General features: G+C 35.2%; 5 protein-coding genes across 5 annotated transcripts; 2 read left to right on the plus strand and 3 right to left on the minus strand.

Moving 5' to 3' along the window:
• Positions 1–249: 249 nt before the first annotated feature.
• On the minus strand, positions 250–6137 carry LOC131598069 (endo-1,3;1,4-beta-D-glucanase-like). The gene is made up of 7 exons (XM_058870707.1): positions 6015–6137; positions 5809–5872; positions 5065–5180; positions 4833–4923; positions 4531–4623; positions 4352–4452; positions 250–4186 (listed from the first exon to the last, which is right to left on the minus strand). The coding sequence occupies exons 1-7, from the start codon at positions 6135–6137 to the stop codon at positions 4046–4048; spliced, it is 729 nt and encodes a 242-aa protein (XP_058726690.1). The 3' UTR covers positions 250–4045.
• A 16312-nt stretch (positions 6138–22449) lies between these two features.
• On the minus strand, positions 22450–24866 carry LOC131599930 (endo-1,3;1,4-beta-D-glucanase-like). Its single transcript, XM_058872168.1, has 7 exons — positions 24689–24866; positions 24530–24551; positions 24211–24337; positions 23981–24071; positions 23559–23651; positions 23378–23478; positions 22450–23213 (listed from the first exon to the last, which is right to left on the minus strand). Exons 1-7 carry the CDS (start codon positions 24837–24839, stop codon positions 23073–23075), a joined length of 726 nt encoding a protein of 241 aa, XP_058728151.1. The 5' UTR covers positions 24840–24866; the 3' UTR covers positions 22450–23072.
• A 30415-nt stretch (positions 24867–55281) lies between these two features.
• Positions 55282–56374, plus strand: LOC131595483 (guanylate kinase 3, chloroplastic). Its single transcript, XM_058867832.1, has one exon. It carries the CDS (start codon positions 55407–55409, stop codon positions 56253–56255), a length of 849 nt encoding a protein of 282 aa, XP_058723815.1. The 5' UTR covers positions 55282–55406; the 3' UTR covers positions 56256–56374.
• A 7564-nt stretch (positions 56375–63938) lies between these two features.
• On the plus strand, positions 63939–67028 carry LOC131595484 (uncharacterized). The gene is made up of 2 exons (XM_058867833.1): positions 63939–66290; positions 66441–67028. The coding sequence occupies exons 1-2, from the start codon at positions 64209–64211 to the stop codon at positions 66864–66866; spliced, it is 2508 nt and encodes an 835-aa protein (XP_058723816.1). The 5' UTR covers positions 63939–64208; the 3' UTR covers positions 66867–67028.
• A 75-nt stretch (positions 67029–67103) lies between these two features.
• On the minus strand, positions 67104–69886 carry LOC131595486 (elongation factor Tu, mitochondrial). Its single transcript, XM_058867837.1, has 12 exons — positions 69730–69886; positions 69417–69492; positions 69249–69341; positions 69039–69113; positions 68769–68873; positions 68591–68681; positions 68289–68494; positions 68093–68176; positions 67948–68013; positions 67792–67854; positions 67476–67716; positions 67104–67326 (listed from the first exon to the last, which is right to left on the minus strand). Exons 1-12 carry the CDS (start codon positions 69843–69845, stop codon positions 67256–67258), a joined length of 1287 nt encoding a protein of 428 aa, XP_058723820.1. The 5' UTR covers positions 69846–69886; the 3' UTR covers positions 67104–67255.
• Between the last annotated feature and the right edge of the window lie 2203 nt (positions 69887–72089).

Here is a 72089-nt window from a genome sequence, read left to right on the forward strand (position 1 = left end):
TGATTACTCTTATCGATATTGATATTTTGAGAGATTGAATCTCATAACGGTGAAAGATTATCTAACTTGATCATTAGACATGAGCTCAAGTTTGAAGATAAGTGAAGATAAATGATGGTTCACATATGATTTAATTAATAAATTGCATAGGAATCGGTTGTTGAACCCTAAAGCTCAACACATCTCTTTCATTCTTAACCAATTTTCAGCATTCTAGTTTTAATAATTGTTTAGGTTTAAAAGCAACTTTAGAATAATACAACAAAAATAACTATTTTTACTCACTCAAAATAACCTGACTATAGAACGACAGTGATATTAAACCAATCCCTGTGGATACAATATATAAAAAATATTTACCCAAAAATACTTTCAACAGAAACCCTAGCTACTTAAAACTGGGCCTCCTTGTGATAATATTAAATGAGGAGGGCAAATTAATGAATAGATACCTTATCTTGACCTATTTGGCATTTTCTTATGCCCCCAAAGGCGACCTTCAATATTATGTAACCCTTAACTTCTACTACTTTGCTGAAAAAACAACAGTGACCCCTGGTAGGATTTGAGGTCATCTAACTCCAAGAGAAGCCTCTTAAATGCATCCAGTAAAGGATGTTTGCATACCTCCCTTGACCAATCAAGACTTTTTTCATTTCTCAATTGTCACATCGATGGTGATAGCCATGGGGTCATCATTGTATGACTGAATTTCAGTTGCATCCTTCTTGGAAAAGGTCATGTTGGCCTTTAGAGCTTCTGATCCGCCTTCCCTGGAGTCGGGAAAACCATAAATGACTAGAATTTGGTTGGCATATCTCTTTTGGGCAAAACTAGTCTCTCTGCCTCTAGCAAATCCCTCTACGATTATGTTCAGGGTATGGTGAATCCATTTGTATCTGCCTGCTTTGTTTGGCTCCTTCCCGTTCTTGGATCCTAGACTATTTGAATACTTTTTCCCCTAAGATTTGGACCCGCTTGGTCCCATAGTGGAGCTACCCTTTATGTATTTCTTTAGGTGCCTCTCTTGGATGAAGTGTTATATCTCTTTTGTGAGTTGGTAGTAGTCCTCCATTTGAAGTCCTATGATCTTATGGAACTAAAATCAACTATGGGGATCAGGACTCAAGACACTTGTCTTGGGAGATGGCGATTGGGGGATGTAATTCATATCTAAGGCCTCTCGTCATATTTGCTCCCGACGGGCATTCAGGGTAGTGAAGCTTTTGGTGGGTTCTCCACTTTGTTTAAACATTATTATGTCCCTCATGGGCGTTGTGTACTATTTCTTTAGTTAGCTGACAGTATTGGGAGTTCGTTGGATGCATTACCTTTTTTAGCCAAAGACACAGTTGGCTTTTGGGAGAGAGATCCATTGAAGAATTATACCCTGATCCTTATATGGAATGCTCCTATGAACATTTTATAATTTGGATGAATTAACTTGATTGTTGCTTTGTTGAAGAGGGTGAGGTACTCTCTCAGAGATTCTGAGGGACCTTGTGGAATGTTGAATAAATTGGTGGCGGTAAACTTCCTATGCTTTCTTATTGCGAATTGGTGGACTGACATCTTCACCATATCTTAGTAGCTTGTGGCAGAGAGCAGTGGAGGATCCATATACCACACAAGAGATGCATCTCTAAAAAATCTAGATAGGATCTTGCACCTTAAGGAGTCAGGTGCCCCAATAATATCCATCTGAGTGTTGACGGTGGCAACATGTTCACACAGGCCACTACGCCCGCCAAACTTAGCCAAGATTGTGGTTTAAAATTTTATAGGATAGGTGCCTACCATATCTCATTTGATAGCGGTTAGGGATCCAATACGTTTCATTCTTCCACCATGTGTGTCTCCTGGTAGCGCTGCTAGATTTGAAGGTCGTTATCCTCCAAGGTTTGGTTCTGGTGACGAAGGCCATCCATAGAAACAACCATCTCTTCTATGGCATTTTCCTCTTTGTCGAATTCCTTGCTAGTCGAAGTTGTTGTCTTTTTGTTTATTATGATGGACGGTGAAGATGAACGCGATAACAATAATCCGACTGAATATTGTAATAGTATCCTAGGATATTTTAACGGACCCTATGGTAGGCACCAATTGCACTTGCTAAAAGTAAAAATGCATGACAATCCCTAGTGATTAAGAGTTTTCAAAGACTTTAAGGATTATTGTGAGGTTGAGAGCTATCTCACGTGGGGTGAGAAGTTCTGTATGCATGTATTTATGTGTTAAAGTTAGGTTATCCTTCTCAATTGCGATGTTGAGGTATTTATATGCATATTGGGCTGGGATCAAATACTTCCTTGGAAATAGCAACCACTGAGGGAATGAACAGTTTATCTCCTGGTATTCACAAGAGTGTGACCCGAAGGAGAATTGTGATACAATGCACAGCGGAAAACAAAATTTTTCCTTTAGTGATCCTTACGAATGGGCATGATCAGTGATAAAAACGATTACCTCTTTTGGCGATTAAAACCTTTAATGCAGAATTGAAGGAGTGATCACGAGTGTTGATGAAGAACAACGCCTCTACTCTATCCACAAGAACATATGCCTTCAGTCACAGTGCTGGCTAATACGAATGAAGGCTTTGAATAAGAGAAAAGGAAAATACGGCTAGGGTTTCTCAGACCGCATTTTCATCAAGTGAGAATGCTTCTGCACGGGGGTTCTATTTATAGAACCACTTATGTGGGCTGCAAGCTAAAAGGCCCACTTAAGTGTACATGCACCATACCTTATGATGTACTGTATATCACTTAAGTGCATGATACCTTACCATATTTCGTTTTCTACTTAAGTGCACCATACCTTATAGTATTCTACAATTCATTTAAGTGCACTGTTCCTTACGATGATCCTTATTTGCTTTATCTGTCATCAATCTGTCCTTGAGTGTGACCCTGTAGGTTCTCGCAACATTGGCAATTATATTAAATCACACATTTAACATAATAAACAGTGAGTGGTATCTAGAAAAACATCACTGCTACCCAAGTCACAAAAATGTCATGTGATCTGACAAAACCTTTTTCGTGATAATACTTATGTGTATAATTACCCTTTTGCCCTGATGTCTATATTGAACACAAGGCATAGACCGTGTCACCCTTGTCCAGTTTAATATTGGGCCCTTAGACACTTATTCTGTTACGTAGGATGGGAAAATTCCATCTACATCACTCACGTCCCTCAACATGCTTTGTGGAGTACCTATCAACTATCTTTATGGTCATCCAATTACGAACAATGTTTGATCAACAATAAAGTACTCGACTCTACATCTAGGGTTCATAGTTATTTCAAGTCGAAGGGTGGTATACACCATTTATCACCATGAAAATAACTTATGATTCTATGTAGTATTCTCATAGCGGGTCAATCCAATATAAATATTACTCCTAATATTCATACCTATGTCAAAACTTGATAACTCCTTATCCATGATCCATGAGATGTAATCATCAACCTATTTTCACAATAGTCTAAATGCTTTATTGTTATCCCACTTTGCAATAAAGCTCGACTACAAATAATTTAAGAATAGTGTCCTTATGTTTAATGAGGTATCGTGATTAAGCCACACTTAACATTTCATTAAATGGACTAGCTATTCTAGGGACTTTATTATTTTGGAAAATTAAACATAATAAAGAAATGCTTTTAATTATTAATAAATTATTCGATACAAGTACCAAAAGTATTGGCCTCTAGGACTTACACCAACATGACCCACTTTTCCCACGACTTCTTCCATGCCATTATAGGTCAAGGACACGTCACTCCCCAATTCTCACGTCGAAGACTTATTCTCGAGGAAGGCGAAATATCCAATAGAAGGGTGAGACATCTAATAAATAAACGATCGATCCGAGAAAGGGGTAACTGAGAACCCTCATGCCGCCTCCTACGGCTTTCACGTAAATATACCAATACAAAATCCATCTCATATTGTATTTATTAAATTAAGAAAATACATTTATTATTTGTGTGCATTTCTTTTTATGTATACATCATTATTATATTCAATTGACACTCAATTAACATACTTGATAAACCAATTCAACACGTCCTCATGAGCTTCTTCGGCATTCTTAACTGCAACTTCATCTTCAACATTGTACTTTGTTGACCAACCATGAGTAGTGCCGGGGTACAACTTCACAAGGCTTTCTATCTAACATAGCATAAATATTATGAAGTCAATTTTTGTGAACCATATTTTGACTATGACTATTATAGAAATGAAAATGTAAATCTTAGCAACTCATAATTAAATTTAGCTACTTAACCAAAAAGTTGATAGTTTTGTTTATTAAGAGAATCAACAAAAGTTTTTCACCTCTGCTTTTGCAGACAATAATTCTTCAACTTGCTTCAACTTTTCTTTTGGAAAAATTTCATCAATTTCTGCTCCCAAAAAAGCAATAGGAACCCTAATATCTGAAAGAAAAAAGTTAAGGTTGTGTGATAACTGTTATAATAATTTTTTTAATAGACAATTAAACATCATAAGTTTACCATTAAATTCTTTATCTGTGATTGGACCAGGATGTAAAATAACTGCAGCCTGAATAAAGTCATTGGAGACTCCTAATTTTGTAACCACAACACCTATAATAAACCTTATAAGTTAAATTGGTTTTGTATGAGTGAGTTAGACCTAATATAAAAAAAAATGAAATTGCGAATTATACGATATGGTATGTTATCACCCTAAAAACCGATTTTATAAGAATTGAGTTAACTAAATTCTAATGATGGATTTGTTTTTCTTTTGTATGGTTTGTTATGAAGGAGTATATGGAACAACAGAAAATCACCTCCCCAACAGAAACCTGCAGCCCCTATGGATGTAACACCTTTACTCTTTAGAGCAGCTATTAAGGGTTTGGTATCTTCACTTCCTTTATCCTTTAAAGAAAAAAAATATATAGCAGACTATCATATACGTATACTATAATAAAAACCTTATTATAAAGAAAAACAAATGATCATCAAAATGAATGTTATGATAAGAATTGTGCAAATGCATTTTTTGAGAAAGAAACTGACCGTTCCATGAACATTTATCCATGCAGCTCGATCGAATTGCGGATTATCAATATCAAAGTAGTCACCATATAGAAGATCAGGAACAACAACCAAGAATCCAGATGTTGATAATTTGTCTGCAAGTTTCCTTTATAGTGAAAGATAGTCAGTTCTATTTGCAAGTAATTTCAATGGCTTTGAATTTTGTTATAGTGCTTCTTCGGAAGCTTGTTACATACATCTTGAATCTTGATAATTCTTTAACATACAAATCTTTATCACCTATAAAGACTAAGGTTATTTATGGTAGAATTTAGTAAGAAAGCTAAACTGAACCGAATTAAATTATAGTAGAAATTCATTTAAACTGAATCGAACATTTCAATTTACTCATAATTGAATCAGACCAAAATTTTTTGTTTTGTATCCTGTCTTGAAATTCTAAACTATATCGAGCCGATAGAAGTTATTTTTTTTAAACTCGAACAATTTATTAAAGAACCGACCGCTAAACTATTTTTTATTTTATTTTTTAAAAAAATTTAAAACTTGATTATAGTATTTTTATTTTTGGTTCAGTTTAGTTTCAATGTCAATTTAGTTTAATTTCAGGTCGGTTTTAGAATTATTTTATTTGTGTAATATAATTTGATTCACTATTAAAACATAACAATTTAGTTATTTTAACTTCAGTTTGACACATTTCAATTTAATTCATAATTTTTTTAACAGCCTTCAAAAGACTGAGAGTGAAAGGAGTCATACCGGTGAAAGTTTTATTTTCCTTAGATTTGGTGCTTCGTACCCTGAAATGAGATAAAAACAACGTCTAATCAAATTTATATTAATGATACCTTCAAAATATAATGGTGTTATTTAAAAAGCTTCATTTTCCTTGATAGAAGTAGAAAATAATAAATTGAAGAAAAATGTTGAATTTTACCAAAGACATCAGAAATTAGGATGAGTGCCAATTTGGAATGAGGGGGACCAGTGACATAGGATTTTAGTCCTCCAAGTTTAAGGACAGTCCCAACTCCATTGAAACCTGAGTTCATGTTGGGTGGATTCTTAACACAATGAGAACTTGACATGTCTGCTAGAAGAATTGGTAGAGAGGGTTAATGGAAATGGAAATGTTAATATCACCAGGTATATAATCTTATATATATATAAAAGTTTCTTGCATAAAAACAAAACTTTTTATTGAAAAATCAAAAAGCATTTTAGGCATAAAAAACGTCATTGAATACGTAACAACTAACAACATTTCTATTACTTTAGATAATAAATACACTATGTGGTCAAAAATGAGTAAGGGTTGATTCTTATCTTGACACTTTTAAATCTTGGGTAATAAGTTGTCAAACATAAACATGAATGTGTTAATTATGTCATTAATATTATTAGATAGAGATAATACTTTTAGTTAATTGTAGATTTTACCTCAAAGTATTAATTATAGTTTTCATTTTTAATTCAAATTTGTTCACCAACAAATTTATAATTTAATCATATTAAACTAACTCAATTAATAGCATTCATATTTTTTTTTGGGTAATATATAGCATTCATATTTAATTATAGAGTGAAGACCCATTTTGGTCCCTCACAAATATTACACGAGTCAAATTAGTCCCTCACAAAAAAATTGACTCAACTTAATCCCTTACAAAATTTAACCGGGTCATATTAGTCCTTCTGCTAATATTTTTCTCAAATTGGTTTTTTCTACTTCTAAACCGGTTTTTATCATACTTCTAAACCTTGACTGGACTGACACGTTAGATTTTTTTTTTAAATACTAAATTAATGTTTATTTTTAATTTCATTTTTAAACAGTTATCAATGAATAATATCAAAAAAGTCAAAATTATTTCTTATAAAGTAATTTTTAAACAAGTAATTTCCATGATTTCTACTAATATTAACAAATTCTATACATAAATTTTTACCTATGAGGTCTCAAATCCAAGTCCCATTCAAGTTAAATAATCTTCACTTTACAACTAGACAAATCAATTTCTATCGTTAATAAAGTGACTATCATTTACAACTAGAAAAATCAAGGCAAAATACCCTTTTTCGTCCTTTAACTTTGACTCGGGGTCCATTTTAGTCTTTAAACTTTTAAAAAGACCAATTTGATCCTTTATCTTTTCGAACTGGGTCACGTTTGTCCTTTCCGTTAGTTCTGTTAGTCAAAGTCAAATAAAATAGCCACTTTGAATACACATGACTCTTACGTGGATATTATGTGGCTGATGTGGAGACTTATTTAAGAAAAAAATATATATTTTAATTTTCTGGGTTTTATTTTTATGGATATTATGTGAAGAATGAGAGATGACCCATGGATTCATCTTCACCGCCACCAACTTCATCGCCTCCAATCATCTCTGATAAACCAAAAAATCCTCTTCTTCTTACCACCAATCAATCACAGTCGCCACCACCATCGGATTTATTCTTTTCCTTACCTATTGTTCCTTTTCTTACTAAATCTTATCTCACCTCAGATTTGTTCCTAACCTGAAATCTGGGTTGCTTCATCTACTCAAGAACCGAACATGGCCGCGTAGGAACGATGAAGTCGAAAACCCTTTTGGAGAGTGTATATACGGTACAAATCAGATCTTACCTTACTTGAAGCAACGAGTAGCAACGACGAAGTGGGAAACCCTTTTGGGGATTTATTGAAAGAGGAAACAAATGCACTGATAAATCGTATGCCCAGATCGAATGGAAATTACTTTTCTGTGATGTTTGATGGTATTTTATAGAATGAAAATTAGTAATGAGTTTTTATGAATTAATGAGTTTTACAACTGATTTTTATTCTTCTGCTAGAAATTGATCATGAAGGTTTCAATCTTATGCTTCTGGAAAAAACTAAGTTTTACAACAAAATTGCTAATCAATTTTATCATTTATTTTTCTTCTTTAGGAAATGTAATAATAGATACAATAATGGTATGTATGATGGTTCATGTATTGTTTGTTAAATCGTCTGAAGCTTTCAAAAAATATTGGAGACATGATTTTTATTAAATAAAATTCTAACTAGTATATTATAATTATTGTTGCTTTACACTTTAATTTTTTTACAGTCATAATATGTAATATAAAGATTTAAATTAAAAATGGTTGAAGAAAAACAATTGCTTTCTATATTTTGTATTTTAATTTATGTTCACATATTTTAATTTAGGGAAGAACAAATTTTGTATTTTCTGGGTTTAAGGAAGAACATGGAGCAATGAAGAAGATGATGATGAAGAAGAAATGCCACATCAGATGCCACAGGGGCAATATTTGACACCGTTACTGAAAAATTGACGGAAAGGACTAAAGTGACGTTGTTTGAATATATAAGGGATCAAAATGGTCTTTTTAAAAGTTTCAGGACTAAAATGGACCCTGAATCAAAGTTAAAGGACGAAAAAGAGTATTTTGCCAAAAATCAATTTCTATTGTTAGTAAAGCAACTATTATTTACAACAAGACAAATCAATTTCTATTGTTAGTAAAGTGATAATCATTTACAACTAGATAAATCAATTTCTATTGTTAATAAAGTGATTATCATTTACAACTAAACAAATCAATTTCTATTGTTAATAAAGTGATTATCATTTACAACTAAACAAATCAATTTCTACGGTTAGTAAAGTGACTATCAATAACAACTAGACAAATCAATTTCTATTGTTAGTAAAGTGACTATCATTTACAGATAGATAAATCAATTTCTATTGTATTAAATTGACTCTCATTTAATCTGAAGAGACTTAGGTTCGAGACCATATTGATACAAATTTTGTATTTTGTATTTTAAATTTAGAATTGTTTAAAATTAACCACGTGGGCCTGAGTTCAACTCCTTATAAGAAACAATTTTGGCTTTTTATATTATTAATTTATAACTGTTTAAAAATGAAATTAAAAATAAAAATCAATTTAGTATTTACAAAATGAAAAATAAATAAAATCCAACGTGGCAGTCCAGTCACGGTTTAAAACTAGGAAATAAACTGATTTGAGAAAAATATTAGCAAAAGGACTAATATGATCCGGTTAAATTTTGTAAGGGATTAAGTTGGGTCAATTTTTTTGTGAGAGACTAATTTGACTCGTGTAATATTTGTGAGGGATCAAAATGGACCTTCACTCTTAATTATAAGAGTATTTGTTGAAATATGCAATCTATCATTTTATTTACATTTAAGGAGTACGAATTTTCTCATTAGACTATTTGATGAAAAATACTGAACTTAAGTCTTTTAACTATTTTCAAAGCACGTGAAAAAAAATGGCAGAAACGTTTAACTAACTATGTTTTAAAATGCATGAAAAAAAATGACAATATTATGTAACAAATATTTATTATTTATTATAATATATTAAATCAGAAGCAGCTGATCTAATACTAATATTTTATGCTAATTTGAATCACATCATCTATACTTATAAATGGTAAATGGTAAAATGGTAAAGGGTAAGTAGGGATGAGAATAGATTAGGCCGACCTATATGAGTTTATAGACAAATCTATTTAAAGTCAGACCAGATCAAATATATTTAATAAAAAAAAATTAGAATTAAGTTTTTTTTAAAAACCTATTTAATTAAATACGTAAGACTTGGACTATTAAAAAATCCTATGAAATCTTATAGGCCAACCTATATTTTCATATATATATATATATGTGTGTGTGTGTAAAAAATCATACCAGTCGATCAGAACCAGAAGGTGTGTCAGCGGCTTCGAGCACAATGTTGGTGACGAGGAGGAGGAGTGTACCTGCAAGGCACTCCGATGCTAAAGTTAGTAGGAGCCCACATACATTTGAGTGTTTTGAGGATAAGATTTTAATTACCTGACCCTCTCAAATGAGAAGGTTTATATAATGCCCCCAGCGCTTGGCCATTGGTCCATATTTGGGCTAGATCGAGGATCCAGACCCAAAATATGTGACTACAAGGAATCTAGACGTGAAAGTAGGGATCCTGGATGGCTGTCCGTAACTAGCCGTTGGGGTGGGCAGATATGTATTTCTGGGCAACAAGGGAGCCCAGCGAGCATGCGACCATCTGTCCCCGACGGAGGGACATAAGGGATGACTTGATATTGGCTCGCGTGGAGGCATTGTCGATGACAACGATTGTCTGTTGTCCCCGGGCCATACGAAGATGCGTCCTCGATAGAGAGGTAGGAGGGAAAGAGCTTTCCTTTGCATTCTTCGAAGAAGTCAATCGCACAAATAGACCACCAAGTTTCACCAATGAGTGTTATGAATTTTGGAAGATTAGAATGCAAATGTTTCTAAAATCACAAAGGATAAAGGTTTGGAAATCCATGAAAAATGGTTCTAGATTCCTACTTTACTTATTGAAGATGTAAATCAACCAAAACTTGAAGACATTTGGAATGATGATGATAACAAGAAAGTGATATATGATAAGAAATCCAAATACACAATACATTTTCCTTATGCATGATGAATTCTTTAGGGTGTCTGATTGTCAAAGCGCTAAATAAATATGGGAAACCTTGGAGATCACACACAAAGATATGGAGGAAGTAAAATGATCTAGACTAAATATACACTCACAGGCACACACCCTCACACTCACACTCATACACATATAATCTATCTCTATATCTCCCTCCCCCTCTCTCTCTCTCTCCCTCAAGAATATGAGATGCTTAGAATGCCACCAGGAGAAAGGATACTAGATTTGTAAATGAGGTTCACTCATTTGAAAAACCATTTAACCAATCTTGGGAAAACTTTTACCAATAATGAATTAAATTTACATGTACTTACATCTTTAACAAGGGCATGACAACCAAAAGTGACAACTAATTCATAAAAGAAAATTCTATCCATAATTACATCGGCGACATTGTTTGAAAAATTACAAGAACATGAAAAGGAACTTGAACAATTGGAGAAGCATGAAGGACATGATCATAAAGTTAGATCCCTTGCATTATAGACTAAAGTAAAATGTTATGGTAGTATGAAAGATGAATAATCTCAATCTGATAGTGAAGAAGATGATAAAGATATAGAAGTACTTGTCAATAAGTTTGATTTTTTTTAAAAGAGACAAAACAATAAAAATTGGTCAAATAAAGAAGTTTAATAAATAATCAATTCAATAGAATTTTTCACTTGATTTGAATGTGGAAAACAAGGACATATAAAAGTGATTTCCATTTTCTCCAAAAGAATACCAAATTCAACAACAAGAAGGATAAAAATCCAAGAAGAACATATATTGCTTAGGAAGACAATGATGTGAGTAAAATTTCTGAAATTGAAGAACAAACATATCTATCTTTCATGACATCACGTAACTATGATGAAGATAGTGTGGTTAGTAATTTTGACTCAAGTGATAAACCTTATTTTGTTTAAAAGTGTTTGTAAATAGAAAAGGGGTGTACTTTCTGGTTTTTGTGAGGATCAGCATAGTATTTGATGATTGTTGAAAAGGTTATTTAAAACATGGATATTCAAATTCCATCCTAGGTTTTGGTGAAACACCCCAATTTATCCCGCGAATTATTAAGAAAACCAGAGTAATTCTTTTCCAATTTATAAATATGAAATCAGGATGTCACACGTCACGTTAAATCGTACATCACAAAATAACTTCTCATTTTAATAAAACAGACACATACACTTATATTAGGATGAACCAAATCATACTTCATAAATACCAAACTTTGCATTTTCATACACAGCGGAAATAATTCATATACATGTTATCAAAACAATGTTTACACCAATTCATAACGACTAAACGTTCATCCCCTCCCGAGTGTTACTTATCAGAGCAAGACCCGACTCAACAGAAACAACGGAAGATTAACATCTTCCAAGCTATTTTGAAAGCGCACTAATCTTCTTAACCTGCATGTTACCAACATAGAGGTAACATTCAAACATAAGGGGTGAGATATCGAACCATATAAGCAGGAGTATGATAAACAATATGCATTCGAGTTCGGGTATCATAAAATCACCACTTCACAATATTAACATCGCAATTCACATCATAATATCCAACAAGTATTTCACATCATGATTCAAGTCACAATACATCATATACATTCATAAAATCACGTCACAACACTTCGCAATTAATTTACACTTATGCAAAACAAAATGCGACTCTAACAAATGCACATGCATGTGGTACCCAGGGCTTCATCCCCCATCGTCAATTGCCAATAAATAGAGGCATTAAAACAGGCATAAGCCTTCATCACTGTTTGCCAATCCAGAACGTCACAAAAATGAAATCATGAGACTCAATGAATGCATCATCATAAAATAAATTACAACAACATCGTCACGAGGCATACGCCTATATCACAAATGTTACCAATAAATAGAGGTAACTCAACGTCACTTTATTTCCTGCATTTCGCAGTGATCACAAAATCATAGCACCACATCGTCACTGGCCATATGCCTAATCTTAACATCAACACCTCACAACAACATCTAGCGACAACAACCAATCACCACAACATAAAAAACAACACAACAATTCAACAACAACGACAAGGACATCACAACAAATCATTACAATTAATCCCACGACAATTCATATATTTTCAACATTTATTTAACACGTCAATTCGAACCAAAATAGTTTATATATATATATATATATATATATATATATATATATTCCGTAATTATTTGGAAAATTCTCGTCTCAAGCCGGTTAATTAATTTTATCGGTTAAATCTTTTAATACTCGTACACGGTACTGCTAATACACAGATTATTCCACTGATAGTATCTCTACTGTGTCATTTTAAATTAATTGCTACACTAATATATTCAAAACACTGCTATATTGAATTTATTTCACTCTGCTACAACTCTGCTATTGGTTACTAGATTATTCTCCTGCAAATCAACTCAGTTGGATTCATCTCAATTACCTCTTAAATTCATCAAACACTATTACTGAATTATCACTAAATATTATTCCTGCAAACACTACTAATTAATTCCTATACAATATCTAACTATGTTTCTAATTATCATGGAATTAATGGAATGCATCTAAGTGGGCCCGCTTCCTTGGCTATGGCGCCCGCCCCCTCCCTATGGGGAACCCGCCCCAAAGCATGGTCACCCGTCCCTTGTTTGTTTTTGGGTGGGACGCCCACCCTTACCATATGAGGCACCCACCCCCAAGCCATGGGGCCCCTACCACAAATTCTTATTTCCTCTTCCAATTCATCTCCTTCTCAGTAGTATTATTTCGTGCCCAGTAACTTCCAGAAATCCAAACATAAATTATCAACAATTCAATTCATCAACAATCGACAATCCATCACTCCAAAATTTTCAATTCCTCATATAACAATTTTCCAGAAATCGATTCACAATCATCAATTTATCTCAGGAATATCAAATACCCACGAATCACTAAACCATACACACAAAGATGAAATATAAAACCCAAACCCAACATACGATTTATCATATTCCCGGTTATAGAGATCGAACCCCACCCTTACCTTGGATTGGAGTCCGCTCTCTGATTTCGGTCGAATTCGAGCCTCACCGTAGATTCCAATTCTTCGCCTCGTCTGAATTTTCCGCAACTTTCCCTCTTCACCGACAACCTCTTTTCCTCTTTTTCCCAAACCCTCGCTTCTCTTCTTTTTCTAATAACCAAAACTGAAACTTCTCACCTCAAATTCCTTCTTTTATTTAACTTCACCCAATTAACACTATTATTTCATCTGGGCCTAATTCCTGCACCCCCAATAATACTTAACACCATCCGACCCAATTAACTAACACGGTATACCCCTTTTTTACTCAATGTCTCATATTTTCCGGTCTAATCTTAATTACTCGGAAAATTCCCAAAACGCCAAATATTATTCTAAAAATATTTCTGATATTAAAAATATTATAATTCTCTATTAGATATCAATCCTCTATCCTGAACTAATACCGACTAAATCGTTCCAAAACGCGATAAGTTCAATAAATATCCCAAATGACTACATTAAACAAATAATCGTTTTTCTGGGCTTTACATTTAGTGTTTGTGTATGTATTAGAAAGTTGTTGTAATACGGTGAACCGACTTTTTTGGATATGTGCGGATAGCAAGAGTCGCCACCGACTTTTATTTTATCCAATTTGGAAAGGCTAAAAGAACAGGAAAGACCTTTTAAAAAGATTTTGAGTTCGGGGGGTAAGTTGTACAAAGGGAAAGTGTAAGGCACCGTTTGCATCCATGGTTATCCATGGGCTCTTAATTGCTTAGCTCACTTTGTTTTCAAAATGTTTGATTTGTTTGAAAAGTAGGGTGTGAATAGAAATTTGAATAAGAACTTTTAGCTTGTAAATAAGCGTAGTTTTTTTAAAAGTATTTGAAAATTAGTGGGAAAAAGAGTTTGAATCTTGAATTTGAATTGAGCAAGCAATTAAAAGCTACTTACCCTAAGTTTGAAAAATCGTTCTTTTAGCCTTTCGGGCGAAAGAGTTTATCCATACCATAAGAGGGCAGGAAGCCTTTCAATTGGAGGTGAAGAGTCATTGAGAAATTATCATTCGCCACAAGACTGTCCCTAGCCAGAAAGAGGGCAGGTAGTCTAAGGGAAGGATATAATAGTCATTTAGGCAACAGTAAGGATACCTTAGCAATCGAAGGGACTATCACCATTTAATCGAGGGACGAGATCATATTTATCGTAGGCAACTCGAAGGGACTATGATCTTTTATCGGAGGGACATGGTGATTTTGAATCGAAGGCAACAAGCTAAGGTATCCCTACGCTCGAAGGGACTTGACTATTTGATCGAAATCGAAGGCAACAGGCAACAAGAGGGGTACCCTAAAGGTGCGTGTGTGCAGCAATCACGTGGTTCAGTTCAAATATTTAATCTTGTATTGTTAGTGATCTAACGTTTGATTGATGATCTTGCACTCCCTAATTTACTAACCACGCAGTTAAAAAATAAAGGCAGAAAAACATAATGTCCTTTTACAATAAACACCTGCGGGGAAGGGGAAATAAAAGACAGAAAATAAGAGGGAACAATAATTAAGGTAAATCCTTGAATGCCTTGATCTTCCTCAAACACTCAATCGACTCTGAAAATTAAAAGGAAGATAAACAAGGGTTAGTGTATTACAGATTCAATGGCTATTGAGACAAACCCTATTAAAAGGTCAAAATAAAATAAAATAAAATAAAAATAAAATGATATTTAAACAAGAGAAATTAGAAAACTTAGCTTTTTTGATCTGATAGGGCGCGTGGCTGAAAGATCTAGATTAACCCTGAAAATTTGGCACAAAGGAGAGAAATGTTAGTGTAGTAATGATCTAATGATTATAACGTAACATATCAAGAATTAAAATGGTAATAATTTAAGTAAAAAGGCAAGGCAAGCAAACCCTGAAAGGTACAAAGGCTGACCAGGGTTTATAAATGTATACAAACCTAAAACCAAATTATTAATTTTTAAAATTGGCTAATCCTGATTAAAATAATTTTGCGAACCCTAAATCGATTTTAAATTAATTAATTCTAATTTTAATTTTAATTAAAATAACTAAAACTAATTCACCTAATTAATTCTAATCATTTTAAATTAATTAAATTAAAACTTAATGAGAGAGAAAAGAAAAGTTTTAAGCATTAAAGGAATTTTTCTAAAAAAACAATTTAAATGGAGAAAAAAAACAAAATAAATAAGGAAAAAGAAAGATAAGACCTAGCGCTGATTCTGTGAGGCTGCTCCCTGGGGGTGTATGGTGGACCAACATCCCCGTGTCCTTCCGATTTGGATTCGTAGAGATCTGGTGATCAGAACCGGGGGTGCATCATAAGCATCCAAGAAGGACACGCATTGGATCCCTCAGAAATAATCTGGAAAAAACAATACGCATATGGTAGGAATCGAACTCGTCCCCCCATGGTGATAGCCTTTGCACGCTTGCCAATAAAGCTGTATCCAGTTTGTTGTTAACAATTCAAACACCAAATAATATATAAAAAAGTCTGTCTAAATGGTATAATTCAAAAACCAGTCAAAAGTGGGGCCCATTGTGCGCTGAACAACCAATTGGATGAGGGCAGAAGTTGTTGACGCTTTGACCAGCGAATCAGCAACGGAGAGAGAATACGGAACGATGACTGACCACCCACCGCCTGGCACGCGTCCCTTCTTCTTCCTCCAACCCACGAACAAAAAAGGCTGTGACATTTGCTACCAATTTCCTACCAATTAGTTGCGATTCTGGTCATCGTTTTTGTAGCAAATTATGAGATCTTATATCCTGCAAAAAGCAAACACAAGAACAAATACAACGGCCCAGATATATGAATTAGGATGTCACGGATTCAATGATGCGATTATTTTCGACCGGGAAGGCCTGCAACCATGCATACGAGAGTGAAGGACCTTAAAGCATCAACAATGGTGAATCGTGTTATGCACGTCAAAACTTCAATATAATGATTCAAAACCTCTCTAAACTGTGTCAAGAGTCCAAACATGTGGTTAGTTTTGATTGAAACGTATTAATATGCAGAATACGAAAATCAAAATATGAATGAAGATGATGAACATGTGATACGTGTTCAAACCGTTATGAGCCTTGATTCTTGATTAAATCTTGCCTTTTAATACCTCAGGAGTGAATTGGTACGGATGGAATGGACTGAAACTCCTTGAGAGGGATCTACACTCATGCCCTAGTTTTTGATCACTTTTGTGACTTTGAACCCCTAGTGTCTCTCACCAATTTTTTTCTTCCTTCCTTGCTGAATGGCTTGGCTATATATAACTAAAGGCATTAGGTCAATAACTTAGGAAATAAACCATATGATTGATGATTTGCAAATATGAAGAGATTTAATTGAAAATTTGTGTAAATCTTGCTATATTTGTCTTAATTTTGATTCAATCCTATTTACCATGAATTTTAATCAAAATATTGATATTTTGGATGATTGGGATTTGAGAAAGATTCATAACATAATTTTTAGATTTTATTTGATTTATTTTTTACTTAAAATGAATTTAAATAAATAAATTCAAATTAAATAAAAGAAAAATCATAAAATAAATATCCTATGATCTTTGGGCCTCTAATGAGCTTGCTATCACGTGGATGGTTTAAAATTATAAGCCCATTTAGTAAAAAACTCAAAATTCTTTATTTTGCATTGAGTGTATTTTCTCAAAATCTCCCAACTTGTGCAAGCCATAACTCTCTCAATTTTTATCGTATGGAGATGTTCTAAGACTTTTTGGAAAGCCCAAGATGTCCTCTACAAGCCACTTTGGAACATATTTTCCATTTGGAGAATTTATCTTGATGATATGGCTCCTGGAAGAAAACAGCTTTTAGCGATCTTCTAGAAGGACCTGTAATGTTTTGGCTCATATCTCTTATGCGGGAGCATTTCTTGACCTTGGGCCCAACATCAAAGTTGTAGAGAATCAAATTTCCTTGAGAATGAGATTTGGTTGAGGAATTTCTAAGAAAGTATGAGAAAGATATGGCTGGTCAAAGTTCGGTTGACTTTTACCTAGAAACCCTAAATTAGCAACTTTGTATTTTTGGTGATTTTGGAGCTTTTCTTGAAGAATCATGATCAACCCTTGATCAAATGATGAATGACACTTCAAAATGAGAATGTTGACAAAAAATTAGGAACTTTGATTGTGATTTGATCATAGTTTGACTTTTAGGTCAACCAGTCGATTGTTGATTATTTGGGTCATTGAGTGAGCAATCTTTTGAATCAGGGCTTGAAACTTGGCATGAGGGCACTTTGAATCATATGGGAGATCATGGAATCCACCTGAGGTATCAGAAGTTCAAATTCCTTGATTAAATCAGAAACCCTGATTTAAAGGCTGTTGTTTAGGAGAGAGACTGCATGCTTCTTTCTTGTATGTCTTTGAGCATTTTGAAAGTCAGATGGACTGAAATATGATGGGAAAATTTTGGGGTATAACATTTGTAAAGAGGTCATGGTGAATACTCGTATAAGGATCTATATATAATGGAAAATTCTCTAAGAAGTAGAGGGATTAGGTGTACCCTTGGTTGTACGGGGAACTAGTATAATTTTTGCGTATTAATTATTTTTATGCCTTTAAAATTCAGAAATTCACTTTAATCTTAAAGTAGCATTTATTCCCTTGTTTCTAGTAAAATTACAAGTTAAGTAACATTGCATAAAATCAAGAAAAATCCAGCAATACTATTCGCCCCTATCTTTGATTGCCTCTCATAGTTACATTAACTTAAGTTCGTTTCATTTTGATGGTTCTGTTCCACACTTTTTTAACAATTCTAGATGTGTGATAATGCGTGTGTCTCATGGAAATATGCATGGAAGAAATTGGAAAGTTGGTTGGATTCTTTCATTTTGTGAGATCTCAGGTTAAGGGTTATAGGGTGGTAGTGTTAGGTTTGTTGTAGGATGGGTTAAAGATGAAGATTGATTTTGAAGATGTTGATTATTGTAAGGAAATAATTCATTATCTAAAACTTATTATCAACGAGTTTCGACTAATGGACCCTAATAAAGGAAAATTTTCTCTCATCAAAATAAACATGTCGACAAATGATAATTTTATCACTTTACAAATCTGAACACTTATAATTACTATGATTCAAAGGTTATCTCTAGAACAAATAAGGAGTTGAACAGATTTGGAGTTTACTTATTATAGTAGATGAAAAGGACGATAATATGGATTTATGTGCTTGCATGTATAATCAAGATAATCCAAGGTGTTGAAGCTAATGGATAACAAAGTTGTAAGTCAATTGAGTAGTTGTTTAGTTTTGATGATGTCAATGTTTAATATCAAATGATATATACTGAATTCAAGTATTTGCTGGAGATAGCACAATAGGTCAAAGATACTCAAAATAGTTTATCAACCTATCTTCCTTAATCAAGCTATCCCCTTGAGTATATTCTTGATGATCAAGTCAACACTGTGGTCAAATGACATTCATGTGAAGACTTTTGTTTCAAGGATCATCGGTGTTTTAAACCTGTCAACTCTCAAATGATGACAATTAACATGAATATGTCTCAAGCCTCATTAAGAAGTATCAAAGTTCTTGTCTGATGTTAAACTCAAAGACAATTATGCCAAGACTTAAAGCTTCAGAGTTATAAAAGAGAGAAAGTATAAAGCTCTTTTCGCCGTGCCTGTTTAAGTGACCAATGTCTTGTAAAGACACAAGAGAATTTCTAGAAATACTATGACTAAGTCTCACACACTAAAAATATTTAAGAGGCCTATCATATTTTATTTAAACCACCTAAAAAGTTTGGCTTAAATTCACTTTTAGTCTCCCTATTTGGGTGTTTTTAACTTTTTGGTCCCGCCTATTTCAAAACTTAGCTTTTTGAGCCATCAAATTTGCTTTACTTGCAATTTGTTTGGGCCCCCTTCATTTTTACACACGTGACAGTGATGATTAAAGATAAAAATTAATTTTTAATGATATGGCAATATTGATTAGGATAAAAAATTAAAAAATTATATTAATCATATTTATAATATTATTTAATAATATCATAAATGATTATACTTAAAAAGAATAAAAAAATTTTACATGTGCTCGCCTTTCCTTTCCTGAAGATTACCCGGAGGGTTACAAGGCCATGGGAAATAATCCTTCCCCGGAGCTATCTAACCTTAAAGATACCCACATGCTAAGGGTTCTTCTTATGGAACATGCTAATAGGGACAAGCATGCTCATACTAAAAATGAGTTAAGGATGAAGCTTTCCAACTACAAAGCGGACTTGACCAAGGGACAGGTGATAATCGAGGCTTTGTAGAAGAAGGAGGAGACTCTGACAGGAAAGCTCTATAAAGCGGAGTCCAAGGCCAAATAGTTTGCTATCAAGGAGCAGAAAGTGCAACAATCCTTGGATCAAGCTCTTAACACTCAAAAGAAGCTAGAGGATGAGATATATATGCTAAATGATAACTTGATAGTAACATCTAACATCTACTTTGAGAGGGCGAAAGAACAAATGGCCTTTCTCTATCAAGGGATGGATTTGAGACTCATGTACGGTTCAAATTTTTCTGTGGTGGCCAACTGGTGGATGACACGTGTGATCCCCATCCTATCGACCATGCCGCCTCTCCTTTCAAGGATACTAGAGTTGATCTTGAGGGAAATAAGGCAAAATAAGATGCTAATCTAGAGGCGACTTTCCCGGAGGAACTCCAGAGGATAAATTGACTTCTGAAGGGGGTCAATGAAATGTAGAATTCTCCTATCTTTTTTTTTCCTTTCTTTGTAATCATGCCCTTAATGTTTATCCCCAAGGGCATCTTATGTATTATTGAATATTACACCTAGATGATACTCTTATATTTGATCTTATTTATCTGTTACTATCTTGGTATGACCAACCGGGGAACTTCCTCACTTAGAGTTGTCACTCTCATGAAGGGCCTAAATTTCTCACACTACCACATAGAGATCTGACGTTCATAATATCCTTGAAATGCGACAAGGATTATTGCATAAGAATCCCTTATATTTAATATCCTTAGAGGTGGCAATGATTGCTACATAAGGGTCCAACATATTCAATAGCCTTAGATGCGACAAGGATTCCCAAATAAGGATCTAGGATATTCAATAGTCTTAGACGCATCAAGGATTCTCACATAAGGATCAATCATATTTAATAGCCTAAGAGGCGACAATGATTCCAAAATTAGGATCCATCATATTCAATAGCCTTAAAGAAGACAAGGATTCCCACATGAGGATCCAACATATTTAATAGCCTTAGGGCGGCAAGGATTTCCACATAAGGATCCAACATATTTAATAGCCTTAGAGGCAGCAAGAATTCATACACGAGGATCCAATATATTATATATCCTTAGTGGCGGCAAGGATTCCCACATGAGGATCCATCATAATCAATAGCCTTATAGGAGATTTCAATAAGATTCCTTTGCTCCTTGACATCCTGTTTGTGGATCAACAATAATCCAAAACATATATAAATAAAGTGAGGGCCTCATTGAAACCTACTATCAATTTGCATAGGTAAATAGTGCCCCTACAAAAATATTATTATCCTTATAAAAATAGTTGAGAGAGGCTCATTGCCTTAGCAATCATCCTTAGACAAGGGGTCCTTTTTTGAAGCTTTTGTTCTCTCCTCATCTGGAATGGTCAAGCACCTATCTACGAGAGCTTCCCCTGGAGGATTTACCTTGACCTTCATGCCTACGGCGTTCACGCCTACTATTGTGACCTTTTTCAACTTCAAGCTTTCTATACAGAACTTTTTGGAAATATCATAATCCCCTGGATAACACTGACTCATCCATCTGGGAGTGCGTACTTCACACACACACACACACACACACACACATACATATATATATATATAAGGTAGATAGAACGACCCAACTGGTTAAAATTGGGCCTCCCTATGATCATATTAAATGAGGAGAGAAAATCAATTACTAGATACCTTACCTTGACCTATTTGCCATTTTATTATGCCCCAAAGGCGGTAATCAACATTATATAAACCTTCACCTATGCTACCTCGCTTGAAAAACCCACCAATGACCCCTAGAGATATTTGAGGTCATCTAACTCCAGGAGAAACCTCTAATATGCATCCTAGTTAAGGATGCTTGCATACCTCCCTTGATCAATCAAGACTCTTTTGATTTCCCAATCGTCACATTCAACGGTGATAACCATGGGGTCACTGTTGTGTGATTGAATGTTGGTTGCATCCCTCTTTGAAAAGGTAATCTTGGCCTTCATAGCTTCTGATTCACCTGCCTCAGATTCAATGGGAAAACCATCGATGACTAGAATTTGGCTGGCATATCTCTTTTGGGGGAAACTGGTATCTCTGCCTCCAGTAAATCCCCCTGCGATAGTGTTCAAGGTATGGGAAATGGATATGTCTCTGCCTTCTTTGTTTGGCACCTTCTTGTTATTGGATCCTAGACTATCTGAGGACTTTTGACCCTAAGATTTTGACTCGCCTGGTCCCACAATGGAGCCACCCTTGACGTAGGTCATCCAGAGTTTGGTTCAGGCGACAAAGGTCATCCATAGCAGAGTACATCTCTACTATGGCACTTTCCTCGTCATCAGATTCCTCGCTAGTCAGAGTCATTGTCTTCTTATTCAGTATGATGGACAAAGAAGATGAACGTGAGGATAATAATTTGACTGAATGTTATAATAGTGGCATGGGTTTATTTTACCGGGCCTTATGATGGACACCAATTGTACTTGCTCAAAGTTAAAATGCATGACAACCTCTAGTGGTCAAAGACTTTAAGGTTTATTGTGAGGTTGAGAGCTAGCTCACATGGGGTGAGAAGTTTTGTATGCATGAACCCTATGATGGACACCAATTGTACTTGCTAAATTTTCAAATGCATGACAACCTCTAGTGGTTAAGAGTTGTCAAAGAATTTAAGGTTTATTGTGAGGTTGAGAGCTAGCTCACATGGGGTGAGAAGTTTTGTATGCATGCATTTTTGTGTTGTAGTTAGGCTATCCTTCTCAATTGTGATGTTGAGGAATTTATAGGCACATTGGGTGTGGATCCAAGACATCCTTGAAAATAACAACCACTTAGGGAATGAATAGTTTATCTCCTGGTACTCCGAGAAGTGTGACCCATTTTCCCCTTGACTTCTTCCATGCCATTATAGGATGAGGACACATCACTCCCCAATTCTCACGTCGGATGACTTATCCTTGAAGAAGGAGGAATATCTAATATAAGGGCGACACATATAATAAATAGAAATTGATCTGATAAAAAGAATAATGAGAACCTCACATCGCCTCCTACGACCTTTACATAAATATACCAATACAAAATCCATCTCATATTTTATTTATTGAATTAAGGAAATACATTTATCATTTCTGTGCGTTTATTTCTATGTATACATGATTATTGGTATTCAATTGACATACTTGATAAACCAATTCAACATGTCCTCATGAGCTTCTTCTGCATTCTTAACTGCAACTTCATCTTCAACATTGTACCTCACTGACCAACCATGAGTAACGCCAGGGTACAACTTCACAAGGCTTTCTATCTAACATAACATAAATAATATGAAGTCAATTTTTGTGAACCATATTTTGACTATGACTATTATAGAAATGAAATTGTAAATCTTAGTAACTCCGAATTAAATTTAGCTACTTAACCAAAAAGTTGATAATTTTGTTTATTAAGAGAATCAACAAGAGTTTTCACCTCTGATTTTGCAGACAACAATTCTTCAGCTTGCTTCAACTTTTCTTTTGGGAAAAAATCATCAATTTCTGCTCCCAATAGAGCAATAGGAACCTTAATATCTGAAAGAAAAAAAATTAAAGTTGTGGATAGCTGTGATAATCATTATTTTTTAATAGACAACTTAATAGCATAAGTTTACCATTAAATTCTTTATCTAAGATTGGACCAGGATGTAAAATAACTGCAGCCTGAATAATGTCACTGGGGACTGCTAATTTTGCAACCACAACACCTGCAACAAACCCTATAAGTGTGCGGTCTTCTCCTTTTAATTCGGTTTTATATAAATGAGTTACACCTAATATAAAAAAATATAAGATGATATTTGAGTCTATCTAGCTAAGATTCGTTGTGTTATTCGCTATCTAACTACTTTGGTGATGGTATGTTAAAAGTATCTTATTAGATGATATATGACGTGGAAATATAGTCGTACAATATGGTATGTTTTCACCCTAAAAACCGATTTTATAAGAATTGAGTTATCCTAAGCTAAATTCTAATGATAGATTTGTTTTTCTTTTGTATGATTTGTTAGTGTAAAGAACAACAAAGAATCACCTCCCCAACAGAAACCTGCAGCTCCTATGGATGTAACACCTTTACTCCTTAGAGCAGCTATTAAAGGTTTGGTATCTTCACTTCCTTTATCCTTTAAGGAAAAAATATACAACAGATTCTCATAAACATATACTATACTAAAAACCTTATTATAAAGAAAAACAAATGATCATCAAAATGAATGTTATGATAAGAATTGTGCAAATGCATTTTTTTAGAAAGAAGCTGACCATTCCATGAGCATTTAACCATGCAGCTCGGTCAAATTGTGGATTATCAATATCAAAGTAGTCACCATATAGAAGATCAGGAACAACAACCAAGAATCCAGATGTTGATACTTTATCTGCAAGTTTCCTTTATAGTGAAAGATAGTCAATTCTATTTGCAATTAATTTCAATGGCTTTGAATTTTGTTACAGTGCTTCTTGTGAAGCTTGTTACATACATCTTGATAATTGTTTAACATAGAAATATTTATCACATTAAATCTATCACCTAGAAAGGACTGAGAGTGAAAGGAGTCATACTGGTGAGAGTTTTATTTACCTTAGATTTGGTGCTTCGTACCCTGAAATGAGTAAAAAACAACTTCTAATCAAATTTATATTGAACATACCTTCAAAATATAATGGTGTTGTTGAAATAACTTCATTTTCCGTGATAGAATTATAAAATAATAAATTGAAGAAAAATGTTGAATTTTACCAAAGACATCAGAAATTAGGATGAGTGCCAATTTGGAATGAAGGGGGCCAGTGACATAGGATTGAAGTCCTCCAAGTTGAAGGACAGTCCCAACTCCATTGAAACCTGAGTTCAAGTTGGGTGGATTCTCAACACAATGACAACTTGACATGTCTGCTAGAAGAATAGGTAGGGAGGGTCAATGGGAATGTTATTATCACCAAGTATATACTCTTATATATATATATAAGAGTTTCTTGCATAAAAAGAAAACTTTTTATTAAAAAACCAAAAAGCGTTTTAGGCATAAAAAACGTCATTGAATGCGTAACAACTAACACACTTCTATTACCTTTAGTATAACAAATGGACTATGTGGTCAAAATAATTAAGGGTTGATTCTTATCTACATACTTATAAATCTTGGGTAATAAGTTGTCTAACATATAAACATGTATGTGTTAATTGTGTCATTAATATTATTAGATAGATAATACTTTTAGTTAATTGTAGATTTTCCTCAAATGTTAATTATAGTTTTCATTTTTAATTTAAAGAGTGAATACCCATTTTTTTCTTCGTATTTTTAAATTGTGACTACGTTCACTTTTATTTTTTATTTTTTAAATATTAAATTAATTTTTAATTATAATTTTTTTTAAACAAATCTGATTTAATAATATTCAAAAAGCAAAAATTATTTCTTATAAGGAATGTAACTCAAGACTTTTAAACAATATCTTAAGTCTTTATCACTAGACCAATATGCATTCATGATAAATAATTTCCAAGATTTTTAATAATATTAAATAAATTTGAATTTAAAACAAAAATTACAAAATTTGTACAAATGAGGTCTCAAACCTAAGTCAGATAAATGATAATCACTTTACAATTAGACAAATCAATTTCTATTGTTAATAATCTTAATGATAAATATTTAACTTAATAATTTAAAACAAATATTTTCTTATTTCAAATAAAACACAAATAAATATTTACTAATTCAAATATTGCACTAATTTAAAAATAAAATTTATAAAATGTAAATCCTCAATATATTTAATCGATTAAAAATAAATTAAATTATATGTAATTGAAATTAAATAACACACAAATAAATATTTACTTATTTCAAACTAATTCAAATTAAATATTAATTAGTTAATTTAATAGTAATTCAACTAATGGCTAAAACATCTAATCAATTTAAATTAAATAATCAATTAATTTTTAAAATTATTTAGTTAATTTAAACTAAATAGTGATCAATTAGTTTATTAGTAATTCAATTAAATTCTTATTTTTTTTATTTTTTTATTAATGATATTTAGGATTTATATTTTATTAATTTTATTTTTAAATTTTTTATTATTTAAAATTAGTAAATATTTATTTGTTTGTTATTTGAAACAAGTAAATGTTTGTTCTGAATTATTAACTTAAGTATTCATTATTAAGAATATTAACAATAGAAATTGATTTGTCTAGTTGTAAAGTGACTATCATTTAACTTGATCGAACTTGGGTTTGAGACCTCATTGGTACAAATTTTAACTTTTTTGTTTTAAATTCAGAATTATTAATATTACTTAAAATTATAGGAATTATTTGTCATGAATGTACATTAGGCTAGTGATAAATACTTAAGATATTGATTAAAGGTCCTGGATTCAATTCCATATAAAAATAATTATGGCTTTTTTGATATTATTAATTCAGAATTGTTGTTTAAAAATGAAATTATAATTAAAAATCAATTTAGTATTTAAAAATAAAAAATAAAAGTCAACCTGACAGTCCAGTCACGGTTTAAAAGTATAAAAAAACCGGTTTAAAAAAATATTAACAGAAGGACTAATATGGTCCGATTAAATTTTGTAAGGGATTAAATCAGATCCTTTTTTTTTGCGAGGGACTAATTTGGATTGTGTAATTTTTGTGAGGCACAAAAATGGATCTTCACTCAAATTTAAATTTGTTCGCTGAAAACTTTATAATTTAGTCCTGTTAAACAAACTCAATTAATAGTAGTGCATTGATATTCAATTATAAGAGTATTAGTTCAAATCGGTAACAATAAGTACAATAAAGGAGGAATAGATAAAATTCTATTTGTGAAGAATGATGGAGGGAAGTTCATGATAGCCCAAGTTTTTGTTGATGACATAATCTTGTTAGAATAAGATTTGATTCTACATTTAATCTCTAGTTTTGATGATAACAATACATATATTTTATATGTAACAATTTTATACTCTAATAGTTTTTTAAGTGTGCATAAAAAATTGTTTATTTGATTCTAGATAGTTATCTGGAAAAATCATCAGAAACATTGTCGGCACACCTCTGAAGAACTATTGCATCCACTTCTAAAGAAACATCAGCAGTTTAGAAGAATGTGAATGTTCGTTAGAAAAGGATCTCTATGTGTTTCTCAGATAAGATGTCATTTCTCTAACTAGGACAACTCAAACCTTCCAAGATATCACCAACATATATGAACCCTCTAATCTTGAGTCACCCGTCATGAATAATGACATCATCCTACCAAATAATTCCTCTGACTATGATGAAACTGTTTATGATGAAATTGGTTCTGAAGAGGAAACTAGTCTTGATGGTCAAACCTCTGACCTTCATCCTCCTAACCTGAACCATGATGAAGTAATTTCCATGTTCAAGGACAATGCCGTAAGGAGAGTGAAGAAGCTCCAAGGGGAGTCTAGCACTTGCAGTGACTCTTCTAAAGTGAATGCTAGTTGAAGCAGGTTTAATAGATGGATGTTTGTTGAATTTCTCAGAATCAGAAATCTCTCAGGTCAGGTCAAAGATAATTTTGTCAGGGAAGATAACGAGAGGTTTCAAGCGACAGAGGCTCAGAAGGCTGCCGAGATAGAAGTTGCTGAGAAAGAGGTCATTGAGAAAGCTGAAGCTGATAAAGCAGCCACATAAGTTGCGAGAATAGCAGCTGAGAAAGAAGTGGAAGAATCTTCCAGGGGTTCAGATGGCGCTAATATTTTTTCCCTTCTGTTAAAAAATCTTGAAGACATGCAGAAAGAATAAGAGTTGGTCAGGACAAGACTCGACAAGCAAAATGCCCTCAATAAAAACATTCACAGCATGATGGCTCAACTTGTTCATAAGAGCCTTCTTCCTTTTAACCCTTAAGCATATTAGGGCACCTCTTTAAAGTTTTTTCTATATTTTTCCGTCTTTATGTTTCCTTTTGTTTTTTATGGGTCGTGTTTGTATTCTTATCCATTATTAAGGAAAGTCTTTTCATCTTTAAACTGGATATTCCTTTCTTGGTGTTTTTAGAAAAGCGTGCTTAATAATTAAAATACAATAGTTTTTCTTATCTTTTTTACAATGACAAAAAGGGGGGATAGTGATGATTTTGATACATATCTAATTCTCTAAATCCCATTGCTTACATGACATTCAACAATTTATATACGCAAAGAGTTTAGAATGTGTTTCAGGAACACATTGAACATAGAAAATGGATCAACTCTGATAAATAACTTCTGATGCTCATAAGGTTCTGATAAAATCAAGCTCTGATAATTCAAGTTTTATTATGCTAAAATCAGGCTCTAACAAGTTAACAACTCTCTTATATCCTTTAATCTCTAAAGTCCTAGACTCAGGGGGAGCTTGTTTATCTCAGAGGGGAGTTTCTCTATCTAACTCTAATACTTTTTATGATATAACCTTGTAAAATTGTTTTATCAAAATACATGGTTTTGTCATCATCAAAAAGGGGGAGATTGTTAGAACAAGATTTGATTGTACAATTAATCTCTAGTTTTGATGATAACAATACATATATTTTATATGTAACAATTTTGTACTCTAATAGTTTCTTAAGTGTGTAGATAAAATTGTTTATTTGATTCTGGACTGTTATTTGAAAAAAATCATCAAAAACATTGTTGGCACACCTCAAAAGAACTATTGCACCCACTTCTAAATAAACATCAGCAGTTCAGAAGAATGTTGAATGTTCGCTAGAAACATGATTTTCTCAGGTAAGTTGTCACTTCCAGATCAGAAATCAAGATTTCCAACTTAGATAAGCTTTTGCTTCCAACTCAGAAATCAAGAATTGTTTCTCAGATTAGCTATTACTTTTAACTATGATGACAAGGTTCTGACTCTGAAGACTCTGATACTCTTGGAATACTCATCTAACATGATCTCCTCAGTACTCATCATCACTTCATATCATAAGTATTTCATTAGAAAAGAAGATCAGACACTTGCACAAGAAGATAATAGTACAATAATACAATACCCATTCCACTATGGTAAGAATTTAAGTACGACCAAAGGAAGTTGTGTGCTCTTGTCTCCCACGATCTCATAGGAGTCGTTATGTTAGCTGGCAATGATAATGACATTTTGTCCTTCTCAACGGTTTACTTTTTGGGCCTGTATATAAAAGCACTATCCCATTGAAGAAAATGCTGAACTATTACAACGTGAACGAAAAACAAAGAGAAAGAAAATTGAGAGTCACTATGCAAAATATTCAAGTAGAAAAATATTCATTCAAGAGAATATCAAACACAAAGAGTTGTTGCTCATTATTTGTGCAAACATTTGTTCTTAAATCTCTTTCATTTTCTTATCTAGAAGCACCATTGTAAACACTTCTATTGTAAATCTTGTGAGATTTGTTTTTTTTCTCAAGTGATTAGGTGTTAGTATTTATACTTGAGAGGGCTAAGGTGTTTTTATAAACTCTTAGACTTTTGTTTGCAATATTTTAAGATTAGTGGATTAAGTTCTTTTTGAAGGCGAAATCACCTTGGCGAATGGAAAATATTAGCCTTTTTTAAGGTAAATTTGTATAAACCGAAAGTGTCACTTTTCATTCTTAACTTGTCTATCTTGATTGTTTGAGTGAATAGTATTTATAAAGAAAAAAGTGTTTGAAAATTCAATTCAAACCCCCATTTCTTGTGTTTTGCTCAACCGTTAAATCTTTGGTGAGATGTCAAATAAGTAGGTGGAGCATTTTGTTTAACAACTACAATCTGAATTTGAGATGAGTCTTGTAGGAGAATTTACTTACTTTTTTAATCTTCAAGTAAAGCAAATGGAAGACAATATTTTTGTATCTCAAAGTAAGTATGCAAAGAGTATAGTGAATAAACTTGATCATGAAAAGGCTAACCATAAAAGAACTCCAGCTGCAACTCTTGTGAAGTTACCAAAAGATGAGAATGAAGTTGATGAAAATCAAAGCCTCTGCAGAAGTATGATAGGAAGTATGTTATACCAAACAACAAGCAGACCTGACATCACTTTTGTTGTAGGAGTATGTGCATGATACCAAGCTAAACCTAAGGCCATCCACCTGAATCAAGTAAAGAGAATCATGAAGTACATACATGGAACCTATGAAAATGGTATTCTCTATTATCATAATACCACTTCAATATTGGTAGTGTATTGTGATGGTGATTGGGCTGGTGTAATACGGTGAACTGACTTTTTATCAATCGAAATGTCGCGGTTAAGCATGAGTCGCCACCGACTTTTATTTTATCCAAACGAATTCAGAAAGGCTAAAAGAAACAGAAAAAAACCTTTTAAAGAAATCTAAGTTCGGGGGGTAATTTATGCAAAGGGAAGGTGTAAGGCACCCTTTGCATCCATGGTTTTCCATGGGCTCTTAATTGCTTTGCTTGCTCGTTTGTCTTTAGAAAAAGTAGATGAAAGGAAAAAAAAGTAGACTTTAGCTCGTAAATGAGCGTAGCCAGTTTTTGAAGAATTGTGAGAAAGAATATGAAAATTGAGCATTGCAAGGCAATTAGGGGCAATTACCTTAAACTCAGATGATAGGTCTCTTTTTAGCCTTTCAGAATGAAAGGGTCAATCCTTGCCATAAGAGGGCAGGAAGCCTTTCGTTTGGAGGTAGAAGGGTCATCGAAATATCCTTTGCCATAAGACTGTCCCATGCCATAGGAGGGCAGGTAGTCTAAGGCAAGGATCAGAATAAGCCATTTTCGTTAGGCAACCAGAAGATACCTCAGCCTTTTTCCGTAGGCAACTTCCGAGGGTCGAGGTCATTTGTGTATCGAAGGCAGCATCATTTAGGGTCGTGACCTTTTTATCGAGGCAACATGGCTGAGGTATCCTCGTATTCGAGGGACTTGGCTTTTCTGCACAAAATACAAGGCAACAAGGCAACAGGCAACAAGGCAACGGAGAGGTTACCCAAAAGCGTGCGTGTGTGCACCAATCATGTGATTATATTCAAATATATTATCTTGTAAATTTAGTGATTCTATGTTCAATTCAAAGGTTGCACTCCCTAGGATTACTAACCACGCATTTAAATAATATAATCAAAACAGATATGGGGGAGGGAAATTGTAACCAGCGGATCCCTTAATAGGGTTTGACATAAGTAATAATAAAGCATAAAATATTAAGGTTAGGGTTTAGGATTACCAACACTCGTAGCCTTGGCGGTCAACAAACCCTAAAAATTGAAAATAAACAGAAGAGAGTGAGTGTATTATTTGTTCAGAGGCAACTAGGGTTAACCCTAAAAATAAACATAACAATACAGAAAAAGGGTAAAAGAAACTTAGCTTCGATTGATGAAGGTTGAGAATTGGAGGTAGCTTGAAGCATTGACTCTGACCATCTGATAATTGAATAGAGAAATAAGAGGAAGTGAGTGTATGGCTAATTCAATGGCAATTAAATTTAACCCTAATTTGACAAAAAGAACAAGATAAAATAAAATGATTATTTAAAATAAATATGAAGTAGGACTTAGCTTTTGGCTTGACGTGGCGCATAGTCGGAGTATATTGGAAAATCAACCCTGAAAAGGCACAGAAACAAAAATATATTTTCAGTGTAGGGTTAATTCTTGTAAACCCTAATTAAGGCACAAGTTAGCCATGGTTAATAGAATGAATAAAGTCGAATTAATTAATTATTGGTTTTCCAACCTAATTAATTAAACTGGTGAAAATAGGGTTTCGATTAAAAGTTAACCCTAATATGGATTTTTATTAATTAATAAACAATTTAAACAAATTAAATTGATTTAAAACAATTAAAATTATTTAACAATAATTAAAATAAATAAATATTCTTATTTATATGTTTTTTGAGAAAAGCTTTATTTTTTGAAAAGAATTATTTATAAGGTTCATATATATAAAGGGTTATATAATAAAATAAAATAAGAAATAGTTACGTAATAAAAGAAACAAAAAAATTTAGAAGACTCAGCTTTAGATCCGGTGTGGATGGCTGCTGGACGTCCACCATAGGGCGCTTCTTTGAGGACTGTTAGATTTGGGCGCATGACAATCCAACGGCAGATAAGTATTGATGTGCTATGATGTTTCGTCGTGGGAGAAGTACTGGATTGCTGGACAAAATATGACACATAAAATCAAACAAAAACAGTCCCCCAAGGATCGAACATGCGTCCTCGAGGGCAAGGAATCAATTTCTCGACTGCTACCACTGGGCCACAAGTTTCTCGCTAGTAGTGCATCAAACATTAATTAAAATATATTAAAACAATGATTCCCAGATTTAAAAAAAAATAGCGCTCAGTAACGTCGTTCTTCCTCATGGGATTAAGAGAAAATTCATACGCTTTCGGCAACGCTTTGTTTCGTAGCCATAAACGTTTTCTTGAAATCCTGCAAATCAATGTCAATGAACACGATACGATAGCAAAACCCAAGCATACGCGACCTTACGAGTTCAATGAAACTCTCAATTTGGCTTAACGCTGTTTCTAACCAAAAACCCCCAATTCAGAGTTAAGAACCCTAACAATGGTGGATCACAAAACCTGCAACAAAACGTAAATCGAACGGCACAGGGAGCTTGCAAACATGATGCTCAACACACATATATATCTAAACATGATTTATGATGCGTGAAGGCCTATAATTGAAATTAAGGAAAACGACGAACAAACCGTAAACGCGGTGAAGATTATGCGTAATGTCTTGAATGTCCAGGCCGATGGTATTTGCTGCAAATAACTTCGAAACAAATTGAGGATGAATAGGATTCTGAAATCGTCCCTGAAAGCTTTTGCTCTTCTCTTTTGTCTCGGGGTTTCGTCAAAGATGAATAGGATTCTCCAAAAACTCTCTTCTTCTGGCTTCGCCCAAGTATTTATGTGGAACCAAGTAGGTTAACAAAATTGTATTCAATCTTGGCAGATTGAGATTTGTCATGTGATTGAATCTTTCATTATCAAGCTTTCCAAAATTTTGCCAATTTCAATCATTTTTTTCCATATCTTGCTTTACACGAATCTTTGATGGTTTGGTCACCTTCTCATGATTAGAAAAAACAAATCCATCTATTATATATTTTATTTAGTCTATTTAATATTTAAATGAATAAGAATTCATATAAATATAAATAAAAGCCACAAAAATAAAATAATAGACTTAGGGATCTTGAATTAGCCCATGGATGAAGTTTGATTGGGTTGAATCAAATAAAAGTTTAATGCACCAATTATATAATTATTTTGATGATTTTATTTGAATTTATTTGAATGAAAATCAAATATGAATAAATTCATAAAATAATTAATATTTGGCCAACAAACTCACGTGGATACTTTAATAAAGGCCCAATACTCAAAAAGTTGGAATTTCGCTAATTAGGTTTTTTTTTCTTTGATGAACCATGATCAATTCTTGATCAAATGGGGATTGATACTTCAACATGAGGATGTTGACAAAAAATCAGGAGTTTTGACTGTATTGATTTGAATTTGAGCAAGATAAATAGCATGGGCAAATTTTGGGGTATGACAGCTGCCCCTGTTCAATTATCTTAAACCTGAAGATGTAGAGTGGTTTTGGTGTGCCAGTCGGTATCTGAAGGTGGAAGATGATTGAACACTAGAATACCAAGAAATTTGCCCTAGCTGAAGTAGGGACTTTTGTTGGAGATGGGCTTAAAGATGTCATCCAGGCCTTGAGAGAAAATTTATTGGAGATTGATCATGTCAGCACTGTTCGTAGTAACTGAATTAGATCTAAGTCTTTTGAACTATTCATGGAGGATGCTCGAAACTGAGTATCAGAACTAAATCGTCGTCTTGATTATCTCTGAACTATTTTCGAAATAATTGTCACAATTAAATCTCTATCTTGTTTATCTCTGAACTATCTTTGGAGGATACCCAAAATTAAGCGTCAGAATTAAATAATTATCTTGATTATCTCTGAACTGTTAAGTATCAGAATTAAATCTCTGTCTTGATTATCTCTGAACTATCTTTGGAAGATACCCAAAATTAAGTGTCAGAATTAAATAACTATCTTGATTATCTCTGAACTATCTTTGGAGGATACCCAAAATTAAGTGTCAGAATTAAATAACTATCTTGATTATCTCTGAACTGTTAAGTATCAGAATTAAATTTCTGTCTTGATTATCTCTGAACTATCTTTGGAGGATACCCAAAATTAAGTGTCAAAATTAAATCTTCGTCTTGATCATTTCTGAACTATCTCTGGAAGATATCCAAAATTAAGTGTCAGAACTAAATCTTTGTCTTGATCATTTCTGAACTATCTCTGGAGAATATCCAGAACTAAGTATCAGAATTTAGATATATGTGTTGATTATCTCTGAGCTATCTTTGGAAGGCATCCAAAATTAAGTATCAGAATTAAATCTCCATCTTGAATGAGCGTCAGAATTAAATCTTTGATTTGATTATCTCTGGACTATATCTAGAAGACAATGTTTATTTGATTGTAGAAGTAGGCTGAAAAAGGAACATTAGTTTTATGCAATGTTGTGATGCATGTATTCTAATGTTTATGAATGAAAGTGTTATGCATAGGCAATGAGGCGTATGTATGTTATGTATGAATTTACTATGAAACATGATGTATGAAAGTGATTTATGCTATTTGGAGTATCTTGAGAAAATAAATCTCTGTATCATTGTGATTTTGTCGTTTGATTTTGTCTTGAAGAAGTACAGCTGGGGATTTATGATTCTTGCTTGGGGATGATCAGTAACTTGATGTACCCTGATTGGGAATAAAGACATTAATAAACCATATTGGCGAAGAGCAAAGTGTTGGAGAAATGACAGTGTTGAAGATGTAAACTCTGTTGGGGATCCATATCTGTGTCGGGACGAGAACTTTTGAAGACATCTTCTTAATGATTACTTTGTGGGGATATGATCTTATGAACCTGGCTCTGTGGGGAGATGTGGGTGTCTTGAAAGTTGCCCCCAGTATCACAGTAACTTACTACTCGATTCGGGACATGCCACTGAGTATTGATCAAGATGTTGAACTGGACTTGCATAGATTTGCCCCAGTTAGTAGGAACTTTTGGAAAGATTCGCCTCGCGAGGACTTTATGAGATGCGTACTATGGGAGACGTGCCCCTAGTAATCATGCCCCTGACTGTTTTTTGACCCCCTAGAGAGATTCTCGGAGTAATCTTGTCTGTCGGGATAACTTCCAGTCATTAGTTGTACCCTGTGCAAGTTCTTTCTGATGCTAACATTTGAAATTATGTAGCAGAACATGTTTAATAATGAATTCATGAGATGCAATGCATATGTCTGTCTTGAGTTTTTGAAAAACATTAAAGCAGGAGATGTAAAAACATGACATTTGTAAGAACATGATATTTATAACAACATGCCGTTTGTAAAAACGTGACATCAACTTGGCATTTATGGTAAACCTTAAGGAGTCAGGATACCTTTTTGGTAACAGTATGCTTTCGAACTAACCATGTTTCAATTAGGACTTTCAAAGGTTGTAACATGGCTTGGTTCACGGTTTAAGAAACAAAGGATAAAGGCTCAAAGTTTATTTGTACCCACCCCTCTTCGTGATGTTCTTCGATCCTAAGCTCAGTTAATTCAACTTATGCATTCAGGTTCCAAGAGATCTATGGATTTGCTCCTTTGATAATGTTGATGGTTCGCAAGTAATGAGAACTTCTGATATGGCAGTCATTTCTTCCTTTTGGTAGTCACAACTTTGTGTTGTTCAAGAATTTATTGACTTCTCTTTTTTCATCTTTTTGATATCCCTAACTTTTGCCTGAACTGTCTATTGTGAGCTTACAGTCAGCGGGATGCCTTGATTTTTGCCTAAGTCATCTTTTTTTATTTTTGACTTAGCAGGCTTTTCTTTGTATATATGTTTTTCGTTTTTTCCTTTTTGAAAGATAATGACTGCCTTGTTTGATTGATGAACCGTCATTGTCTTTTGATTGACATTTCCAACACTTCTTTGATGCGTGCGGTTGAACGTTTGTGATTAAAACCTTTGTTGAAAGGTGTACTGAATGGTTCTCTTAAAATAGAATGCACAGCCAAATTAACTGAGAACTACCCTGCCCCAGGTTATGATCAAAGGTTTTGAATTACTCAAGAAAGAAAACTCCTACAACTTAGGCTCAAAAGGGTTAACGAGGGATTATCATCCTTATATCTCCACTGTTTAGGAATTGAAATAATGCCTGTACATCGTCAACATAGTCCGTTCAAAAGCATACTGTATGAAGTCGCGGTATCGTTTTCGTCATCCTCCCTCAAAAGGCTTACAGCTTAGCAGGAGTTGAATAAACACAAAACATATGCAAAGTAAATACGTGATTTGAAATGAATGATAACGAAATAATGTATTCAAGACAAACATATGCAATGCACTGATGATAATTATTAAAACAGATAATGTCTATCATAAGTCGAATGTTTAAACAAACAGAATAGAAATTGCAAACAAAAGTAAATCTAATGATCTAAAAAGTTCATCCTTCTAGCCATCCATAGTATTAGCAATCTTGTTGCGATTAGGCATGGGAGCAGTGATCACATTAGGAGTTGCAGGATGGTCGAACTCAATTTCACCAGCGTCGATCATATCTTGGATCTTGTTCTTCAACGGCCAACAATTCTCTGTGTCATGTCCAGGACTATTAGAATGATATGCACACCTCGCATTGGGCTTATAACTAGGAGCGGAGGTGTTAGGATTCTTAGGAGGATCCCTCAGGGTGATCAAATTTTCCTTTAGCAGATGTTGTAAAGCTTGAGCTAGCGACGTGTTGATCTTTGTGAATTGACGTCTGGGTGTAACTTGTTTGTCTTGACGACCTTGTTGAGGCGCCGATGTGGAGCTCAGAACTGCCCCAATAGATTGATCGTGGTTTATCCTTTTCTGCCCATACACAGCATTGGAATCTGACCTCCCATTGAAATGCTTCTTTGTAGTACTTAAGGATGTAGCCACTTGAATCTTACCACTTCGGATGCCATTCTCGACACGTTCCCCAGTCAGTATAAGCTCAGTGAGTCCAGATGATGAACTTCCCAGCAAATGACTATAGAAAGGGCCAGTCAGTGTATTCATGAACATATCTACCAGTTCTCTGTCAGCCAAGGAAGGTTTGACTCTTCCAGCTAGATCTCTCCATTTTTTAGCATACTCCTTGAAACTTTCCTTAGGTCCCATAGACATGCTTTGTAGTTGCATGCGAGTTGGTGCGAGATCGGAATTATATTGGTATTGCTTATAGAAAGCAACAACTAAATCTTCCCAAGTATGGATGTTGGTACTTTCCAGTTGATAGTACCATTCGAGTTGAGTTCCAGATAAGCTCTCTTGGAAAAAGTGGATCCAGAGCTTCTTATCAGCAGTATGAGGTTGTATCTTCCTTACATAAGACCTCAAGTGTAGTTTAGGACAGGAGACTCCATCATACTTAGCAAAGGCGGGAGTTTTGAATTTTGGAGGAATAACGACCCCAGGAACGAGTCCAAGCTCTTCAAAATCCAGCCCAGGTACCTTCTGAATTTCCACACTTCTCAGACGCTCTTCTAACATCTTGTATTTGTCATCGGGATGTTCGCCCTCATGGTAATAGTCCTCTTCTTCTTCAGAGAGTTCGGCAGAATCGTGGTTACTTTTTGCATCGGTTTTGATACTAGCATCATCATCTTGCTCATCCTCATCACTGTCTTCAGAGGTTTCAGCATCCCTGAGTTGCAAGATTGGTCTAAGCTTTTTCCCTCGAGTCTTCTTACCCTCTTTGGGAGCTTCAGCTTCTTCAACCTTTTTGAGAGGGCCTTTGAACTTTCTTCCCATATTGAGAACACCTTTAGGTTTCTTGGTCTTCTTTTCCTTCTTAGTCAGAAGGGATTTCAGCTCATCTTGCCCCTTGGACAGATTCAGAATCAAGGCTTGGAACTCAGTGTTTTGAGCTTGGAGATCCTTAACTGATTGTTCGAGATTCATGGTGCTGAAATAAACAGCGAGGAAGGATGAGAGACCTATTGTAAGAAACCTGTTATGCATGTTATGAATGTAAATGCAATGCTTTCGAGGATCTATAGGAAATTTAGTTTGCAACGTTTAGACATTGAATCGAACACAGCTATGTCTAGAGAATTCTGGCTTTCGTCTTTGGACGTCCTTCTTTGAGAATCAAGCTCACCATATCGAGTGGGTCATCGCCTCTGATTCGGGATACTTCTGAATTTGAAGGTACATGGCTAGAGGAAAATAAATCCTCTTGCCCCTTGATAGGTATCGAGTCTCTGAATTGGAAGGCACGTGGCCAGAGGAAAATAAATCCTCTTGCCCCTAGATAGGAATTCAGTCCTTGATAAGAGCACCTGAAATTGTGCGCCCTAAATTCCTAAGATCCTTGAAAGGGTTAGTTAAATCATGTTATGTTTATGATGTCATGATGTTATGCAAATGCAGTTCATTAGGCATAGTGTGGGGTAGTAAGGACAAACAAGTCCTTTTAACAAAACCTGTAAGGAAGCGAAGGTTAGCAGCAAACACCAACAAGTCACGCAAGTCACACAATTCACACAATTTTGCCTTATGGTTAGGCTTGCACGTGGTCCAGAGGTATGTACCCTCCCCCTGAAGTTTAGTTGGTTCAAACCTGTCCTATATAAAGATCGGGTTCTAGGGAACTCATATCATTGACCTTTCTCGAAGGCGCTTATCTCAGTTCGGCAATCGAATCGCCAACCGAAAAGGTCCTGAAAGTCCAGTCCATATGAGTGTAGCTTCGAGTATCAACCAACTTCGGTCGGAACCAAAGCCAGCCATCTCGCTACTTTCTAATAGGCCAAATTCAAGTTCGACTAAGGTTCTAAGGGCAAATTAGTGCTTAATGACACCACGCGGCAGCCAAGCATTTCCTCAGGTCGGATCCCAAGGAACACCAGGACAAACCAATGTGTCACACTAACGATGGCCATCAGATCAACCACATCAGTATACGCTGTGCAGTCTTCTTGATCTCATGCCATATACCTAAGGTACTCAGATCCGGGTTAGGATCTTTCACACAACAAAATACCCAAAACAGCCCTGCAAAATCAAATCAAACAAAGCAAACAATAGAAAACATTTAAAGTGAATCCTAAACTTTTAAGGTAACCCCTCTTTTATCGAAATTCATCCCCAGCAGAGTCGCCAGTTCTGTAATACGGTGAACTGACTTTTTATCAATCGAAATGTCGCGGTTAAGCATGAGTCGCCACCGACTTTTATTTTATCCAAACGAATTCAGAAAGGCTAAAAGAAACAGAAAAAAACCTTTTAAAGAAATCTAAGTTCGGGGGGTAATTTATGCAAAGGGAAGGTGTAAGGCACCCTTTGCATCCATGGTTTTCCATGGGCTCTTAATTGCTTTGCTTGCTCGTTTGTCTTTAGAAAAAGTAGATGAAAGAAAAAAAAGTGGACTTTAGCTCGTAAATGAGCGTAGCCAGTTTTTGAAGAATTGTGAGAAAGAATATGAAAATTGAGCATTGCAAGGCAATTAGGGGCAATTACCTTAAACTCAGATGATAGGTCTCTTTTTAGCCTTTCAGAATGAAAGGGTCAATCCTTGCCATAAGAGGGCAGGAAGCCTTTCGTTTGGAGGTAGAAGGGTCATCGAAATATCCTTTGCCATAAGACTGTCCCATGCCATAGGAGGGCAGGTAGTCTAAGGCAAGGATCAGAATAAGCCATTTTCGTTAGGCAACCAGAAGATACCTCAGCCTTTTTCCGTAGGCAACTTCCGAGGGTCGAGGTCATTTGTGTATCGAAGGCAGCATCATTTAGGGTCGTGACCTTTTTATCGAGGCAACATGGCTGAGGTATCCTCGTATTCGAGGGACTTGGCTTTTCTGCACAAAATACAAGGCAACAAGGCAACAGGCAACAAGGCAACGGAGAGGTTACCCAAAAGCGTGCGTGTGTGCACCAATCATGTGATTATATTCAAATATATTATCTTGTAAATTTAGTGATTCTATGTTCAATTCAAAGGTTGCACTCCCTAGGATTACTAACCACGCATTTAAATAATATAATCAAAACAGATATGGGGGAGGGAAATTGTAACCAGCGGATCCCTTAATAGGGTTTGACATAAGTAATAATAAAGCATAAAATATTAAGGTTAGGGTTTAGGATTACCAACACTCGTAGCCTTGGCGGTCAACAAACCCTAAAAATTGAAAATAAACAGAAGAGAGTGAGTGTATTATTTGTTCAGAGGCAACTAGGGTTAACCCTAAAAATAAACATAACAATACAGAAAAAGGGTAAAAGAAACTTAGCTTCGATTGATGAAGGTTGAGAATTGGAGGTAGCTTGAAGCATTGACTCTGACCATCTGATAATTGAATAGAGAAATAAGAGGAAGTGAGTGTATGGCTAATTCAATGGCAATTAAATTTAACCCTAATTTGACAAAAAGAACAAGATAAAATAAAATGATTATTTAAAATAAATATGAAGTAGGACTTAGCTTTTGGCTTGACGTGGCGCATAGTCGGAGTATATTGGAAAATCAACCCTGAAAAGGCACAGAAACAAAAATATATTTTCAGTGTAGGGTTAATTCTTGTAAACCCTAATTAAGGCACAAGTTAGCCATGGTTAATAGAATGAATAAAGTCGAATTAATTAATTATTGGTTTTCCAACCTAATTAATTAAACTGGTGAAAATAGGGTTTCGATTAAAAGTTAACCCTAATATGGATTTTTATTAATTAATAAACAATTTAAACAAATTAAATTGATTTAAAACAATTAAAATTATTTAACAATAATTAAAATAAATAAATATTCTTATTTATATGTTTTTTGAGAAAATCTTTATTTTTTGAAAAGAATTATTTATAAGGTTCATATATATAAAGGGTTATATAATAAAATAAAATAAGAAATAGTTACGTAATAAAAGAAACAAAAAAATTTAGAAGACTCAGCTTTAGATCCGGTGTGGATGGCTGCTGGACGTCCACCATAGGGCGCTTCTTTGAGGACTGTTAGATTTGGGCGCATGACAATCCAACGGCAGATAAGTATTGATGCGCTATGATGTTTCGTCGTGGGAGAAGTACTGGATTGCTGGACAAAATATGACACATAAAATCAAACAAAAACAGTCCCCCAAGGATCGAACATGCGTCCTCGAGGGCAAGGAATCAATTTCTCGACTGCTACCACTGGGCCACAAGTTTCTCGCTAGTAGTGCATCAAACATTAATTAAAATATATTAAAACAATGATTCCCAGATTTAAAAAAAAAATAGCGCTCAGTAACGTCGTTCTTCCTCATGGGATTAAGAGAAAATTCATACGCTTTCGGCAACGCTTTGTTTCGTAGCCATAAACGTTTTCTTGAAATCCTGCAAATCAATGTCAATGAACACGATACGATAGCAAAACCCAAGCATACGCGACCTTACGAGTTCAATGAAACTCTCAATTTGGCTTAACGCTGTTTCTAACCAAAAACCCCCAATTCAGAGTTAAGAACCCTAACAATGGTGGATCACAAAACCTGCAACAAAACGTAAATCGAACGGCACAGGGAGCTTGCAAACATGATGCTCAACACACATATATATCTAAACATGATTTATGATGCGTGAAGGCCTATAATTGAAATTAAGGAAAACGACGAACAAACCGTAAACACGGTGAAGATTATGCGTAATGTCTTGAATGTCCAGGCCGATGGTATTTGCTGCAAATAACTTCGAAACAAATTGAGGATGAATAGGATTCTGAAATCGTCCCTGAAAGCTTTTGCTCTTCTCTTTTGTCTCGCGGTTTCGTCAAAGATGAATAGGATTCTCCAAAAACTCTCTTCTTCTGGCTTCGCCCAAGTATTTATGTGGAACCAAGTAGGTTAACAAAATTGTATTCAATCTTGGCAGATTGAGATTTGTCATGTGATTGAATCTTTCATTATCAAGCTTTCCAAAATTTTGCCAATTTCAATCATTTTTTTTCCATATCTTGCTTTACACGAATCTTTGATGGTTTGGTCACCTTCTCATGATTAGAAAAAACAAATCCATCTATTATATATTTTATTTAGTCTATTTAATATTTAAATGAATAAGAATTCATATAAATATAAATAAAAGCCACAAAAATAAAATAATAGACTTAGGGATCTTGAATTAGCCCATGGATGAAGTTTGATTGGGTTGAATCAAATAAAAGTTTAATGCACCAATTATATAATTATTTTGATGATTTTATTTGAATTTATTTGAATGAAAATCAAATATGAATAAATTCATAAAATAATTAATATTTGGCCAACAAACTCACGTGGATACTTTAATAAAGGCCCAATACTCAAAAAGTTGGAATTTCGCTAATTAGGTTTTTTTTTTCTTTGATGAACCATGATCAATTCTTGATCAAATGGGGATTGATACTTCAACATGAGGATGTTGACAAAAAATCAGGAGTTTTGACTGTATTGATTTGAATTTGAGCAAGATAAATAGCATGGGCAAATTTTGGGGTATGACAGCTGCCCCTGTTCAATTATCTTAAACCTGAAGATGTAGAGTGGTTTTGGTGTGCCAGTCGGTATCTGAAGGTGGAAGATGATTGAACACTAGAATACCAAGAAATTTGCCCTAGCTGAAGTAGGGACTTTTGTCGGAGATGGGCTTAAAGATGTCATCCAGGCCTTGAGAGAAAATTTATTGGAGATTGATCATGTCAGCACTGTTCGTAGTAACTGAATTAGATCTAAGTCTTTTGAACTATTCATGGAGGATGCTCGAAACTGAGTATCAGAACTAAATCGTCGTCTTGATTATCTCTGAACTATTTTCGAAATAATTGTCACAATTAAATCTCTATCTTGTTTATCTCTGAACTATCTTTGGAGGATACCCAAAATTAAGCGTCAGAATTAAATAATTATCTTGATTATCTCTGAACTGTTAAGTATCAGAATTAAATCTCTGTCTTGATTATCTCTGAACTATCTTTGGAAGATACCCAAAATTAAGTGTCAGAATTAAATAACTATCTTGATTATCTCTGAACTATCTTTGGAGGATACCCAAAATTAAGTGTCAGAATTAAATAACTATCTTGATTATCTCTGAACTGTTAAGTATCAGAATTAAATTTCTGTCTTGATTATCTCTGAACTATCTTTGGAGGATACCCAAAATTAAGTGTCAAAATTAAATCTTCGTCTTGATCATTTCTGAACTATCTCTGGAAGATATCCAAAATTAAGTGTCAGAACTAAATCTTTGTCTTGATCATTTCTGAACTATCTCTGGAGAATATCCAGAACTAAGTATCAGAATTTAGATATATGTGTTGATTATCTCTGAGCTATCTTTGGAAGGCATCCAAAATTAAGTATCAGAATTAAATCTCCATCTTGAATGAGCGTCAGAATTAAATCTTTGATTTGATTATCTCTGGACTATATCTAGAAGACAATGTTTATTTGATTGTAGAAGTAGGCTGAAAAAGGAACATTAGTTTTATGCAATGTTGTGATGCATGTATTCTAATGTTTATGAATGAAAGTGTTATGCATAGGCAATGAGGCGTATGTATGTTATGTATGAATTTACTATGAAACATGATGTATGAAAGTGATTTATGCTATTTGGAGTATCTTGAGAAAATAAATCTCTGTATCATTGTGATTTTGTCGTTTGATTTTGTCTTGAAGAAGTACAGCTGGGGATTTATGATTCTTGCTTGGGGATGATCAGTAACTTGATGTACCCTGATTGGGAATAAAGACATTAATAAACCATATTGGCGAAGAGCAAAGTGTTGGAGAAATGACAGTGTTGAAGATGTAAACTCTGTTGGGGATCCATATCTGTGTCGGGACGAGAACTTTTGAAGACATCTTCTTAATGATTACTTTGTGGGGATATGATCTTATGAACCTGGCTCTGTGGGGAGATGTGGGTGTCTTGAAAGTTGCCCCCAGTATCACAGTAACTTACTACTCGATTCGGGACATGCCACTGAGTATTGATCAAGATGTTGAACTGGACTTGCATAGATTTGCCCCAGTTAGTAGGAACTTTTGGAAAGATTCGCCTCGCGAGGACTTTATGAGATGCGTACTATGGGAGACGTGCCCCTAGTAATCATGCCCCTGACTGTTTTTTGACCCCCTTGAGAGATTCTCGGAGTAATCTTGTCTGTCGGGATAACTTCCAGTCATTAGTTGTACCCTGTGCAAGTTCTTTCTGATGCTAACATTTGAAATTATGTAGCAGAACATGTTTAATAATGAATTCATGAGATGCAATGCATATGTCTGTCTTGAGTTTTTGAAAAACATTAAAGCAGGAGATGTAAAAACATGACATTTGTAAGAACATGATATTTATAACAACATGCCGTTTGTAAAAACGTGACATCAACTTGGCATTTATGGTAAACCTTAAGGAGTCAGGATACCTTTTTGGTAACAGTATGCTTTCGAACTAACCATGTTTCAATTAGGACTTTCAAAGGTTGTAACATGGCTTGGTTCACGGTTTAAGAAACAAAGGATAAAGGCTCAAAGTTTATTTGTACCCACCCCTCTTCGTGATGTTCTTCGATCCTAAGCTCAGTTAATTCAACTTATGCATTCAGGTTCCAAGAGATCTATGGATTTGCTCCTTTGATAATGTTGATGGTTCGCAAGTAATGAGAACTTCTGATATGGCAGTCATTTCTTCCTTTTGGTAGTCACAACTTTGTGTTGTTCAAGAATTTATTGACTTCTCTTTTTTCATCTTTTTGATATCCCTAACTTTTGCCTGAACTGTCTATTGTGAGCTTACAGTCAGCGGGATGCCTTGATTTTTGCCTAAGTCATCTTTTTTTATTTTTGACTTAGCAGGCTTTTCTTTGTATATATGTTTTTCGTTTTTTCCTTTTTGAAAGATAATGACTGCCTTGTTTGATTGATGAACCGTCATTGTCTTTTGATTGACATTTCCAACACTTCTTTGATGCGTGCGGTTGAACGTTTGTGATTAAAACCTTTGTTGAAAGGTGTACTGAATGGTTCTCTTAAAATAGAATGCACAGCCAAATTAACTGAGAACTACCCTGCCCCAGGTTATGATCAAAGGTTTTGAATTACTCAAGAAAGAAAACTCCTACAACTTAGGCTCAAAAGGGTTAACGAGGGATTATCATCCTTATATCTCCACTGTTTAGGAATTGAAATAATGCCTGTACATCGTCAACATAGTCCGTTCAAAAGCATACTGTATGAAGTCGCGGTATCGTTTTCGTCATCCTCCCTCAAAAGGCTTACAGCTTAGCAGGAGTTGAATAAACACAAAACATATGCAAAGTAAATACGTGATTTGAAATGAATGATAACGAAATAATGTATTCAAGACAAACATATGCAATGCACTGATGATAATTATTAAAACAGATAATGTCTATCATAAGTCGAATGTTTAAACAAACAGAATAGAAATTGCAAACAAAAGTAAATCTAATGATCTAAAAAGTTCATCCTTCTAGCCATCCATAGTATTAGCAATCTTGTTGCGATTAGGCATGGGAGCAGTGATCACATTAGGAGTTGCAGGATGGTCGAACTCAATTTCACCAGCGTCGATCATATCTTGGATCTTGTTCTTCAACGGCCAACAATTCTCTGTGTCATGTCCAGGACTATTAGAATGATATGCACACCTCGCATTGGGCTTATAACTAGGAGCGGAGGTGTTAGGATTCTTAGGAGGATCCCTCAGGGTGATCAAATTTTCCTTTAGCAGATGTTGTAAAGCTTGAGCTAGCGACGTGTTGATCTTTGTGAATTGACGTCTGGGTGTAACTTGTTTGTCTTGACGACCTTGTTGAGGCGCCGATGTGGAGCTCAGAACTGCCCCAATAGATTGATCGTGGTTTATCCTTTTCTGCCCATACACAGCATTGGAATCTGACCTCCCATTGAAATGCTTCTTTGTAGTACTTAAGGATGTAGCCACTTGAATCTTACCACTTCGGATGCCATTCTCGACACGTTCCCCAGTCAGTATAAGCTCAGTGAGTCCAGATGATGAACTTCCCAGCAAATGACTATAGAAAGGGCCAGTCAGTGTATTCATGAACATATCTACCAGTTCTCTGTCAGCCAAGGAAGGTTTGACTCTTCCAGCTAGATCTCTCCATTTTTTAGCATACTCCTTGAAACTTTCCTTAGGTCCCATAGACATGCTTTGTAGTTGCATGCGAGTTGGTGCGAGATCGGAATTATATTGGTATTGCTTATAGAAAGCAACAACTAAATCTTCCCAAGTATGGATGTTGGTACTTTCCAGTTGATAGTACCATTCGAGTTGAGTTCCAGATAAGCTCTCTTGGAAAAAGTGGATCCAGAGCTTCTTATCAGCAGTATGAGGTTGTATCTTCCTTACATAAGACCTCAAGTGTAGTTTAGGACAGGAGACTCCATCATACTTAGCAAAGGCGGGAGTTTTGAATTTTGGAGGAATAACGACCCCAAGAACGAGTCCAAGCTCTTCAAAATCCAGCCCAGGTACCTTCTGAATTTCCACACTTCTCAGACGCTCTTCTAACATCTTGTATTTGTCATCGGGATGTTCGCCCTCATGGTAATAGTCCTCTTCTTCTTCAGAGAGTTCGGCAGAATCGTGGTTACTTTTTGCATCGGTTTTGATACTAGCATCATCATCTTGCTCATCCTCATCACTGTCTTCAGAGGTTTCAGCATCCCTGAGTTGCAAGATTGGTCTAAGCTTTTTCCCTCGAGTCTTCTTACCCTCTTTGGGAGCTTCAGCTTCTTCAACCTTTTTGAGAGGGCCTTTGAACTTTCTTCCCATATTGAGAACACCTTTAGGTTTCTTGGTCTTCTTTTCCTTCTTAGTCAGAAGGGATTTCAGCTCATCTTGCCCCTTGGACAGATTCAGAATCAAGGCTTGGAACTCAGTGTTTTGAGCTTGGAGATCCTTAACTGATTGTTCGAGATTCATGGTGCTGAAATAAACAGCGAGGAAGGATGAGAGACCTATTGTAAGAAACCTGTTATGCATGTTATGAATGTAAATGCAATGCTTTCGAGGATCTATAGGAAATTTAGTTTGCAACGTTTAGACATTGAATCGAACACAGCTATGTCTAGAGAATTCTGGCTTTCGTCTTTGGACGTCCTTCTTTGAGAATCAAGCTCACCATATCGAGTGGGTCATCGCCTCTGATTCGGGATACTTCTGAATTTGAAGGTACATGGCTAGAGGAAAATAAATCCTCTTGCCCCTTGATAGGTATCGAGTCTCTGAATTGGAAGGCACGTGGCCAGAGGAAAATAAATCCTCTTGCCCCTAGATAGGAATTCAGTCCTTGATAAGAGCACCTGAAATTGTGCGCCCTAAATTCCTAAGATCCTTGAAAGGGTTAGTTAAATCATGTTATGTTTATGATGTCATGATGTTATGCAAATGCAGTTCATTAGGCATAGTGTGGGGTAGTAAGGACAAACAAGTCCTTTTAACAAAACCTGTAAGGAAGCGAAGGTTAGCAGCAAACACCAACAAGTCACGCAAGTCACACAATTCACACAATTTTGCCTTATGGTTAGGCTTGCACGTGGTCCAGAGGTATGTACCCTCCCCCTGAAGTTTAGTTGGTTCAAACCTGTCCTATATAAAGATCGGGTTCTAGGGAACTCATATCATTGACCTTTCTCGAAGGCGCTTATCTCAGTTCGGCAATCGAATCGCCAACCGAAAAGGTCCTGAAAGTCCAGTCCATATGAGTGTAGCTTCGAGTATCAACCAACTTCGGTCGGAACCAAAGCCAGCCATCTCGCTACTTTCTAATAGGCCAAATTCAAGTTCGACTAAGGTTCTAAGGGCAAATTAGTGCTTAATGACACCACGCGGCAGCCAAGCATTTCCTCAGGTCGGATCCCAAGGAACACCAGGACAAACCAATGTGTCACACTAACGATGGCCATCAGATCAACCACATCAGTATACGCTGTGCAGTCTTCTTGATCTCATGCCATATACCTAAGGTACTCAGATCCGGGTTAGGATCTTTCACACAACAAAATACCCAAAACAGCCCTGCAAAATCAAATCAAACAAAGCAAACAATAGAAAACATTTAAAGTGAATCCTAAACTTTTAAGGTAACCCCTCTTTTATCGAAATTCATCCCCAGCAGAGTCGCCAGTTCTGTAATACGGTGAACTGACTTTTTATCAATCGAAATGTCGCGGTTAAGCATGAGTCGCCACCGACTTTTATTTTATCCAAACGAATTCAGAAAGGCTAAAAGAAACAGAAAAAAACCTTTTAAAGAAATCTAAGTTCGGGGGGTAATTTATGCAAAGGGAAGGTGTAAGGCACCCTTTGCATCCATGGTTTTCCATGGGCTCTTAATTGCTTTGCTTGCTCGTTTGTCTTTAGAAAAAGTAGATGAAAGAAAAAAAAAGTGGACTTTAGCTCGTAAATGAGCGTAGCCAGTTTTTGAAGAATTGTGAGAAAGAATATGAAAATTGAGCATTGCAAGGCAATTAGGGGCAATTACCTTAAACTCAGATGATAGGTCTCTTTTTAGCCTTTCAGAATGAAAGGGTCAATCCTTGCCATAAGAGGGCAGGAAGCCTTTCGTTTGGAGGTAGAAGGGTCATCGAAATATCCTTTGCCATAAGACTGTCCCATGCCATAGGAGGGCAGGTAGTCTAAGGCAAGGATCAGAATAAGCCATTTTCGTTAGGCAACCAGAAGATACCTCAGCCTTTTTCCGTAGGCAACTTCCGAGGGTCGAGGTCATTTGTGTATCGAAGGCAGCATCATTTAGGGTCGTGACCTTTTTATCGAGGCAACATGGCTGAGGTATCCTCGTATTCGAGGGACTTGGCTTTTCTGCACAAAATACAAGGCAACAAGGCAACAGGCAACAAGGCAACGGAGAGGTTACCCAAAAGCGTGCGTGTGTGCACCAATCATGTGATTATATTCAAATATATTATCTTGTAAATTTAGTGATTCTATGTTCAATTCAAAGGTTGCACTCCCTAGGATTACTAACCACGCATTTAAATAATATAATCAAAACAGATATGGGGGAGGGAAATTGTAACCAGCGGATCCCTTAATAGGGTTTGACATAAGTAATAATAAAGCATAAAATATTAAGGCTAGGGTTTAGGATTACCAACACTCGTAGCCTTGGCGGTCAACAAACCCTAAAAATTGAAAATAAACAGAAGAGAGTGAGTGTATTATTTGTTCAGAGGCAACTAGGGTTAACCCTAAAAATAAACATAACAATACAGAAAAAGGGTAAAAGAAACTTAGCTTCGATTGATGAAGGTTGAGAATTGGAGGTAGCTTGAAGCATTGACTCTGACCATCTGATAATTGAATAGAGAAATAAGAGGAAGTGAGTGTATGGCTAATTCAATGGCAATTAAATTTAACCCTAATTTGACAAAAAGAACAAGATAAAATAAAATGATTATTTAAAATAAATATGAAGTAGGACTTAGCTTTTGGCTTGACGTGGCGCATAGTCGGAGTATATTGGAAAATCAACCCTGAAAAGGCACAGAAACAAAAATATATTTTCAGTGTAGGGTTAATTCTTGTAAACCCTAATTAAGGCACAAGTTAGCCATGGTTAATAGAATGAATAAAGTCGAATTAATTAATTATTGGTTTTCCAACCTAATTAATTAAACTGGTGAAAATAGGGTTTCGATTAAAAGTTAACCCTAATATGGATTTTTATTAATTAATAAACAATTTAAACAAATTAAATTGATTTAAAACAATTAAAATTATTTAACAATAATTAAAATAAATAAATATTCTTATTTATATGTTTTTTGAGAAAAGCTTTATTTTTTGAAAAGAATTATTTATAAGGTTCATATATATAAAGGGTTATATAATAAAATAAAATAAGAAATAGTTACGTAATAAAAGAAACAAAAAAATTTAGAAGACTCAGCTTTAGATCCGGTGTGGATGGCTGCTGGACGTCCACCATAGGGCGCTTCTTTGAGGACTGTTAGATTTGGGCGCATGACAATCCAACAGCAGATAAGTATTGATGCGCTATGATGTTTCGTCGTGGGAGAAGTACTGGATTGCTGGACAAAATATGACACATAAAATCAAACAAAAACAGTCCCCCAAGGATCGAACATGCGTCCTCGAGGGCAAGGAATCAATTTCTCGACTGCTACCACTGGGCCACAAGTTTCTCGCTAGTAGTGCATCAAACATTAATTAAAATATATTAAAACAATGATTCCCAGATTTAAAAAAAAAAATAGCGCTCAGTAACGTCGTTCTTCCTCATGGGATTAAGAGAAAATTCATACGCTTTCGGCAACGCTTTGTTTCGTAGCCATAAACGTTTTCTTGAAATCCTGCAAATCAATGTCAATGAACACGATACGATAGCAAAACCCAAGCATACGCGACCTTACGAGTTCAATGAAACTCTCAATTTGGCTTAACGCTGTTTCTAACCAAAAACCCCCAATTCAGAGTTAAGAACCCTAACAATGGTGGATCACAAAACCTGCAACAAAACGTAAATCGAACGGCACAGGGAGCTTGCAAACATGATGCTCAACACACATATATATCTAAACATGATTTATGATGCGTGAAGGCCTATAATTGAAATTAAGGAAAACGACGAACAAACCGTAAACGCGGTGAAGATTATGCGTAATGTCTTGAATGTCCAGGCCGATGGTATTTGCTGCAAATAACTTCGAAACAAATTGAGGATGAATAGGATTCTGAAATCGTCCCTGAAAGCTTTTGCTCTTCTCTTTTGTCTCGCGGTTTCGTCAAAGATGAATAGGATTCTCCAAAAACTCTCTTCTTATGGCTTCGCCCAAGTATTTATGTGGAACCAAGTAGGTTAACAAAATTGTATTCAATCTTGGCAGATTGAGATTTGTCATGTGATTGAATCTTTCATTATCAAGCTTTCCAAAATTTTGCCAATTTCAATCATTTTTTTCCATATCTTGCTTTACACGAATCTTTGATGGTTTGGTCACCTTCTCATGATTAGAAAAAACAAATCCATCTATTATATATTTTATTTAGTCTATTTAATATTTAAATGAATAAGAATTCATATAAATATAAATAAAAGCCACAAAAATAAAATAATAGACTTAGGGATCTTGAATTAGCCCATGGATGAAGTTTGATTGGGTTGAATCAAATAAAAGTTTAATGCACCAATTATATAATTATTTTGATGATTTTATTTGAATTTATTTGAATGAAAATCAAATATGAATAAATTCATAAAATAATTAATATTTGGCCAACAAACTCATGTGGATACTTTAATAAAGGCCCAATACTCAAAAAGTTGGAATTTCGCTAATTAGGTTTTTTTTTTCTTTGATGAACCATGATCAATTCTTGATCAAATGGGGATTGATACTTCAACATGAGGATGTTGACAAAAAAATCAGGAGTTTTGACTGTATTGATTTGAATTTGAGCAAGATAAATAGCATGGGCAAATTTTGGGGTATGACAGCTGGGAGTGCTGATGATATAAAGATTACATCTGGTGGAAGTTTCTTTCTTGGCAACAATTTAATCTCTTAGTTTAGCAAAAAGAAAAATTATGTCTCATTGTCTACTGTAGAGGTTGAGTACATTGTTGCAGAGAGAAGTTGCACCCAATTACTTTGGATGAAATAGATGTTGAAGGAGTACAATATCGAACAAGATGTCATGACATTATATTGAGACAACTTGAATGCTATTAATATTTCAAAGAATCATGTCCAACACAGTAGAACCAAGCACATTGACATTTGTCATCACTTTATCAAGGAACTTCTGAAATATAAAATTGTAAATCTTTAGCATATAACAACTAAAAAATAGTTAGTTGACATATTAACTAAGGATTTATAAGCAGCTCAGTTTGAAAAACTAAGGAGTGCTTTTGGTATTTGCATATGTGGCATTTGTAGCAATCATTACATGGGAGGAGTGCAAGAATAAAAAGACCTTTTCTCTCTCTTAAAAACATTGTTGCACGTGAAATAAGGCTGATTATTCACATTTACCTTATATATTGGCATGTTATTTGTTTTCTTTTGTTGGTATGTAATGACTCTTTATTCTTGATAATGGTTCTGCTATGACAATAATACTCTGTTCTAACCATGGTAAGTTTGATATCCTGGTTTCTCTTATTTTCTTTTTCTTCCTTTTCCAAATTATGGCAAAAGGGAGAGTGATAATTATTTGATAAGAAAATGTGTGCTCTGTCCGAGCTTGGTTTGATTTGCTTATGCTCTCATATAATGAGCTTGTGAGCTCATGTTTTATAGTTGTGTGCTTACATGATGAAACATCTGGCCTGTCTTCTGGCCTTCTATGTAAGCATGCATGGTTGTGAGCTTAGGGGCTCTGGTGTGTTTGATTTGATAGGATTTTTATGTAGCAACCACTTTGGTTTGATCTTTGATTGTGTACTATTACTTCTGTTGTTGTTTGTTTTGGTGTGGTATTCTACTTGTGTATGTATTTTTTGAAGATTTACTCATGCACATCTTGTAAGTTTTGTAAGAGTTATTTTAGCCAAAAAAATTCAAAGGGAAGATTGTTGTTCCTTTTGATTGGATGCATTAGGAAAAACAATATGGATTGTACAAGATGTTTTTGGTAAAGAGGCAACATGTGGGACACGATGCTCCAACATGAGTCTAACATCTGGCCTCTGTGAACAAGACAAGGTTTGTTTATTTTCTAAGTGAGATTTTGGTTTGTTCCAAAAAGATTTGTTGCTATCTATTAGCAATTTGTTAGTTATATTTGTTTGAAAGACTTATAAAGATCAAATCTAATTATATGGAGATTTAAATTTGAATCATATCAAATCAAATCAAATATTTTTCATGGATTTTTTTGAAAAACAATTTTTAATTGAATCTCCTTCAAATATGCTGATCTCCAATCAAATGCCCATTGGAGAAAAGTCCAACAGATGCATTACTATTTAAGAAGACTTAAAACTAATGTTTAACATGGGAGCAAAAGTTGAATATCTTTGTGTTAGGGTTTCTATTTTGAGTATTTGTTTGTGTTGTTATTTGTGCACTTTTCTAGCGCCAAGCTATATATGTTAGAATAAAATTGGTTTGTATCATATCCCTAACATTTTAATAATAACAAATTATTTAAAGAACAATTGGATATACTAATACATGTTCAAGTGAGCAAAACCATAGACTAAAATTTATGATATAAACTTAGTACTGGCACTGAAAATGAGCTAAAAGATCCAAACTCTGAAGGATAAGAACCTAAGATCCAGACTCTGGAGACTCAGATTCTGGAGGAGGTCAACTTCCTCTGAAGGATCAAAACCTAAGATCCAGACTCTGGAGGAGGTTAACTTCCTATGAAGTTCTCATACTCAGAAGAAGGTCAGCGCATGGATCAAGAAGACTCTGATAGGTCACTATTAGACTCATAAATCATTTTTCCTTATTTTGATCATGTGCAAATACAAACAAAAATCTGCACAGACAACTGGGATGTAACAAATAATTCCTCTTTAAGCAAAGGGAATTCAAATGTCTTTTCAACGACATTAACCATATCAAGAAACATTCCAGCATATATGATCAAGCAGACTCACTTCTGCGAGCTCTTTTCTTCAACCACTATTTTCTGCCTCTCTATATAAAGAGCAGAAGACTTGAAAAAAAAATTAATCATTGACTATCAGAAGAGATGTTATTTTGTCAAACCAAAAACACAAGTTTAATTTATAATTTCTTACCATTTGTATGTTTTAGAAATTCATAAGTCTTAAGAGTCTTCTTGAGTTGTATTATGTTTACACCTCTGATTGTATATCAAGTATAATATTGAAACAACCTTTTATCTAATTAAGTTAGAGTGTTAGAAGTCTCTTGTTTGTGTGCTTGAGCATCAATAGTTTCTTACTTGTGTGTTTGAGTATTGGAAGTCTTTCTTGTGTGCTTGAGCATCTGAAGTCTCTTGCTTGTGTGCTTGAGCATTTGAAGCCTCTTACTTGTGTGTTTGAGCATTGAAAGTCTCTTGCTTGTATGCTTGAGCATTTGCAATCAGTTGTGTTTATAGCGAAATCCCTTTGAAATGCAAGGGGACTGGACTACTCTCGTTTTCAGGGAGGAACCAGTATAAACTTGCTTGTGTCTCTTTGTTTCACTCTCTATCTCTGAACCTGTTCTTACCCACTGCAAACACTTGCCTCTATATCAGATTATAGACTTTGAGTTCAGAATTTGATAAGAGATTATTACATAAGAAAGAAAAAGCTAACATAGTTCAACCCCTTCTTGTGTTTTTCTCACCTTTAACATATCTAAAGGCATAAAGGTTGGTTTGTTAGTTGAGTTGTAACTCAACAATCCTTAAACTGATTATTGTATTGATCACTAGGGTTCGTGGTTGAGAGAATGTGAAATGGGGTTCTCATATTTAGAAGAAGTTCTAAATAGAAAGACACAAGTAGTAATAAGAAGATGACATTGAACAAGGACCGTTCATCTAAGACTAATTGTACTAATAGTATTGAGAGTGAATTTCCTTTCTTGCATTGGAAGCCCCACAGACGTAGGTGACGTTGCACTGAACTGGGTTGTCAATTCTATCGCGTTCTTTATTACTTTATGATTTATCATTCTATTTTCAATTGTCTATCAATTCTGGTTTAAGATGTTTGTGTTAGACTTTGTGTCCAACATCTGTCCCTGCGCTAGAACAAAATTTTAAAAACTTACGAAATCAAACCGATGAGAAATATAAGCTTGAATAGATAAAAAGCTTGAATAGATGAGAAAGAGCTCTAATGGTAAACGTTTAAATGAATGGGAAACTTGAATGGATGTGAGAGCTCAAATGGTAATTTTGGAGTACTTTTTAGAAAATGGAGGAGAAAGAGGGAAGAGACTGACGTGAGTATTTGAAACAAAAGCGTTCATTGATGTATCTCCAAGCCACCCATTGAATTTTAAATTAATGATTCTTACGGAGATGTTTTTCCAACTCACATTTTATTCATACGAAAATTGCATCTTTAAATTAAATTTTGCCAAATTAGGGTGCATCATTTTGCTCTAACAAATGTGATGTGTTTGGGACATTTATGTCTCTTGACGGTTGAGGAGTTCCCCTAAAGATGACATTAGTTTCTTTGCATAGAAAGGTTACTTGTGTGAGTCGTATGAAATCTATAAATACCAAAATACTTGTATTGCTGTCTTACTATAAACCGTACATACGAAACTGCAGCAATATATGTTACTCCAAAAGAAGTGGTAGTTGATATTAATTTTTTTTACCAACCCCCTCATCTTGAATCTTAATTACAGTAATCTCCTCCATGATTCGTAGGCTTTTCAACTCTTCTCTCACCCGTCTCCCATTTCCATCTCTCCCACCACCGCCACCACTCCCTAAATCAAAACCTAACAACTTCTCATTCCGCCTCCACAGTTCAACCACCCACATGGGCGACGCCCGCCGCCCTTCCCCAACCCCCATTCCGTCTCTCGAAAACGCAGATCGCTCCGAACTCCTCCGCGCTCTAGAAGCCTCCTTAGGCTCTTCCTTCACCTCCGAACCCTTAATCCCAAACCCTAACCCTCTTGTTATTGTAATTAGCGGCCCTAGCGGTGTCGGGAAAGACGCCGTAATCTCCCGCCTCCGTGACTCCCGTCCGGGAATCCACTTTGTTGTAACGGCCACCACTCGTCCTCGTCGTCCTAATGAAGTCGACGGGAAGGATTATTTGTTTGTTTCTAAGGAGGAGTTTTTGAAAATGGTGGAGAAAGACGAGCTTCTGGAGTATGCTTTGGTTTACGGTGATTATAAAGGGGTTCCGAAGCAGCAGATAAGGGAGTTTATGGCGAGAGGGAATGATGTTGTGTTGAGAGTTGATATTCAAGGTGCGCAGACGTTGAGGAAGATTTTGGGGAAATCGGCTGTGTTTGTGTTTCTGATGGCGGAGAGTGAGGCTGCTTTGGTGGAGAGGTTGGTGGATCGGAATACTGAGACGAAGGAGTCGTTGCTTGTTAGGGTTAGTACGGCGAAGGAGGAGATGAAGCATGTTAGGAATTTTGATTATGTTGTGGTGAATGCGAAGGATAAGCTTGACAATGCTGTGAAGTTGTTGGAGAGTATTATTGATGCTGAGAAAGCTAAGGTCTGTCAAAGGACTCTTCATTTATAGATTCATCGATAGATAGATAGATATTAGTTGATGTTGATGAAGCATTGTTTGTGTTGATTCTTCCAATGTCTTACTATGTAGTTTGAATTACAATGTTATGATATCATTTGTTAATTTTATTTGTTGATTTGGTAGGATATATCCAATAGGATTTAATTCATTTAAGCTATGTTTGGGTTGATGGAATGCGATGGAATAAGAGTGGAATGGAACGAAATGAAATAAGGTTATGTTCCATCCTTTGGATTGGATGGAGTGGAGTGGAACATGATGGAATGCATTCCATCAAGTTTAATTATTGACCCTCATTTTTGTTCCTTCCGATTTGAGCGGAATATCATTTTTGTTACATTCCATCCTAAAATATCCAAACAATGGAATGGGATATTCATTCCGCTTGGTTCCTTTTAAAATATCCAAACATAGCCTTAGTTGGGTCCTAATTGTTGTAATTCATCATGTTTTAGTTAAGAAAGTGGAAATTATATGGTTATGAATTGGTTCCATCTTTTCTTGGTGGGTTTAGAAGGAGGGTTTGTGAACAATTAAATAGAGCTTCTGTTATTCATTTCTATAAGCTAGTTTGTTTCAACTGCTGTCGAGCATTTTCTTGATTTGATCATCACTCATGTTGAGTTTTTGTAGCCCAGTAATCATCCAGAACCATGTAGGATTTTGGTTGAAGGTCCAAGCTATAATGTTTTCCTTTGTTGACGTAGGTTTCATTTAATGTCTTTTAGTGGTGATAAGGATGAGTATTTGTATGAAATTTATAGGTTCAAATTGTTATCATCATTGTACATTCTACTACAAAAGTTTATCATATTGTCATCATAACTTTCATTAAGTAGTGGTTATTTAGTGATTATTTTTTCCGTTAAAGTTAGTAAATTGGAGATGAGTTTCATTGGAATTCAAGGTTATTAGAGGAAGGATGGGTTAGATTAGAAACGTTGCTCTAGCATGTGGTACTCTCATATTCAAATATGTTGAATCTCCTCCAAGGGATTGTGATTTGTGTGAACATTCTACTCTGAAATTTGATTGGGGTTATTCTATCCAGCAGGCTACAGTATTCTTGTGTAGAATTCTTTTAGTTCTACTCGCAAGAACAACAATGTGATTTGGTAAAAGATTAAGATTAAAATTTCTAGTAATAGGCAGTTTATTGTAGTAATATTAAATGTTGTTAGTGCAGTAACTACTATGTAACTGCTGTAGATAGTCTGAATTATAAATATAGGTCGAAAGGGAAAAGGGAGGACATTAGGTATTTTGCATGTTGGTTGGTTTGGGAGAGACTAGACTCTCTAATTCTTAGAGGTTGGTTTATTTGTTCAATTGCTGTAAACAACAGTTTGTGTTATTTGTCTATTCAATAATTGCCTTGCAAGAAGTTACTTCTGCAAGCTTTGTTTCTCTATTCTACAATCTACCGTTTCTATCCCTATCCTATATCCACTTATTCATCATATCCCCAATATCTATGACTGGTATGGTACAGTATCACTTGTCTAATATATTGCCCTTAATAGAGTCACAGTGATGTCAATTCTTTATAACGGGTCTCACCGGAGAGAGCTTACTGTTATAGCATTGAGTGTATTGAAAGTCTCACTTGAGAGAGCTGAATGCTATAGCATTGATTGAAGAATTAACTAGAGATTGTTAATATAGAAGTAGTAGTTTTGAACCATCGATTGGAGTATCTGTATGATTAATAGTGTCTGGGTTACCATTGGCCCTGCCATCCAAAGCATGCCCTATGCTTACAAAATAGTTGTGGATTCGATGGGTGTTTGGTTTCTCAATACAAATCCATACACATTATATAGGTCATAGGTTTAGTAGTTAGCTTTGGCCTTCTAGTAATGTTTTATAACCATAAACTCAGATTTCTACATTATATTTACAACAGATATATTTGCAATAGGTCTGATCTTTTTCTAGGCTCTGCTGTGACAGGAGTTTTGTAATACTATCAAATTATTATAATTATAGCTGTTTAAATGAATCAGTTTAATTATATATTTTTCTTGCTAGTATATTATTATGTTTTGTTTAATTGTGAAAAGGCAACATTTCTTGGGTTTATTGCTACTTTTTTCACTGCTCTGGTTTTATGCATTACACTACTACATCTCTCATGTATCATTGGATTCAATTGCTTAAATTAGTTGAGATTCGAGTCTTATTCAATCATGTAGTATTATTGTCAGTATATTCAACATGTGACGTTCTTACCAATACGAATTGTAGGGAGGGATTCATTCGTCTATTCTCAAATGAGTCATTCATGTTATGTAAAAAGATTTTGATCAATAGCTTATCTGTGCACAAGTATGATAGATTGAGAATGTACCATAATACCACTTGTGAATTTTTTCATTCCCAATTGAGTTCTCTTATTTTATTTATACAAGGCCAGTCAGATTTTACAAATCAGTTGCCTCTTGAGTTTTAAAATTTGATATCTATCTATTTATAATAATCTATTATTTCTGGTGCACAATTTCTTGCTTGCCACATAAACAGATGAAACATTCCCAAAGTGAGAAGTGAAACTTCTTCCACATGTGCTTAAAAATAATTTTCCATATAAAAGTATTATTTCCTGAAAGTTATTATCAAAAAAAAAAAAAGCTCTATTGTACAAATTTTAATACTTAGTAAATTCTTATCAAATGAGTTAAATCAATGTGTGAATTTGACGTTTATCAAATGAGTTAAATCAATGTGTGAATTTGACGTGCAAAAACGTTCGACTATTCTTAATTATATAGTTATTATCTAAATAATATATATTAATTTATTAATTTATAATGCACTTTTAAATATAATTGCTTAATAAATTTTTTACCAATCAGTTAAGAGTGTGAATGTGACATAAAAAAAAAGTTCAATCATTCTTTATTATATCAAAATAATAATTATCATATCAATCAATAATAAATATTTATAGCATGCGTTTAAATAACTTTAACCTATTCTTTAATTTTATAACAATTTAAAAAATAATGTAGTTCATGTTATAAAAAAAATAAAATAATAATGTAGTTCATTCTTTAGTAAAGAGGATATAGGCACCACAAAAATCAAATTAAAGTAGTATGTATATGCAATTTTCGAAAAGAAAAAATTATTAAAAACTTGATAAAGACATTACAGCCATATTGTTATATTATATGGTATGTGTGTGTTGAATTTTGTGATTATCAAGCATTATTGTTAAACAAATTCAACCACTATTCTATATTTGTTTTTCATACACTTCACTCCATCAGAAATTGTGTTAGTTTTATATTTCATGCATAAATCCATCTTACATTTATATACAATCATTTGACATTGGTTTCATTCTATGTCAATAACCTTAAAATTCTTGATCTTTTAAAAATATTAACTATATTATTAGTTACTGATCGTACCTGATCAGAAGAATCGTCGTAGGCTGCTCGGACTGGATCTTTTAGGAAGGAGAAAAAGGGGGGGTGTACCTGCAAGGTACTCCAATGCCAAAGTAAGTTGACGAGCAAAGGAGCGCAAGTACTAGCTAAGAGTGAGTAAGAATTGAATACCTGACCCTCTAGTTAAAGAGGGTATTTATAGCCCCCAGCGCTGGGCCATGATCTCGCTATTGGGTTGGATTCCCAAGCCCAACTAGGAGACTGCCAGGTTTCCTGAGCGGAAATATCGGAGGTGCGTGCATGCCCTCTGTCCTGGTTAACCGCTCCGAAGTTCAAGGGTGACGCGGTCTTTTAGGGGCCACGTGGAATCCGTGTTGTTCGGAGGATTGGATATGAAGGAGCCCTGTGCGGAGCAGGGTCCTCGGCAACGGAGGTGTTCGCGGGAATGTTGGTGCCGAGCATGCCGGGTGCCATACCCCCCGGGGATATGGGGCAGCCGAGCACCTCTAAGGTGGGCATCCTAGGTGCGTAGGAGGGTCATGGAGGAACGTGGGCCTCTGAGGTTTATTGGGCCGAAAACTATATTGGGCCTAACCTTGGCCCAGTCCAGAACAGTTACAAATTTAAAATTGATGGGCACTTATCTTCAGACTACTTGGCAGAACATCGAATTATGTATGAATTATAAAGATAACTGCTCATCTATTAAAAATATAAAATTTTATCGAAAGTTTCAATAGTGTATTCTCTAGAGATCGGGAAATTTTGTATTCTAGCATACGAGCAGTTAGAGGAATATTTTTCCTCGAATGAGCAGAGGTAACTTTTTTCCATCCTTTTAAGGTCGGGCGAAGGAGTGCGACGCATGTATCTATCGAATCATTTGGAATATGTTGTTTAGCAATTCATGATCCTCTTCAGACCGAGATTGGTTTGTAATAGTTGGAAATTGGGAAATGTTTCATGCCTAGTGACTGCATGAGGTAATGTTGGTATGGTGAACGGTCCCTTTACGTGAAACTGTGGAGAGGATCCTGTTGCTTCAGCGATTACAACAACTTGCGGTTAGGCGGTAGCACGAGTGTATATCGATGGTGCCATTGCCCGATAATTATGGTGAGAAGAATTTGACTACAAATTTCGATGAGATTAATTTGGAAATGAAGATCAACGCTTCAGTTGAAGGAGTTTTGGATATGAGATTAATGAAGCATGGTAATCTTTGGAATCAAAGATTGATTCTCATAGAAGGCGTCAATGTTATGTTTGAGAACAAAACCAAAAAGGTTGAAATGATGCAGTGTTGCAGTTGTGCAAGGTTCCGATACCGAGGATCCGGGCTATCTTGTAAGGTTAACACTCTAACGTCCAAGTCAGTAAGAGAGTAAGTAGTGTAGTGTCAACGGAGATTTAAATTAATATCTAGAAAATGACGCGCTACCCTTTTAAATAGGAGAATTTGTTATCAGCTGAACCGTGAAGATGAGCGTGAGATGCGAATAATTTCTAGATGGATTTGGACGATGAAAATAAGTTTTTTGAGTAAGGTGACCTCGGTGGCGTAAGACACAAAATTAGTCTATCTTGTCTTGTTTTGCCTTTCCTCCGTATTGGGCCTTTGTGTTTTTTTAACCCTTTAATTACTCCATAACACATTAATAGTGGTCAATTCTAGTCAAATTCAAAATTGGGAATTTCTCATTCCACCTCTATATCTTCTCAGACATCTCTATCAAAATTCTATTTTTACCCAAAGAATTCGGAAATACATCTCCGAACGCACCACATTTCGTTTTGTTATAGGTGTTTTCGGAGACGCACCTTTAAATTCACTTTTTTTCAAAATCAGAGGTATTTCGGATATGCATCTCCGAATAAATCCAATTTTTTTAATTTTGGTCTTTTCGAAGATGCATCTCTGAATTAGACTATAATATCAAACTGACGCAAAGGCACCCTCATTGTGCTGCTTGCTCTTCAAACCCCAAACTAAAAACTCCATTCATTACAACTCCCAAATATACACTCCCAAATATTGTCTTCGGACTTTTAGGACTCTATTGTTTCGCTTACAACACCATTAGCCTCGGAATGTATGTGGCATTAGTAGAGAGATGGCACAACGAGTCGTCGCCTTTCCACTTTCCGGTTGGAGAGATGACGATCACTCTGGATGACGTCGCCTGCTCGTTACACCTTCCTATCTGAGGGAAGCTCCTTAACCACCCCCACATCACTCGTGATGTTGCCATTGAGTGGATGGTTGAGTATTTGGGTGTTCAATCGGAGATGGCAGTTGAGCAGTGTTCCTCGACTAATAGGGCATAGGCGAAGTTCTCGTTCTTGAAGGACCTTTATGACGACCGCCTTATTGTGGCTGCTGATTCCGAGTCTCAGGACAACAACTTCGTTGTTCAGTATCACCGTCAATGTGCTTTGAGGTGTTGCTTCATGTACTTGGTTGACTACACGTTCCTTTTTGTGGACAAAAGTGCTAACTACGTGGATGTAACATATCTCTGGTACTTTATGGATTTGGATGTGGTGATTGAGTGGAACTGAGGGGCCGGTTGTTTGGTATACCTATACCAAAAGCTTAATAAAGCCCCTAAGTGGAAGACGAGGCAGCTTGATCTTGCACGCTGCTGACGGTATATTTCATTTTCACTATTAAATTTACTTTACAATTAATAATTTTTTCTCACACGACTCTTACCCAAAGTTTGGCTATGTCTAGATCATACCCAGATCTTCATCTCAGGCTGCTCCCTACATCATTTTTGCCGGTATTTCGATGAGATCTTTGATGATTGGGAGCAGCATTTGGTGTCATAGGACTATCACATGATGCAGGCATCCAGCAGTTGACATTGTGTAGAGGGATACATGACATAGTTCGACACAGTGTCACACTCTATCATGACATCGAATGCTCCTGGACGTCCACCTAGACCAGCTCATAAGGAGATTTTGGAGAATCAGCAAGCCGATGATGACCATGCCACTGATGTCTTGCCGATCTATCAGCGGATACAAGAGATTGCGCTGGAGGCTCTGGACTTAGGGATCGTTGAGAGGGGCGGACCTGAGGCGGTGGCCATCATGGGAAGGGTGGTTAGCGAGACAGCGACTGCGGTGGGATACAGGAGGCAAATGAGGGGTCAGAAGATGAGGATTTGGCATACATAGTAGACTATGCTTTTTTTTATTCCAGAACAAAATTTGTATAATATTTTACTATTTTCAGAACAACATATTATCGTTTGTTATCATTGTGCTTATCGTTTATTATCGTTTGCGCTTTTATTCGGTTCACGTTTTTATTATCCATATCAAAACTTAACTTCAATAATTTTTTTTAAGAAATCATTGTGAGCGGTTATTTTGGAGATGCATCTTCGAACACTTTTAAAACCTATAAAGAGTGTTTTCGGAGATACATCTCCAAAAACACCTCTTTTATTTTGTAGTACGTTCAAAAATCATCTCCGAAGAATATTTTGAAATTTTCATCTGATTTTCACTACCATAAGGTGTAATGAGAAATTCTCTTAAAAATAAGATTCAATGTCAATTGCAAAATTAGAGGGAATCTGTGTAACATTTCACAAAGTTGATGGGAAGTCAATGTAATTTTTTCTTAATTTGTCCCGTGCTTATTTATCTTATATCTTATATTTTAAGACGTATATGCTATTTTGTGCTTCAAATCTTATCAAGTATGAACATACACACACAAAAAAACACTCTGTCCTATCTTACGTGTACGTGTAAACTAAAAAACATGCACAACAAGTAACCAGGCATGCGTGGAGCCTGAAGAATCAAAATGTGATTATTGTGAGGTCTTTTTTTCCCTCCTTTTGCTTTCACTTTCTTGCCTACGCTTTCTGGGACCCAAAATATGAAAATGAAAGAAGCATTGACAGAAACCCCAATTTATTAACGTACACCTTATCATATTGACTTATTGAGTCAATATAGAGCCACCTCTGTCTTTTCCTTTACCTCAACGAATGACCCTATCAATTACTCCTCTAGTATCTAATTATTAATTTTTTCACTCCATTCTTAGTTATTATCTGATCACAATGAATGGCCATTAACATCTTACCACGTTCCAACTGATATTAATGCTTTGTATTGATTGAAATTGAGGGCTCCATGTTATGAATGTTAATCACAAATATTCATATTTTTTATTCAATAATTATTATGGACAGCATGCATTAGCAATGACATTAATGTATAAGACAACAAGCTACTAGCTTAGATACTCCACCACCTTGTTGGAAGCTAACAACAAACTTTCTAGACAAAAAAAGCAACTCAAGAGACATAGTGAAATAAGTTAACCCTTTCCCCAAGTTACCATAATTGCCACCAAAGCAATACTAACAAATATATAAGCGTGCCCTCTAACCTTTCCTTTCTAATTCATTCAATTCTATACTTATAAATCAAAACATATCTTCATTAAATTTCCATAAACTCTCACCCTTTTGTCTTGTTTCATATCATCATCATCATCATCATCATCATCATCATGGATCATAGACTTTATGAAGAAGAAGGAAGCATTCATCTAGAAGTTGGTGAACTTAGGAGACTAAGCGAGACAACGAGCAAAACCGCCACAATGTTTGAGCCTCGCCGTGGCCTTAGCAGTATAGAAAAAAGAGATAGTTGTGAAGCCGATAATGAAAATTCTAATGGTGAATCTTCAACATCAGTTAAAGCACCAGAAAAGAAACTTACCTTATTCGCGCTGCGTCTCGCCGTGCTTGAAAAAGCAGCTACTGGTTTGGGAACTCTTGGTTTTATATGGGCTACCGTTGTACTTCTCGGCGGTTTTGCTATTACCTTGGATAAAACAGACTTTTGGTTCATCACAATCATACTCTTGATTGAAGGAACAAGGATTTTCAGCAGGAGTCATGAGCTTGAATGGCAGCATCAAGCCACATGGTCTATTACGGAGTCGGGGATCTATAGTTTCAAGATGCTTAGAACAAGTTCGAATTTGATTCTTCAAAGTATAAAGAATCTTTGCAGGCCTATTAATGATGCTGTGAAGAAACACAGGAGAGACACGGTGGAGGCGAATGTAGTTACACCGAGGAGTTCGGATAACAGAAACACGAGGACAACGACTCGTACGTGGATTAGTTCAGATGTTCCGCTTTTGCCTTATGCGAAATGGTTTTTCCTTTCAAGGCATATCAGCAAGGTTTTGTATTGGCTTCAGCTTCTTTCTGCAACAGCTTGCGTGGTTCTGTCTTCGACGAAGCTCATCAGACATAATTACGGAGAGATTGCTAAGGGAGATACCGATAAGAGGAACCGCGCATCTGCTCTCAACATCTTTTACGCATTGGCTCTTGCAGAAGCTTTGTTGTTCTTAACTGAAAAGGCTTATTGGGAGTGGAAAATAAGTTACTGTGAGCTATTGGATGAGGTTAACAAAGAGTGTGAGTTGGGGCCATTAGGGATGGTTTCTATTCGGAGATTCTTTTATGATGCGTATTCGAGGTGTGTCAATGGAAGCATATTTGATGGATTGAAAATGGACATGGTTTCTTTTGCTATGGATCTATTGGCCTCAAACTCGCCTGATGAGAAGCTCATTGGAGCAAGAATTATTCGGCAATTCGCAAATAGCGAGAGGTTTTCGGACGATACGCTTCAAAAGATTGGAATTTCTATATCATTGGTGGAGAGACTAGTTGAGATGTTGAATTGGACAGATCACAAGGAAGAAGAACTTAGGCTATCGGCTGCAGAGATTTTATCGAAACTAGCCGGTAAGAAACAGAACTCTCTACGAATAGCCGGGATACCGGGAGCTATGGAATCAATATCATCTCTCCTACAAACTAGCAGAAATTGTATGCATGCTGCAGATGAAGTAGGAGAAAAGAAGCTCATATTTGACCACCCGAGTTACGGATTCTGGACATTTAACCATCTTGGACTACTCATTCTGAAAAAACTCGCGCACGATCACGACAACTGTGGAAAGATTGGAAACACAAGAGGCCTACTTCCAAAAATTGTAGATTTCACACACGCCGAAGAAAGCCTGCTCAAGAACGAAAATGTTACTCCGTCCCAAATACAAACTGTGAAGAGATCTCTGCAGCTGGTGAAGATGCTGGCTAGCACAACGGGAACCTACGGAAAACATCTTAGAAAAGAGATTTCAGAGGTAGTTTTCACAATCAGCAATATCAGAGACATTTTAAGACATGGTGAGAAACATCCCTTGCTACAGAAACTGAGCATAGAGATATTAACAAGTCTTGCGTTGGAAGAGGAAGCGACGGAGAGGATTGGAGGTACAGGTGGAGTGCTTAGAGAATTGTTCAACATATTTTTCAGACAAAGCATACCTGATAATCAGAAAGACGTAACAACTGTTGCTGGCGAGGCTTTAGCAATGCTGGCGCTAGAGAGCAAGTGCAACTGTCATCGGATTTTGAAGTTGAGAGTGCTCGGAAGGCTTGTGGAAGCATTGAAAGTTCCACTGATTCGTGTCAGTGCCGCTAGAATTCTAAGAAATTTATGCAATTACAGTGGATCAGAATGCTTCAATCAGCTAAAGGGAATCACAGCAGCAGCTCCCACAGTAAGTGTTATTTTGGTTTATCCATTAAGTAACAACAAATGAGGTTTATACTATGACCCTTTTTTGTATTAAAAACAAGTGTTTATCATATAAGTGCTTATTTATTTGCTATTTTTATGATCAATCTCTGACAGTTTCTCAACCTTGCAGGTACTTCAGGCAATCATGTTACAAGAGAACAAGCTACAAGAAGTGATGGTTGGGCTAGCAGCAAATGTTTTCACATTCATGTCTTCTTCTGAATCAAGATATGTGTTTCAAGAAGCTGGAATCACTGAGGCTGAATTGGCCAAAAAACTAGTCCAAATTCTCAAGAAAAATCAGTATCCAGCAACAAAGGTCCCAAGAATCAGGAGGTTTGTGATTGAGCTGGCTATTTGGATGATGAAAGACAAAAGAGAAAATATAAATAATTTTAAGGATTTGCGAATGGAAGAGGTGTTGGAAGATGTATTAGAGACCACGTCAGAGCTCGAAAGCTTTAACGTTTTCTCTGGTACCGTCGGTCTAAATCGACACAATCTAACAATTCACACACTGGTTGAGACAGCTTTGAAGTTGCTGGAAGACAAGTAGAAAAAATCAAACACAGTACATTGTTGCAAGATCAATAATCCATGTTGACTCAGAGCAATCACTGTAATAATGTACCTGTATTGTACATATATGTGTGTAATTTTCAAGGGCTAGAGAGAACTATAGCCTTATTCAGTAATTTATTAATTAATTTATTTTTTTATGATTCAATGTTATTATTTGAATTAAATTAAACATAGTTTTCATTTATCTAAATCTACTATTATAATTCTCAGACAGATAAAACAGACACATTCAAAGGGAACCAACATTTCAAGTGTCAAAAATAGTCTAATCATAGATTCCTCCCTGCATACTGGTATCAGCCCCTACTTGCGACTTAATTACAAATCACTCGACAAAGAGTTTATGGACTGCCAATCAACATTCTAGGCAATCACTTTCGAGACCACTCCTGCACCAACTGTCCGGCCTCCTTCTCTCAAAGCGAATCTTTGTCCTGTTAATAATTAAATGACTGTCGTAAGATTATACTGTCGAATGTGGTCGGTCACACACAAAAAATGTTGGATATATGAAATCAAAGAGTTCAAGCTTTTTTTATACGACATAAATTATAATTTGATTGATTAATGAGATTATGCTTACCAAGTTCAAGAGGAACAGGTAATATCAGCTCAAAAGTTGCAGTCACATTATCACCAGGCATAACCATCTTGACGTTTTCAGGTAATTGCACCTTTCCAGTAATGTCTGCAGTCCTCAGGTAAAACTGAGGCATATAGTTAGAGAAAAAAGCAGTGTGACGGCCACCTTCATCTTTTGAGAGAACATAAATCTCCGCTTCAAACTTCTTATAAGTTTTCAACGCACCAGGCTTCGTGATAACCTGTAATAGAATTTTTTTGACGTGTTAGTTTCTACTTTTTCTTTTTGTCTCTGAATCAAAAACAGTTTTACTCACCATTCCCCGCTGTACATCATCTCGCTTAAGACCTCGTAGAAGAAGTCCTACATTATCACCAGCCTAGAAATGTACACATATTATTCAATTATCCACTGATCAAAACCGCGAGGAAAATAAAGTTGAGGATAAGAAGAGTTATATGATTTTACTCACTTGCCCTCTATCCAAAATTTTCTTGAACATTTCCACACCAGTTACAGTAGTCTTCACAGGTGGACCCTATAGACAAAAGATTGATAAATAAAAACAACTTAAACTACAAAGCGAAAAACCTGTAGGCCATTAATTTTCTGTGTACCTGTGTTAGTCCTAGTATTTCAACCTCTTCACCAACTTTGATAGTGCCTTGTTCAACACGACCAGTGACAACAGTTCCACGCCCCTTCACACAATCCGAAGATGGTGGAAAGAATATCAGGAGAGTGAATACAAAACAGAATATGGCACTGCATCATGAATGAGAAAATTTTACGTTACGACGTATTTCTACTTACCTGAATAGAGAAAACATCTTCAATTGGCATTAAAAAAGGCTTGTCAAGCTGCCTGACGGGATCAGAAATGTATTCATCGACAGCATCCATTAGTTTCAAGATAGCTTTCTTTCCAAGTTCTTCATTAGTCCCTTGCAAGGCAGACAGAGCTGAACCTCTCACAATTGGGATCTCATCCCCGGGAAATTTGTAGAAATTAAGTAGTTCTGCAAAAAAGTTGTTTGTAAAAGAATACACATACATTAGCAAAAAGTGTTAGATTTTTTTTCTTCTCATTCAATTATGAGATAAGAGATTTATACCGCGAAGTTCCATTTCGACAAGTTCAAGTAACTCCAGATCATCAACGGTATCTACTTTATTTAGAAAGCAGACCAATGATGGCACACCAACCTGCAAAGAAAAGCGTATGATCTTAGTATGCTTTTGGCTAGTTCACCAAAATTTTCTTTCGCATCTTAACAAAAATGATCTACAAACCTGACGAGCGAGGAGTATATGCTCCTTAGTTTGAGGCATTGGACCATCTGGAGCAGAAACCACAAGGATTCCACCATCCATTTGTGCAGCTCCAGTTATCATATTCTGTAATTTCGCCAAACGAAATAAGAATAATGACAAGATTCAGGAGTGTTAACCACAACCACAAACAAGTTTCAGGAGCAGTAAATAGAGTCACAATGCATACCTAAAATCAAAATAATAGTATGTCTCCAACTAGAGCACTATATGATTGATGATGAAGGTTACCTTAACATAGTCTGCGTGTCCAGGGCAATCAACATGAGCATAATGCCTCTTTGCTGTCTCATATTCAACATGAGCCTGCAAGATCAACAAGATAAAACCTATGATTAGCTTAAGAGTAAGTTTAACAAAATTCAATACTTGAAACTGTCACAAGATGCATGATTTGAGTATGGACTTGAAGGAAGTATTAGAAAATAAACTATGTATTACCGTAGCAATGGTAATTCCTCTTTTCTTCTCCTCAGGAGCCTTGTCTATTTCATCAAAAGCAATGGCCTTGGCTTTACCTTCATCAGCTAGTACCTGTTCCACAAAATCAATCAATCAATTCACTTGTATAATATATCATATATAAAGTATTGAAATCAGCCCTCAAACCTTTGTAATCGCAGCAGTTAATGTTGTTTTGCCATGATCTACATGCCCAATTGTGCCAACATTTAGATGAGGCTTTCTGCAAATAAAAAAAGAAACAATAATAACCACTTTCATTCATTGATAAAATAGAAGTGATTGAATATTATATAACAACATGTGTAGATTTTATAGACACGCTTTCAATCTGAAGTATCATCGGCCTTATATAATAATGTGTGATGTGCATGATTACATATTTACATGCATATATAAGTTATATAAGCATTGTACAACAAGAAATGATAAATGTAGTTAGGGTTTAATTATATATTACGTTCGTGTGAAAGTGGCCATGGATCTGTGAAGAGATGCAACATTGTTGTTAGTGGAAGAAGATATGAAATGGAAAGATAGGAGAAGGCGTTTTCTGAAGAAAGCAACGGAAGCCATTGGAGAATGTTAGAAATGGAAGGAATGAACGATTCAGAGAGAAGTGAAGTGATCGTTGTTGAGTGAGTGTGGGAGCAGTCGCAGGTTGTTAGTTCATGAGGAAAATTCTTAGGTGGACACGGACCTAAGAATTTGTTTTACACACAACCAATCACATAATTTTAATTAATTAAAAAATAAATTAACTATTTTCTCTCTCCTTCATAATCTCAACCACCCCATGAATCCAATTAAAAACAAAATTAAAATAAAAATAAATTAAAAATTACTCCCTTCTTATTGGTTGTGCCTAAAAATATAGATTTATGACGGTGTCCATGCAATAATTGCTCAGTTCATGATGTGGTTGGCGCTGTGATTAAGTGACACGTTATGAACTGAATCCGCACAAATATACAACGTTAATCAAGTCACGGATACTATATTCATGCATGTCTAATTAATACTACCTCCGTTCCTTTTTATAAGAGACATCTCACTTTTTAGATTCATTGAATAATCAATGTATCTAGTCTATAAACAGACCAAATACATTGGTTATTCAATGAATCTAAAAAATGACTTGTCTCTTATAAAAAGGAACGGAGGTAGTATTATCTATTGTTATTTTTAAATTATTTTGTTTCACTAATGACGGAAAATACACTACTAGTAATTAATTAATAATATTAATTTTGTTAAATTGTTGTTGTGTCTTTTATAATTTTATTGCACTTTTTAATATGTTGCATATCTTTTCATGACATCAAGATCTCCTTCGCAATTTGGTGACTTGGAAGTCCATCTTATAAGCCTTATGTAACATTCGAACTAAAATTAGGAACTGAGTATTTAGTTAAAAATTTTATTGTTTTCTTAATTTTAATCATATTAGCATGCTAGTCAAAATCGCGATCCCCTTGTAGGATAATACGATTTGGCGATCTCGTAATCCCCCACTACGTTAGAGAATGACCGGCATCAATTTTTGGTAGGCGCAACCGGAATCGCCACAATAACAAATGAAAACGGTAGAATTGGCTTTTTGAGAAGAATTGTTGTTTTTGTTCAAAGCCCCAAGAATTCGGGCTTGTGGGCCGGGTTCGTGACCCGGTTCAAAAAACCTTAAAAAAACGTTTCTTTTCTGAATTGAAATTTGGAACATTTTTCTCTCTCGTTATTTTAATGGTTTCTGCCTAATTAAAATGAGTAATCAATACCACCCACCCAATAATAAATGATTTAGGCAACTTTCTAATATACATGCATGATTAGTGTAACTTTCCAAAATACACCAATTTCCTCCTATTCACTCCATATCTCGCCTTAAATACAACAATTATCTCATAATATTAAATATTTCATTTCTATCTTCTCTCTCACATTAAGAACAACATGTGAGAGTTTCAACCTTTCTCCAATGACTTCAAACTCTGTTATTGGAGCTTTAGTTGTTGGTGTTTTTTTAAATGTTTTGTATTATTTTTAAGGGTTAAATATGTTTTTTTCCCTCATAAATATTATAGATTTCGTATTTAGTCCTCTATATATTTCTTTTAAAGAGTGATTTTTTTAAAATTTTCCATCCATGTCGCTCCTACTAACCTTTAACAGAGTTGACGTGACACTGTCACGTGGCAATGCCAACATGACAAAGATGACATGGATGCCATGTGAAATTTTGTCCCCATTTTATATTTTTTATATAAATTTTATTTATAGCGACAAATATTCTGTCACAAATTTCGTCGCTAACATGAACAACATGTAAAATTCCGTCGCTAACATGAACAACATGTAAAAACACAGAATCTGTAGCTAATCTATATAGCTAATCGGTAACAAATTCGCTAATCTACCGCTAATCCGTAACAAATTCTTAGCTAATTCAAACACATCATGACCTAGACTTCATTTTTTTCATAATATTTTTTTTTTTGCAATAAAGTTAATCACTTTATACGGATATCTCTCACAAAATTTTAATTTTTTTTAATTAAGATGAATTACGAGACAATTTTCTTTAAAATGGAAACTCCGCATTGCGTGGTGTTTGATAACACCAACATAATGATGTTTGGATCCTCCCATTATGGACATTGAAGTTGCAATTTTAGAGACTTTAATCTCATTGAGAGGGGGTAGGGGAGGGGGATATGCTTTCCAAAACCATTTTCTTCTTATAAGTTCTTGATATGTAGAACCGGCAGAGGCATTATGCCTTCCAAAAACCTTTATTTTCATATTATCTCGGGGATGGCAAGT

Source organism: Vicia villosa, linkage group LG4, assembly GCF_029867415.1.
Source record: "Vicia villosa cultivar HV-30 ecotype Madison, WI linkage group LG4, Vvil1.0, whole genome shotgun sequence".
In the NCBI taxonomy this organism is placed as follows: Eukaryota; Viridiplantae; Streptophyta; class Magnoliopsida; order Fabales; family Fabaceae; genus Vicia; species Vicia villosa.

What these genes read in the sequence shown, in the direction of transcription:
- LOC131598069 (XM_058870707.1), bottom strand. Translation starts at nt 6,137, where the DNA reads ATGTCAAGTTCTCATTGTGTTAAGAATCCACCCAACATGAACTCAGGT. An exon ending in GTCCCCCTCATTCCAAATTG is followed by an intron (nt 5,873 to 6,014) that starts GCACTCATCCTA and finishes AAATTTGATTAG; the next exon opens with ACGTTGTTTTTATCTCATTT. An exon ending in TGCAGGTTTCTGTTGGGGAG is followed by an intron (nt 4,624 to 4,832) that starts GTGATTTTCTGT and finishes GGTTTATTATAG; the next exon opens with GTGTTGTGGTTACAAAATTA.
- LOC131599930 (XM_058872168.1), bottom strand. Translation starts at nt 24,839, where the DNA reads ATGTCAAGTTGTCATTGTGTTGAGAATCCACCCAACTTGAACTCAGGT. An exon ending in CCTAATTTCTGATGTCTTTG is followed by an intron (nt 24,552 to 24,688) that starts GTAAAATTCAAC and finishes TACTCATTTCAG; the next exon opens with GGTACGAAGCACCAAATCTA. An exon ending in TGTTGTCTGCAAAATCAGAG is followed by an intron (nt 23,214 to 23,377) that starts GTGAAAACTCTT and finishes ATGTTATGTTAG; the next exon opens with ATAGAAAGCCTTGTGAAGTT.
- LOC131595483 (XM_058867832.1), top strand. Translation starts at nt 55,407, where the DNA reads ATGATTCGTAGGCTTTTCAACTCTTCTCTCACCCGTCTCCCATTTCCA.
- LOC131595484 (XM_058867833.1), top strand. Translation starts at nt 64,209, where the DNA reads ATGGATCATAGACTTTATGAAGAAGAAGGAAGCATTCATCTAGAAGTT. An exon ending in TCACAGCAGCAGCTCCCACA is followed by an intron (nt 66,291 to 66,440) that starts GTAAGTGTTATT and finishes TCAACCTTGCAG; the next exon opens with GTACTTCAGGCAATCATGTT.
- LOC131595486 (XM_058867837.1), bottom strand. Translation starts at nt 69,845, where the DNA reads ATGGCTTCCGTTGCTTTCTTCAGAAAACGCCTTCTCCTATCTTTCCAT. An exon ending in GAGGAATTACCATTGCTACG is followed by an intron (nt 69,114 to 69,248) that starts GTAATACATAGT and finishes TTGATCTTGCAG; the next exon opens with GCTCATGTTGAATATGAGAC. An exon ending in GACACGCAGACTATGTTAAG is followed by an intron (nt 68,874 to 69,038) that starts GTAACCTTCATC and finishes GCGAAATTACAG; the next exon opens with AATATGATAACTGGAGCTGC.